General features: G+C 37.5%; 1 protein-coding gene across 1 annotated transcript; it reads left to right on the forward strand.

The window, feature by feature from the left end:
- The first annotated feature begins 42,517 nt into the window (after nucleotides 1–42,517).
- LOC127105506 (protein BRI1-5 ENHANCED 1) lies at nucleotides 42,518–54,137 on the forward strand. Its single transcript, XM_051042699.1, has 4 exons — nucleotides 42,518–42,732; nucleotides 52,808–53,332; nucleotides 53,494–53,689; nucleotides 53,807–54,137. The coding sequence occupies exons 1-4, from the start codon at nucleotides 42,603–42,605 to the stop codon at nucleotides 53,949–53,951; spliced, it is 996 nt and encodes a 331-aa protein (XP_050898656.1). The 5' UTR covers nucleotides 42,518–42,602; the 3' UTR covers nucleotides 53,952–54,137.
- Nucleotides 54,138–72,089: the final 17,952 nt, after the last annotated feature.

A 72,089-nucleotide genomic window follows, 5' to 3' on the forward strand; every position in this document is an offset into this window, starting at 1 on the left:
TTGCCATGACATATGAGGCCTATTAGGACATGAATAAGCTCCTTCAAACCATTTCCATCCATCAAATCCATAGAATCAACCACAGTTGACCAACTTTGACTTTCTAGGGTTTTGGACTTGACTGTGCACTTCTGATGAATTCCAAACCCTAATTCCTTGAGATTTTGACTTAAAATGATGTCTCAAGACAAATGAACTCTTGAATATTGACTATGGTGCCCAAATTCCACAAGAATGGCCACCATCCACTGCTTTGATTGACTGTTGACTGTCTAGGGTTTTGTGCCTGCCTGTGCATTGACTGCTGACCTCTGAGCCTTCCACCTTTGACTTGAACACTTCAAAAATACCCCCAAGGTATGTGAGCTTGTAGGGCAAACCCTAGGACTTTTGCTCCTTGAGAAACAACTTTGCTTGATTAGTAGACTGATCTCCTGATCAGTTTGACCTAATCCTTGCTTGCTTGCACTTGAGGCAACTGAGGAACAATGCAAATGCTATGCAATGGATTATGCTATGCTATGACCTAATATGAAATGAGATGTACAATGATAGGTGCAAATTTGAGGTGCTACAGCTGCCCCTATTCAATCAGCTGGGAACCCGAACGGATGATAGCAACGGCTGTCAGACTTTCAGGGTAAACAGGGATTGAATACCGAAGAACCGTAGAATTTGCACAGACTGGATATGACACAAAAGGAACCACGTCATTTACTGATGACGTCTGCAATTGACAACTTCAGAAAAGCAAAACCATTTACCGATGGTTGGAAACTGGAGACTTGATATTTACCGATATCAACTTCAGCACAACCATTTACCGATGGCGGCTGGGGAAAACAAACTTCTGAAAAGCAAACCATTTACCGATGGTTAAAACTGGGACCTTGATATTTACCGATATCAACTTCAGCACAACCATTTACCGATGGCGGCTGGGAAACAAATGATGTTGAAAGGAAGCGAGACCATTTACCGATGGTGGCTTCAAAGAAACTGGACATTTACCGATGTCAACTCAGCAAGACCATTTACCGATGGTTGCTGCAACTGGGAATTCGATATTTACCGATATCGAAGAAAACTGGGCCATTTACCGATGGCGTCTCCGCTTAGGGAGGAACAAAATCCTTGTGGTAATACCAGACAAGACGTTTACCGACGACTTCTGGGGATTTTGATTTATTAACAAGAGAACAAAGAATGACCAGACATTTACCGATGACTGGGGTGAAACACGATGTTTACCGACATCGAAAGATGATGTTTACCGACATCAAAAAGGAACGACCAGACATTTACCGATGACTAGGGTGAGAAATTTATTGGTGAGACAAACAAGTATTTGTAACTGGAAATCAGGTAAGACATTTACAGATGACTCTACTGGGGATTTCTGTTGGGGATTATCAGACATTTACCGATGACTGAAGGAAAGACTCGATGTTTACCGACACCGAAGCAATGGTGTTTACCGACACCAAAAAATGACCAGACATTTACCGATGACTGGGTGAGACTCGATGTTTACCGACATCACAAGAATGGCGTTTACCGACACCAAAACAAAGAAGACACACGCGGGTGTTGACATGACACTTACTGGTATCACAAGAATCAAATCTGATGTGTTGAAACGAGGCTGATCACTTGCTGGGAGTCTCACTGGGGAGAAACAAACTTCTGTCACCATCGGGTGAGGAAATAAACCTCTGTCACCATCGGGTGAGGAAATAAACCTCTGCGGGGATAATCAAATTCTGGATGCTGTCGTAGCAACTGTAGCTGACTTGGTGCTGATGTTGAATAAAGATGATCCGCCTCTGCCAGGGGATACGGTCTGATGTGGTTTCGAACACATGAATGCATATGTTTGAGTTTTTCCATGGCGTAATGCTCCATGTGGAATGGAAATGCTACGCAGTTTTGAGGATGCAATGATTACTATATGCAATGCAATATGATAAGAACTCTGCGGGGAGAGATACACAGGTCGACTGTGCTGAGGAATCTTCAAGATAAATCCACTGGGGGAAGCAACAATGGCAACTGCTGGGGAGCCAACAATACAAATCCACTAGGGGAAGACAAGGCAACTCGCTGGGGAGTAATGAAACAACTCTGCTGGGGAAGCCCGCTGGGGGTAGCCCAATCAATCCCACAAAATCCACTTGGGGAAATAAGAACTCCGCTGGGGAAGTTAAATCAGGCGACTCTTTGGGGACGAGGCCTCATGCAAACCTCAGATAAAATAGACTGCCTTGGGGAATAACTGCTACTCCGCCGGGGACGACCCACAATATTCACAAGTAGAAATCAACTCAGCTGGGGATGCGGATATCGATCTGCCACGGTAACTCATCCAATCCTCTGGTAGGATAATCTTCGCTGGAGAGGTAACTGCTTTGCTGGGGAAGGCTTGAACAATCCATAGCTAGAATAAAGATTCTGTCTGGGAAAGCGCTGCTGAGGAATGCTCACAGGTGACGACCTTACTGGGGGAAATATTCACAAGTGACGACCTGCAAATAGGAAACAGATGCCCCAGGGGGTATATGGACAAGATACGCTCAAGTGTCCTCAACATTCAAAATGATTTTCAAATGTTTTAATCTTTCCGCACGTCATTGTTTAGCCTTCATGTTTTTAGATGCAATGTTTATCAAAAATTCGGACGTTTTTGCAAACAAAACAGTAAAAATAAAAACAAGAGAGCAATTTATCTGAATAACGACTTTTATTGATTGAAATGTGCCTGAAAAGGCAAGTACATTGGGAAGCAATTCCTAGAAAGAGGTAATTGCGCACAAAAGGAAAAAATAAACTATCCTAGTGGCAATGTGAACACGGCATTCACTGTTCCCCAACTCTGTTATAACTCATAGACCATCAGTTTTTCTCCCAATTCCTTGCTTTCTGAGAAGAATGACTGGACCGATCACATCTGTCGAGATGGTAGCTGGCGAAGCATGACGAAGTACAGATAATTCAGACTGTAGTCTTCGCTTTAATCCCTCTTTTGGCTGGATCGCCCTTTCGGGTTTTCAATCCACCGGGATACCCATTTTTGCCTAAGCCGCCCTTGCGGGTTTTCGACTTACCGGGTGTACAAAATTTTTTCCCCTTTTTTTTTTATCCCTAACTTTTGCCCGAACCTTTTCTTTCTGTTTTTGGTTCGCCGGGATGCCCATTTTTGCCTGGACTATTTTGTTCTTTTTGTCCAGCGGGTCAATTTATGCGAAGTATTTTTTGACTACATCTGAGTTGACAGGGGAAGGAAAGTCTTCACCGTCCATAGTTGTAAGCATCAAGGCTCCACCGGAGAAGACCTTCTTCACAACATATGGACCTTCGTAATTAGGAGTCCACTTGCCCCTGTTATCTGTACCGGGAGGAAGGATCCTCTTCAAAACTAGATCGCCAGTTTGAAATGTCCGAGGACGCACTTTCTGATCAAAGGCTCGCTTCATCCTTCTCTGATACAACTGCCCATGGCAAACAGCTGCTAACCGTCTTTCTTCGATAAGGCTTAACTCATTAAACCTTGTACGAATCCACTCGGCTTCGTCCAGCTTGACATCCAATAATACCCTCAGAGAAGGGATCTCCACTTCAACTGGTAGGACTGCTTCCATACCATACACAAGGGAGTAGGGGGTTGCCCCGGTCGACGTACGTACTGAGGTACGGTATCCATGCAAAGCGAAAGGCAACATCTCATGCCAATCCTTGTACGTAACGACCATCTTCTGCACAATCTTCTTGATATTCTTGTTTGCTGCCTCTACAGCGCCATTCATCTTCGGTCTGTAAGGAGAAGAATTGTGATGTTCAATCTTGAAATCTCTGCACAAGTCTTTCATCATTTTGTTATTGAGATTCGAACCATTGTCCGTGATGATTCTCTCGGGAACTCCATATCGACAGATGATTTCTTTCTTGATGAACCGGGCAACCACTTGTTTGGTGACGTTGGCATAAGAAGCTGCTTCCACCCACTTTGTGAAGTAATCAATCGCAACCAAGATGAAGCGATGTCCATTAGAAGCAGTTGGCTCTATCCTCCCAATCATGTCAATGCCCCACATGGCGAATGGCCAAGGCGAGTTCATGACATTCAACGGGCTTGGCGGTACATGCACCTTGTCGGCATAGATTTGACACTTATGGCATTTCCGAGCATATTTGAAGCAATCGGATTCCATAGTCATCCAATAATATCCGGCTCTCAGCAATTTCTTCGACATTGCATGACCACCAGCGTGGGTACCAAACGAACCCTCGTGCACTTCTTGCATTAACATGTCTGCTTCGTGTCTATCCACGCATCTGAGCAAGATCATGTCAAAGTTTCTCTTGTATAGCACATCATCCTGATTCAGATAAAAGCTTCCAGCCAGCCTTCTCAGGGTCTTCTTATCATTCTTCGACGCACCCTCAGGATACTCTTGAGTCTTGAGGAAGTTTTTGATGTCATAATACCACGGCTTATCATCAATAGCATTAACAGACTCGGCTGCAAACACATATGCAGGCCTCTCGAGTCGATTCACAGCAACATGTGGCACATGATTCCACCAATGAACCTTTATCATAGAGGATAAAGTAGCCAAGGCATCAGCCATCTGATTCTCGTCCCGGGGGACATGATACAACTTCACCTTCTTGAAGAACGTCAGTATTCTTCTGGTGTAATCTCTATACGGAATCAGATGTGGCTGGTTTGTATTCCAATCTCCATTGACCTGATTGATCACTAGAGCTGAATCTCCAAATATGTCGAGTGTTTTGATCCTCAGATCAATGGCTTCTTCTATCCCCATGATACAAGCCTCGTACTCAGCTTCATTGTTGGTGACGTCGAATGTCAATCTGGCAGAAAAAGGTATATGAGCACCTTTGGGATTGATCAACACTGCACCAACACCATTACCGTTCATATTCACAGCCCCATCGAACATCAGTGTCCACTTGTCATCAGGATCCGGTCCTTCCTCGACAAGCGGTTCTTCACAGTCTTTCGTCTTTAGGTACATGATGTCTTTATCAGGGAATTCAAACATCATAGGCTGATAATCGTCGATCGGTTGTTCGGCAAGATAGTCTGACAGAATACTACCTTTGATGGCCTTCTGAGACGTGTACTGAATGTCATACTCCGTTAAGATCATCTGCCAACGGGCGACACGTCCGGTGAGAGCTGGCTTCTCAAAGATGTATTTGACTGGATCCATCCTAGAGATCAACAGAGTAGTATGGTTCAACATATACTGCCTTAGTCGGCGAGCAGCCCAGGCCAAAGCACAGCAAGTTTTCTCGAGCAGTGAATATCTTGTTTCACAGTCGGTAAACTTTTTGCTCAGGTAGTATATGGCATGCTCTTTTCGACCAGACTCGTCATGCTGACCCAATACACACCCCATCGAAGTCTCGGTGACTGATAGGTACATGATCAGTGGTCTCCCAGGAACTGGAGGAATCAGGATTGGAGGGTTTTGTAAGTATTCTTTGATTTTGTCAAAAGCTTCCTGACAGTCATCATTCCATTTGATCGCCTGATTCTTTCTGAGTAGTTTGAAAATTGGTTCACATGTGGCAGTTAGATGAGATATGAACCTTGCAATGTAGTTCAACCTCCCTAAAAACCCACGGACTTGCTTTTCCGTCTTCGGTTCAGGCATCTCTTGAATAGCTTTGACTTTAGCTGGATCTACCTCAATCCCTTTCTCACTGACAATGAAGCCTAAGAGCTTCCCAGATCTTACCCCAAACGTACACTTGTTCGGATTCAGCCTCAGTTTGAACTTGACCAGTCTGTCAAACAACTTCTGCAGATTTACCAGGTGCTCCTCTTCCGTCTGCGACTTCGCAATCATATCATCCACGTACACTTCGATTTCGTTGTGCATCATGTCATGAAAGAGAGTCGTCATTGCCCTCTGATAGGTAGCACCGGCATTCTTCAGCCCAAATGGCATCACTTTGTAGCAGAACGTGCCCCAAGGTGTAATGAATGTCGTCTTTTCCATGTCCTCTGGCGCCATCTTGATCTGGTTGTAGCCTGAGAAACCGTCCATGAAAGAGAATACCGAGGATTGAGCCGTATTATCAACCAATACATCGATGTGAGGTAATGGGAAATCATCTTTCGGACTCGCCCTATTCAGATCTCGGTAATCGACACACATCCTGACTTTGCCATCCTTCTTCGGCACGGGAACAATGTTGGCAACCCACGGCGGGTAACTTGTAACAGCCAGGAAACCTGCATCCCACTGCTTCTGAACCTCTTCTTTAATCTTGACAGCCATATCAGGACTAGTTCTGCGAAGCTTCTGCTTGACCGACGGACACTCTTCCCTAAGAGGTAACCGATGCACTACGATGTTTGTATCCAACCCAGGCATATCTTGGTATGACCAGGCGAATATTTCCACATATTCTTTCAGCATCTCGATTAGCCTCCTCTTGACAGAGTCTTCTAAAGCGGCCCCGATCTTGATCTCTCTTCTGGCGTCCTCAGTACCCAGATTGACAATTTCCAACTCTTCCTGGTGAGGTTGGATGACCCTTTCCTCTTGCTTCAGTAGTCTGACCAATTCTGCAGGGAGTTCACAGTCTTCCTCACTCTCCTCTTCAGCTTGGTAGATGGGATTGTTGAAATCATACTGAGCCATAACAGAGTCGTTCACAGTGGGTGCCAAAAGATCACTTCTGCATGTTTAATGTTTTGTTTTTAGAAAAAGATTTCAATAAAGTCACAAAAAACAAAAACATTGCCATTTTTATTGTTTTGAAAAAGTGGAAAAACAGAAAATAGAAAAACAAAGATCTCAAAATTTGATTGAAAAAACGTCCTTTATTTATAAACATTGCGAACATGATGTGGCCCTACAATGAACCACTACGCCCTGGGCGGAACGTAGGGTTTTCATGCAAAATGATAAACAAAAGAAAATTACTCTGTCAGTAGAGTAACTTGGACCACTTCTTCAGCCGTCCAATTGTTGATGACCTCGCCTGGTGCACAAGGGCGGACCCAGACATCCAAATCACAACCACAGTTCTCACCATCAGTAGCAAAGACGTCTCCATGGTTCATCAGCCCAGCGCTGGTGAAGGTGCTCGGACCTGCTTGTACCTGCTGCTCTGCTGCGAGAGGCTCGTACCCAATGCCGAATTTATCTTCCTTAACAGGAAGGTCAACCATTTTGCCCCAGCCTTCCGCTTTGCCGGAGTCAACAACCTCTTTGGCTTGCTTGTACGACGATATTGAAGCACCTGGCTTCCTCTGCTCTGCACAAGCTACACCTTCTAATGCCACAGTCTCGAATGCCTGGCATAGGGTTTCGTGGATCTCGCCATCCACCTCAACATATTTGAATGAGGAGAGATGACTCACCAGAATCTCCTCTTCACCACAGACGGTCACGATCTGACCGTTCCAGACATATTTGAGCTTCTGATGGAGAGTTGACGAGACTGCTCCAGCGGCGTGAATCCAAGGACGCCCCAACAAACAGCTATAAGCAGGCTGAATGTCCATCACGTAGAACACGATGTCAAAGATCTCAGGACCTATCTTCACTGGCAAGGTGACTTCACCAAACACAGAACGTTTGGATCCGTCGAATGCACGCACGATCAGGTCACTGGGAGTGAGCACGACTCCCTCGACATCAATCTTCTTCAGTATTTGCTTCGGAAGGACATTCAGGGACGACCCGGTGTCCACTAGCACGTGAGATAGAACAGCACCTTTGCACTCCATAGTGATGTGCAAGGCTTTGTTGTGATTACGGCCCTCAGGTGTCAAGTCTAGGTCAGTGAAACCTACACCGTGCCTGGTACTCACATTTGCTAGAACACCCTCTAGCTGGTTGACTGATATCTCCTGCGGGACGTACGCCATATTCAGCATCTTCAACAAGGCATCCCGATGTGCCTCAGAACACATCAGCAAAGAGAGTATTGAGATCTTCGACGGAGTCTGGTTGAGTTGATCAACAATCTTGTAATCACTCTTCTTTATGATCTTCATAAACTCCTCGACATCTTTCTGGAAAGAACCCTCAGCCTCCTTCTGAGCCGGTTCTTCGTCAACCACTGCTTGTTTGCCCTTAGCTCTTGCGGATGACTCAGCAGCAGTGTCTCTCAAAGGCTGAGGAGCAAACAGTCGTCCGCTCCTTGTGAAGCCTCCCTGTCCTCCGACATTGTCCACCACAGGACTTGTAACAGCAGGGATCCTCACAGGAGCACTGATCGTAACTGGCGTTTGAACAACCGACCTTGTCTGGTTACCAGCCCTCCTATCTCGGCGATAGGCATTGTCATAACTCCAGGGCACAGCTCTACTATTTTCATTCTGCCTTCTGCCAGGCGCAACAATAGTAGCAGGTGCTCTGATGGTTACCGGGGTAGGAATGGTAACCGGAGTATTGCTGGTGGTGGGTGTACTGACAGCCCCACGTCCTCTTCCTTCAACCGGCTTATAAAAAATGGTGACAGTAGACACTGCCCCATTATCTTTGGTAGCACGGCTAAACTGCAAACAGCCTTCGTCCATCAGACTTTGAATTCCAGCCCTCAGCTGGTCACAACCATCCATGGCCTCTGAACAGCCCAAACAATCTTCTGAACAACCTGGGTCAACACCCCCCTTTAGCAATCGGTCCTTGACGACCAACAGAGACGTCTGAACATCTTCAACATTCACAACCAGATCTTCAGCTTCTCCATCTTCAATGTTATTAACCCTATGCCCACCATGTTGTGGCATAGGATTGTTTACCACATTCGGAACCGGAGAGAAGTTGATTGTCTTGGAATCAATCAGATCCTGAACCTTGTGCTGAAACGCCCGACATCTTTCAGTATGGTGGCCTGGTGCCCCAGAGTGAAAGTCACATCTTACATTTGCATCGTAACCGGGTGGCAGTACGGTAGGAGTTGCCATCGTACGCAACTCTACAAACCCTAACCGGAGTAGTTCGGGTAGTAGCTCTGCGTACGACATAGGCAAAGGATCAAATCTTCTATCAGGATTCAACCTCTGTCTCTGCTGAAAAGGACGTTGTTGCTGTTGCTGTTGTTGAGGTCGTTGCGGTTGTTGTGGTTGTTGTTGAACTCTTTGTTGTTGTTGTGGACGCGGTTGAGGTGCAGGAATGGTCACTGCAGCGATTGGACGATACTGGTCCCTGTTGTTGTTAGCTCTGTATGCACTCCCTCTGTGCTGTACAGCATTAGTCTCTCCTTCTCTACGGCGAGGTGCCCCAGAGAAGGGTTTCTTTGATGACGACGAGGAACCAGTATCGTGGATCCTCCCAGCCTTGATCAGGCTCTCAGTTCTTTCGCCGCAGATTACGACGTCAGAAAAGCTTCCGAATGGGCAGCTTCCCATCCGGTCCATGTAGACACCTTGTAGAGTGCTAATGAACATGTCAGTCAACTCCCTTTCCAGCATAGGGGGTTGAACTCTCGCAGCTAGTTCGCGCCATCTCTGGGCGTACTCTTTAAAACTTTCATTGTTCTTCTGACATAAGCTTTGTAACTGAGTTCTGGTTGGAGCCATGTCCATGTTGTGCTTATACTGCCTGAGGAACGCCTCACCCAGGTCTCTCCAGCACCGAATTGAATCCCGCTTCAATTCCATGTACCAATCCAATGATGCCCCAGATAGACTATCCTGGAAGAAATACATCCACATCTTCTCATCGTCTGTATATGCGGATATCTTTCTATAGTACGCCTGCACATGGGTGCGAGGGCAAGAGGTACCGTTGTATTTGTCGAATGACGGTGCCTTGAATTTATGCGGGATTCTGAGTCCTTCAACCAATCCCATGTTGGTAACGTCAAAACCGAGAGAGTTTTGACATTCCATTGCTCTGATTTTTTCAGCAAGGGCCTCCACTTTGCGATCTCTCGCATCATTTCTACCCAACATGTTGTCGTCTTCGCTGAGCATAGTAAACAAATCCTCTTGTCTGTCAACAATTGGAATTTTGTTACGGACCGGAGCATGGATGACTCTGGGACTAACAACATCCGGAGCAATCGGTTGACCGTCGACTCGGATACCCCTCAACTCTTCACCCACAGCGTAGTTGTTGACGGGAATAGCAGCGGCAGGGACCTCAGGAACTGGGTTTCCTTCTTGCAGAGGCTGGTTGGGCGGTGGCAATGTAGCTTCTTGCCTCTGGACCATTGCTCGTAGCTCTTCTTGGCCTTGTGCGACCCCTTGCATCATGTGAATGAATTGGGCCATGCTTGCCCTCATTTCTGCCAACTCGGCTTGTACTTGATCCATGTTGCGTTGATGGTTGAGCCTCGTTGAGTAGCGGTGCGGCCTTTGGTCAGCTATCCTGTCTGGACACAGGAATCAAAGTGAGAAGACGGCCTGAGAACACCTGTTATGCAAATGAGATGAGTATGATGCATGCAATGCTTGTGCAAATGCTTTGTTTTCAAGAAACCCTTGGGGTATTATTAGCAATATTTTTGAATATTTAAACATTTTTGTTTGCTAATGGAAATATTTCATTCAATATATTGAGACAAAGAAATACAGCATTCTTGATTTATTACAAAGAGAAAAGGTAAATGACATCCTATGGATCCCTAGAAGCTCGGGACGGTGGAAGACGGGAAGTGCACAACCTCTTGATCTACCTCTCATAGGCAGCCTCCATGTCAGCTTTCTCTTTGGCAAGTCGATCATACTTCCTCTTCCAGAATTTGGATGACTGAGGAAGCAGAGAAGTCCAAGTGTCGTTCGGATCGTCGATCACTCGGTGCTCGAGAAATTCAATCATAGCATCCTTCTCCTTGAGCTGCTGCAGCAATTCCTCCCTCTCACGGATCCAGGCACGCGAAAGGTCCTCCTCTCTCAACTCCTCTACACGTTGGGTAGGGAGGGTTGAAGGCCCAGCCACATCCAACAGTGCAGGTCCTGGATGATCGTACGGCATCAGGTAGGTTGCAGCTCTCTGTCTGACCCAAGAAGTATAGGGCTCCAAAGCAATGCAGTTCTTTGGACCCAATTCATTCCTACTTTTCTTGTGAATACTGCGCCAAGCACGGACAAAACTGGCTTTCAGGCCTTGGGGATCTTTACCCTCCTGAAAGAACGCGCCTTCTAACAGAATGTTATTAGGTTTATCCTTCAGGGGGAACCCAAGCTGACGTCGTGCAAGAATAGGATTGTAAGTAATCCCACCACATGTACCAAGAAGAGGCACATTAGGGAATTCCCCACAATAGTCGATGATCTGAACGGTATCGTACACGCGATCATACCAGGTGATATCATCATTGGTGAGAGACATGAGTCTCTGAGACCACCGTAGACATCCCTTATTCTCCTTGAAAGCGACTGTCTGCGGCAAGTGCGAAATAAACCACTTGTACAGCAGGGGTAAACAGCAGACAATGACTCCTCCATTCTTCATGTTCCTCAGGTGCATGGAGACATATGTATCACCCAACAAGGTCGGAACTGGATTAAGGACTGCAAAGATCCTAATGGCGTTCATGTCAACGAACTTGTCGAAGTTGGGGAACAGCACCAACCCATAGATGAGTAGCACAAACAGAGCCTCAAAGGCGTCCTCACTCATGGCCTTCCCATAAAAAGTAGCTTGGGAAATGAGGAACTCGGAAGGAAAACCCTGAATTCCGCCTTTGGTAGTCAGGTTAGCTCCAATCAGATCTTCATCTATGTGCAACAGACTAGCAATCTCTCGAGCAGATGGAATACTCTCTAGGCCACTGAACGGCACTTGATCCAGAATCGGAATCCCAATGAGGTGAGAGTATTCTTCCAAAGTCGGCAGTAGCTGGAAGTCTGGGAATAGGAAGCAACGATGCAACGGATCGTAGAACTGAGCAAGAGTACTCATCAACCCTTCGTCAACCTGAGTGGTGAGCAGAGGCAGAAGCTTCCCATAGCGAGCTTTGAAACCCAAGGGATCTAATACATATGATGTCAGATTCCTTAACTCTTTTACGTCAGGCTGCTTGAAGCTGTATTTCTTTGTATGCCTTTTTGGTCTTTCCATTGTCTGAAAAATTTGCAAATAAACCCTTTAAGTTCCTTGAACATTTTCTTTTTCTGATGATGACATGTATGCGGATGAGTGCATGGATGTATGAATGCAACAAACACACTCAAGAATCAAGCAAGTCACACCAAGCAAAGGTCGTGGGAAAGCTCTGTGTATCCCTAATATCAATCATCCATTTTGGTGGATTTAGGTTTTCACCTTATCGACACCCAAGTTCCATTGATATTAACGGTACATGAACCGGTTCAAACATCCCTAATATCAACCAGCCGCTTTGGTGGATTTTAGGTTTTGCACCCGATCCGGGATCCATTGATATTAACGATGTTTGAACGACTCAACCACGAATCAAGGGTTTGTTGAGAGTCACGAGCATGGAGTCTCGGTTAAGAATCACCCAAAAGGAGTGTACTAGGGTTTAAACCTGCCAGACATGTTCTATCAGAGGTTCCCATAATCATCGTTCCATCTTTCGAATATTTTCGGAGGAACGAATACTCGTATTCCAAGAATATTCTCAAGAGAAACTCTTATGAGTGTAGTATCGCGTAACAATCGTATCAGAACTGACATCTGAACGACCTCCGCACTACGGTCCTAAAAATAGGCCAAGATGGGTTTGGTAAACTAAGGTCCTTGGCTTCTGCGGAACATGATTGAAAGAATAATGCCTAACCACAAATAACTTGTGTGACATTATTAGTTCAACATGACCTCCACCAAGTGAATGGTCTCGCAAGTCAACTGGCTAAGGAATACTCCACACCAGTCAACAAGACTATGCCATTCTCCTATCCTATAGTGCACTCGAGTTCGGGTACAGAACTCATCTCACAGATCACCAAAACAAACAGCAATGTATGTCAAGCAATTCACACATTACAATCAATACAGTGATCCCAAATGGTGCAAGAATAAATCAAATAACAAATAACAATACATCACAACAAAGGTGAAAAGTAGGCACTACCGCCAAGCAATCATTCCCCAGCAGAGTCGCCACTTTTCTGTAGCGGTGTATTCGTCGCCATATGATTTATCAATTAAATCATAAGCAAAGCATACAATGAAGTTTCGAGTCGCCACCGCACTTTTATTTATCCAAAGGACTGGCTAAAAAGCGAACAAAAGCCTAAGAAGTTTTACACGTAGAAAACTAATAAAAGATCAGAGATTCCGGGTAAGGGGTAAGTTACGCAATGGGAAGGTGTTAGGCACCCACTACGTCCTAGGTACTCCTAGGGAGCCCTTTTCACACTTGTTGTAAAAGATTGTTATTTGTTAAGACATATGCATTGTGCAAACATGAGTGAGATGACGAGGAAAGAATGTACAAGTTTTATTGGGTTTGAGCGGATGAACCCGCTGCCTACGTACCTTCCATCAAAGGTAAGGATCAAAACGCCGTAGTTCGGCTAAAAGATTTCCAAAAGTGAGTTGGATTCAATTTTAAACAATAGCACTGAGGCTTTTCATTATCAATGGGAGAACACTCGACCAAAACCAACATCCACCATGCGAGGATAGCTTCGACGTACGAGAGGGGTTAACCCTATTTTCAGTACGGAAGTCTTACTGTCGACTCACTAAAGATAAGGTGAGGTTTACATCAACCACAATGATAATTGAAACCTACGGCTAATGCATGAAAAGATTAATGGACATGGCCAAAACAAGTGAATGAGTGAAGTTAATTGATTGTGATTATGAAAGTGAAGTCAAAGTATGATTAAGATTAATTCAAAAGAAGTATCATGAAATGGAGTTTGTAAAAAGAGTCAAGGACTTGAGTCCAGGTTTTTAGTTTGAAAACATGAAGAAGTTTGCACAATGTCTATGTCAAGTTTAAGATCAAAGTGTGAAAAGGTTCTAGGACACAATGAGGATGAATGAGTGAGGATGGAAAGTAAAGCTTCTCAGGAGGTTCACTTCTTGAGATCATATAGAGGATGATTCAAGGGTGTCCTTTGGAATGGAAAGTAAGTAATGATGAAATAAACAAACAAATGATACCGGATGCCAATGGCACTGAGGCAATCTCCTAAAACAGATATCGGATATCAGAGGCCACTCGATGGTCTTACACTAATCTCCTCAAAAAGAAAACAATGAAGAAATATGGAAGTCAACTGCCAGCTTGTGGGACTTAGGTTAACCCCACACATGATCATAGGAAAGCAAATGCCAACTCGTGGGACTTACAATTGCATCCTCTCACAAACAAAGAAAGCAGAACAAGGATGTCAGATGCCAACTTGTGGGACTTACTCTAACACACAGTATGATCCTAGGAAAACAACTGCCAACTTGTGGGACTTACAATTGTATCCTCACATACAAACAATACAACAAGCAAAGATAAGATGAGTGGCCAATGTGATGGACTTATACTCACCTCCATATCATAGGAACAAACGCCAACTCGTGGGACTTACAATTGTCCTCAATGGGTAAACAACAATGATGATGTCAAACAGACAAAAGAGATGCTCATGCATTAATGACAATTGATGGTGATAAATGCATAACATATAGGCAAGCAAATGCACATAGAGCAAGCAATCAGTCAATGAATAGCAAACAGCACACTCTATAGCCAAACAATTGGGGGCTCACACAAGAGGGTTTGACTTTGAAAGTCCACTGTAATGGGTGAAGGTCGCTCTTAACCTGGCCATTGAGGGGCTCAGGTGAAGCAGATGAATAGGAGATGAGGGGTGTGCCTCATTGCTTCTATCTCAAATCAGAGAGAGCATCAAAGAAAGTGTGGGAGTTCAGAAAGTAGGAACTCTCTCCACATTATTGACTCGATTAGATCTTGGGTATTTATCTCAATGCTTCAACCAGGTACTGGGAGCAAAGAGAGGACACACTGAATAGTGGGGGATAGATTGCTTATCCCTACCTTCCACCAATTGCCTTACTTGAAGGACTTTTCCTGCTTAGGACAAATTTAAACAAACACAGGCATTGCCTCTTAAGGAGGACTTCAGACAGTTTGCCCGGTCAAATAACAGACCGGGTCTCCAGACTACATGAAGAAGAAGTAATTATACCTCAAAGCAAATGCTAAAAAGCAAAGCAAGCAAGTTCAAAGAACTTAGGCAACTAAAGTACCTGAAAAAAAGTCAAACTCATTAGTAAACAAGTCAACAGTTAAAAATCAAAAGAAAATGAACCAATAGTCTACCACAGAGGGACCAATTGTGCAAGGCACAAAGACTCAAGCATATGAGTCACCTACAAAACAAAGGTCAGCACATTAAACAATCAAAATAAAACACATTTGAATGATCCTCAAGGCATTGGTGCTTAACCTGAAACAACAGCTCAATTGTAAGCTTACAAGACCACTAGGACTAGCCTAGGGTCAAAGGTGAAAGAAAAAGGTCAAACAGCAAAGGAAAGTCAACCTAATTCATGTTCAAACATTCAAGAAGCATTCTCCATTGGATTCATCATAAAATCATGCATCATGGTCATTTCATATGCAAAAGGATGCAAAGCATGGCAAGAGAAGCATACAAAAGTCAACAACAAAGACTTCATTCAAAAGTCAACTCAAACAATCTCAAAAATCATGAAATAAATCACACTCAATCCTAACATCTAACATGGTATGCATGTAAAATTTCATGGCATTTGGATGAGAGGAAGGCAGTCAATGAAATTCATGAAGTCAAGCCAAATTCAAGTAAGCATGGTGAAAGTCAACAAACATGGGTCAACTTCAAAAAATCATATCAATTTGAAAACAGAAGATAAATGAATGAGATTAACACCAATGCAAAGCTCAAAGAGTCTAGTTATCACATATGAAATTTCATGGTCATACAATAAGATTTGAGAATTTCACAAAAGATTTGGCAATGTGCATCACATGAAGTCAACCAATGAACAAGTATGGAAGAAAATTCTCACATAAATTGGAAACAGCAAGATTAATTCCAAGAAAATTCATACATCAACAAGACATGTAATAGATGATTCATGCAAAAAATTGGATCAATTGGATAAGAGGAAGCATGTGAACAAAAATTGGGAAAATGCATGTTCATGTTGTGACACCAAATGCAACACATAACTTCAGAAAATCATAACTTTCAATCCACAAATGATAAATGCATAAACTTTACATGGAAATGAAGGTTAATGTGTGTAGAACAACCACAAAAAGTTTCAAGCTCATTGGATGCAACATGAGAATTTCACAATTGGAATGGCAATGTGTATCAATTTGGCATACATGTCAAGAAAATAATTATCAATGAAAAACCAGCCAATGGAAAATTAATTAAAATTCACCATAAAATAGTAGACATCTTCATGAACATGTGGAAAAAAATTCAAGATTTTTGGATGAAATGTGAAAGAGAAATTAATGTGTGAAGTTGGAAGAAGTTTGAAGCAAACATGAACAAAATGCAAGGCAATGTTGGTCAAACAAAGAGTCAACGAGTGGCAGAAGTGTAATATTGGCCTCATTTATCAAAACGGTGCAGTTTTGAAGCACACAACTAAATGTTGTGATTGGCTATTATCCAATAAAACAGGACACGGGCCAATGGCAATTCATACTTATGAGTTTCATGCACTACTAGGGCTTGGCAACAGCATACAGCATACATCTTCAACATGGTTCATCATCAATTGAAATTTGAACAAACCAAACCAACATGGCAATGATGATGTTCAACAACACACAAACAACAGCAGGTAACACAAGACATATGGTTCTTTGAGCATGAACAAAAGATTCAAAAACTGCAGCAGGTTTTAGCAAGCATCATTATGAAAATAAGTTCCCAGCATAAACACACAGCAGCATGGCAATGGTAATGTTCCTACTGCAACCAACCAACAGCACACCACATATTTCACATGGATTTTATGGGCATGGTTATAAGGTTCAAAACAACAGCAAGGTTTAATCAGCATGGCACATGCAGCACAGTAGGTTCATGAAATAAACATGCAACATTGAACAACCAAACATAAGCAGAACCAACAATGATCATGACCTATGAGACACCATTAACATGTGCATTAGCTAGCAACAAAACACACGTAATCATGAGTTCATGTACTGGGTAGAGTTATGATTTCCAAACAGCAGCAGGCATTAACAGCATGGCAGCATATTCACGTTCATCATGTAATCATCCAAACAACAGCAATCAAATAGCATGGTGCTCAACATGGTATCACCAACATCAAAACAAAGTGACTTGACCCAACATACAATACATTATTCAGCAACAAATAATCAACCAACAAGTATAATTCCTGGACAGTTTAAGGTTTAAGAACAAACTGCAGCAGGGCACATTCATGTTGTCACCAACATTAGAACAAAATAACTTGACCAAACATACATCAGCATGGTATTAGCAAGCAGTCAACATAAATCATATGGTTTTCTGGGAAAATATATTAGTTTTCATGAACAGCAGCAACAACATCATTCTGAGCTCGTAAATTCGAGATGCTCAGAAAACAAAATCACACATACTAACATCATCATTAAACATCCATCAACACAAATCCAGCAATGGTTTTCAGTATATCACACTATAGAGTGAGATTCGAGCAAAGAAACAATGGTGTACAAAACTTCAGGTCAGCATATCTTCAAACACACACAACCATTTGCCACGATTCCAGTTGTAATAACACTAGCATACCATGTTCTATCCTAAACCTAGCATGATTTGGTGAAAGGAAAGGGTCAATTACTTACTTGATTTTGAAGTCAAGTGAGATGCAGTGCTGGTTTTGATGTTGCAGCCCGATACAGATGTCCACAATGCCTTGCAATGATGGAAGCTTGAGGTCTTTTGGCTCAATGGTGCATGGAAAACCTCACAGCTCTAACTGCCATTTGAGATGCTTTGGAAAACAGGAAATGATGAAGGCTGGACAGATGATATTTGATGGTTCAAGAGAGCTCACCAAGGTGTTTTTGTGGAGAAACAATGAAGGGGATTCCAGGGTTTTGAGTGTTTTAGCAGGATTTTGCTATTTGGTGAAAAATCAATTGAAAGCAAAAGGAGGAATTTGGTCGTGTGGCTGCTGAGTCTGCTTGCTAGGGTTCTGCAAAATGGGCAGAAAATTGGCTTTATATCACTTGTTTAACATCACTTAATCAAATGGTAAGTTGGTTTTGTGTGTAATGATGCATTTTGCAAATTGCTAAGTGTGAGCAAATGGAAGTGGAGGTGTGTTTGTCTGCACAAATTTGGGCCTGAGCATGCTGCAAATGGCCAGCACAAATGCTGTCTTTGGTCTGCTAAAGGAATGCTGTACTTGCTTTTGCTCTTTTCCAACCAATTGCTAAAATTGCCAAGATTGTACTATGGTTCAAAATGGTGGTAAAATGGTGATGTGATGATGGTTTTGGACTTTGAGCAAATTACAAATAATATATGAAACATTTCCCAATTGGCAAAAATGAGAAAAAAGTCCTAAATCAAAAAGTCAACTATGAGTCAAACCTTGATTTTTAAATGAAAAGGTCCAAAAATGCCATTTTGAATGGTAAGGTTTTAGGTCATGAAATTTATATTTTTGGAAAGGGGATGAAAAATGTGGTTTGTAGGAAAAAACCCCACCAAATTTGGCCTTATGGTTTGAGAGATATGGCTTGTTGAAGTTCAAAAATTGATGAAAATGATTTGATCATATCTTGACAACCACACATGGGATTTGGGAGTTCTTGGACTTTTTGAAAATGGGAGAACAAGATCTTCAACTTTCATGTTGGGCAAAAATTCATTTGGAGCTTGTATCATGATGTAAGTTTAAGATCAAGAAGTTTCCATTTTTGGCAGTTGAAATTACAGGTCCACTTTCTATTTCTGGAAAATTTTCTGATTGGCTTGATTTTCTTCCATGATGAGGTTTGCCATGACATATTAGGCCTATTAGGACATGAATAAGCTCCTTCAAACCATTTCCATCCATCAAATCCATAGAATCAACCACAGTTGACCAACTTTGACTTTCTAGGGTTTTGGACTTGACTGTGCACTTCTGATGAATTCCAAACCCTAATTCCTTGAGATTTTGACTTAAAATGATGTCTCAAGACAAATGAACTCTTGAATATTGACTATGGTGCCCAAATTCCACAAGAATGGCCACCATCCACTACTTTGATTGACTGTTGACTGTCTAGGGTTTTGTGCCTGCCTGTGCATTGACTGCTGACCTCTGAGCCTTCCACCTTTGACTTGAACACTTCAAAAAGACCCCCAAGGTATGTGAGCTTGTAGGGCAAACCCTAGGACTTTTGCTCCTTGAGAAACAACTTTGCTTGATTAGTAGACTGATCTCCTGATCAGTTTGACCTAATCCTTGCTTGCTTGCACTTGAGGCAACTGAGGAACAATGCAAATGCTATGCAATGGATTATGCTATGCTATGACCTAATATGAAATGAGATGTACAATGATAGGTGCAAATTTGAGGTGCTACAGAAGGATTCCCAATCTCCTTCTTTTTCCATCTTCTTGGCCTGATCTTCCAAGAACTTCCTAGAAAAACCACTGAAAGGTCCTTTCACATCCCAATTATCCACGACATCAGAAACTTTCAGACCCAAAGCTGAAGCTATTCTCTTGGGAGGAATATCTTCATCAATCTTAGGAAATGGATTGTGATCCTTCAAATTCCGGCCTATGATCCTCTCAACCTCCTCCAAAATAGGAGCCAACTGGAAGTCAGAAAATGTGAAACAACGTAGAGGTGGATCATAGAACTGAGCAATAGTCACTGCGGTCATCATGTCCATCTTCTCATTCAGGATGTCCAGAATTCTTCCATAGTTTTATACGAAGCTGTTGAGTTTGAGTGGTGTTATTTTGGCACTCAACTTCTGTAGGCTGGTAAGGTCCACGTTCTTGTATTTGAACTGAAAAGTAACCCTTCTCTCAGGATTCATCTTGCTAACAAGTCTTGGATTCCTGAAATAATGCGAAACAACTAAGAGTTTTGCTTTTTATGCATATGCAATGAATGAATGGATGCAATGCCTTTTTTCTTTTTTTTTTGGATAGGTTCAACGGTTCGAGGTATGGATAAATTTGATTGCTTTCCAAAACGGGGTTCTCACCGGGTATAATCTAGGGCTTTGTTACAAAGGATCCCCAGAGTCATTGATTCACAAGACTGTTTGACGCTTACGGGAAATACTTCCCGGTCGTCAACTCCATCAAGGGAATCTATTCTGGGTGAGGTTCTCGTACCGACTCTTACGAAGTATACACCTCGCGAGTCCGTACTACGCAACCATCGACTGGGTTCTAGACAGGGTACTCAGAGTCATGGATTCGAAAGACTGTTTGACGCTTACGGAAAATACTTTCCGGTCATCAACTCCATCTAGGGAATCTATTCTGAGCGAGGTTCTCGTATCGATTCTTACGAAGTATACACCTCGGGAATCCATACTACGCAACCATCATTCCTAGTTGGCCAAAGGTTTAATGTTCTAAAAGGTCCTTAGAGTCATGGACCCCTTTGAAACATCGGCGCTTACGAGGTATACACCTCGGGCGACAATATTTGCAAAAGGATCTACTCTAAGTGAGGTTCTCGTACCGACTCTTACGAAGTATACACCTCGGGAGTCTGTACTACTCAACCATCGTCCTATCTTATGTTTTTTCACTCTAGACCCGGGTGTAGAGTCTTTCCCACATGGTTTACAATCAAATATCCAAGTATTAATAATCACAATAGAACCAATATTCAACAGATATATCAATATAATAATAAAGATAATAACAAACAATAAATAAGGAAAGGCCACACAATTAAACAAACAAAGGCACACAGACGTCCTAACTAGGCTTGACTCGCTTAGGGATTTGACTGTCCCCAGCAGAGTCGCCATCTGTCGCACCTCGAAAAAATGGGGATACGACTTCAAAGCGAAGCGCGATCGCACGCTCGCAATGATGGACTAAACAGAGTCGCCACCGATCTTTATTTATTCCTAAAAAGGAAAGGGGAAATATCGATAAAACCAAAGACAAAAGAAAGGATAAGATACGGTCATCGCAACCAATATCAGGGTTCGGGAGTCGATTACGCAAGGGGAAGGTATTAGCACCCCTCACGTCCGTTGTACTCAACGGGAACCATTAGGTCAATTGTGTGCGTTAGTGTTAGTTAAAATGTTAGGCTTTTCGATTTATTAGGTGGGAAAGAAAGAAAAGATGAGAAGAGAATGTTTTTGGATTTTTTAACGAAGGACTAAACCTAAGTTTTTTATTAGTGGGCCTGACAAGATTTACAAATCCTGCTCCTACGTATCTCAAAAGAGAAATCAAGGCTTACGTAGTTCTGGGTAGAAAAATGTTTGTTTGTTGGTCGATTTTAGCGAAAGCTATATTGTATTAATCGACAAAAACATCGTTTTACCCAAAACAAATGAGGAGTGAACGCATACCACACATCGAACGAATTTATAAATCTACATTCGGAAAAGCGTCATTTATCTCTACTCAACAATCGTGGCCGAAACATTGTTTTGTATCTCTTAAGACAATATATCTTTCATTTATGAAAAAGGTTTTTGATTAATCGCACGGCGGCGAGAAAGAGTTTGATTGGTTGGATGTATTTTGAGTGATGGCGAGAACTTGGATGAGCGAGATATACATCTCGAATCCTAGCCTCAGGAGTGCACGGTATACACCATGTTCCATTTTCATCTTTATTGAAAGAGTTTAAGATAGGAATTAAGTATTTTGGAATTTGATTGAGAAAGGGTTTGAAGAAACCGCATTGACAATTTTAAATGATGGCGAGAGTTAAGATTGGCGAGGCATACGTCTCGAATCTTAACCTCAGGAGTGCATGGTATACACCATGTTCCATTTCCACCTTTATTGAAAAAGTATTAAATAAGATTTAGGTATCTTAGATTTGATTGAGAAAGGGTTTGACGAAACCACATTGACAATTTTAGACGATGGCGAGAGTTAAGATTGGCGAGGCATACGTCTCGAATCTTAACCTCAGGAGTGCATGGTATACACCATGTTCCATTTCCACCTTTATTGGAAAAGTGTTAAATAAGAATTATGTATCTTGAGTTTTGTTGTAAAAATGACTTGACCTAGATCAAGTATTGATGGACGTTTGAGAAATTTGAATGAGTGTTTGAGAAGACAAAGTGGATGAATTTGGATGATGGCGAGAACTAGGATTGGCGAGATATACATCTCGAATCCTAGTCTCAGGAGTGCGTGGTATACACCACGTTCCATTTCCACCTTTATTGAAAAGTTTTTAGATAGGGATTAATATTTTTGAGTTTTTATTAGAGAAAAATGGCTTGACATTAAATCAAGTGTTTGATGAAAGTTTGAAAAATAAGTGGAATAGAATTGGGGGGAGAAGTGAATTAACTTGTTTATTGAGAAAATACTCGACGTTGGATCGAGTCATATTTTTATATTTTTTTGGAATTTGTTGATTTTATTCTTGTGTTAGTAGCTAACTAAACAACCAAGCAATAAAGAAAAAAAATAGTACAAGATTATTACACATCGGGGGAGTGGGGTACATTTTGTCAAATGGGGATTCAAAATATTGGAATAATTAAATCGGGCCCAAACAACAAATAATGCAAAAGTATGAGTGTAAGTGCAAGAGAACCGGCTCATTGTAAGAAAGCCCAAGAGTAAGCTATGTGAGGTTGGCGGCGATGCTTAAAAAAGCAATCGACTTACAAGGGTGTGAAAAAGGGCTCGATATTAAATCGAGAAAAGTATGATTTTTATAAGTTAAAAAAAATGGTTTCGAATGCATGATGGATTTAAAAAAAAACATGGACATAAGAAATATTAAAAGAAACAAAATGCTGAAAGACAATAAAACACTAAAAAATAAAATGCTGAAAGAAAAGAAAATGAAATACTAAAAGAAAAAGAAATACTAAAAAAGTGCTACATACAAGTGTTGAACCCACTCCTCTAAAGACTTAGAACCTACACTCTCTCCACTAGACTACCTACAATTAATTATTATTTAAGTAACAACATAAATATATAAACCATACTAGATTGAAAAAAAGAAAGAAGAAACTAAAATAATAAATAGTAAAGGACTGTTGGATTACCCAAGAACAATCCAGCCGCCTGGCTGTTGGATTTTTGAGGTTAATGGGTTGGGAACTCTAAACAGCCTTAACAAACATTAATATACACTATAAAAAAAATAGGGGAATACTAAACATATTAATTATTTTTTTTTGGGTTTTTTTTAAAAAGCTTAAAGATTTGTTTTGCTTAAACTAAATAAAATGAAAACAAAAACCAGAGCAACAGCAACGGATGCCTCATCGTCCTCCTCTCTCACTTCACTCGTTCTCTCAATCTCAACGAATTTCTCTCACCCTCTCAACCCCACGTTTTTCTCACCCTCAATCATTCATCTCTCAGCTTCTCTCTCAGATTCTCACAAAACCCTCGTCCCAACGTATCTCTCCCTCTCGGTATCGCTCTTTCTTCTCTCCATCGCCCAAACTCACTCTCTCTGTATCGCTAACCTCACTCACCCATCGCTCTCCATCGCTAACCTCTCATCTCACTCAAAACACGAAAGCCAAAGTTTCAAAGGGAATCAAACAAGAAGCCTCACCTACAGCGGTGATTCGACAACTATGTTGAGTTCGTATCCTCCTCCTTTTGCCAAGCTTTTCACGCCGTTCCCTGAAGGTTAGGGTTTTTTGTGGTTCGGATTCTTTGTTTGGACAAATTTAGGGTTCTTTGCTTTGAAATTTTCGCCGTTAATTTCCGTCCCCTACTGATTTCTCTTTCTCTCCTTTTATGCTCCAGATTAGGGTTTCAAACTTGGTCTCTAGAGCTCAAAGAAGAAAATGCCAAAACACTTTTTTGTGTTCAGTACTGGATTGGTCCTGTTTGATGCTGCAATTCGGAAAGGGTACTCTGAACTTAGCTTTCTTCTTCGCTTTTGCCTTAATCCCAAATTGGGGAATTTCTGGATTTTAATGCTTTGCTGTTAATCTTATTTTTTACTGCAGTGAAAAATGCTTAACGCATGAATGGCCTCGGAGGTCATGAAGACTGATGTGATTTGGTTTGGTCTTTGCAGGTTATGTGAGCTTGGACTCTGTACCGCAAGTGTGGTATCATTAACTGGTGTCATAGGCTCTCTAAAAATTCCAGCAGAAGGAATTGTTTTCAAAATGTTTCTACAGGCTGTGAATAAACATGATTAGGTTGCTGCATTGACTTAGGCCAAGGTTTGTGGTGTTTGTTGCAGCTTTGGATTGCTATGGTTAACATTCTGTCTTGCATCAGACCTTTCACGGTTTGCTTGGTGCTTATGGATATGAGGTTAAGCACATGTCTGCAACAGGTAAAAATTTCTCTCATTCCGCAACTGTCCGCAGCCTTAGGCTCATAATCAATGTGCATAGCATATGTTGACTGGCAGTACGGATTTATGATCTGGTTGGTCGACTGCATTGCAACAAAGCATTTCCTTATGTTTCGCGAGATTCCATGACACGGTTGATATGGTTCTGCAGGTATTATCACAGGCCATATGCAGTCTACCGTCATGCATTATGCAACTGGATTTGTGAAATGGTTCAGCCTTTGTGGTTACGGTGATGCCGCCATTTTTGTGATGCTTCTGGTATAGCAGCTTGGCATGTTGTTGTTTGGTAGCAGCTGTTTGAAGTTGTGGCTTTCGGCGCCAGCGTGCGGCATTTTGGGGTGTTGTGAAACTATTTAGGCAAAACCAGCATACTGTCATAAAAATAAGATTGAACTAATGGTTGCTCAGTTGTTTTTTGAATTGGCTATTAAAATGAGTTTATCATGTGAATTTAGCATGAATTCTATTATGGAAACTTCCTTGTTATGCTGTTATGTACAAAAGTGCATGGATTGTCATGATGCATTTTCCATTTCATTCCTTGCATTTGCACCGTACCAGCTACCACCGTGGGCTTCATGTTATCCTGCTCATCAATTCCAATTGTTTTTTTTTTCTTCATTTTGTCTTATTAGGATATATAAAATATCATGAAATGTACTAATGAAAAATGAATTGGATAAATGGAAAATGTTTTGGATAATGAATTATGGGTTGGATTTAAAAATGGATTTAAAAATAGAGTTGGGTTATTGGATATTTGATTATAAAATGGATATGGACTTTTAGGAATAATCCAAGACTAGTCTACATATCAATTTAAATAATAATAACAAATCAGCAAAAACCAAATTAAAAATCAAATTAATCTATAATTCATTAAAATTACTTTGATATCAACTCTAACATTCATTTGGAAATTAAAATCAATTAGAGTTTGAATCATTAGTAAAATAAATAATTAAGATTAAATTGAAATTTGGATTTAAACTTAATTTCGAAATTAAAATCAAATTGAAAGTAAAAAAAAGTCAGATAATAAAAATCCATTTTATAATAAAAAAAACACCATGATCAAGAAGCTAGATGATGACCCATGTCTATCAATAAAAAAAATGGATTTGGGAATGAATGTATGCAAATGAATTTTAGGCCAAGTGTCAAATAAAAATAAAAAATTCAGGGTCAAAATCGGGGTATGACAGATAACATCGAAATTTTAGACGGAGTATGCCCCAGCTGTTCTACCACATCAAAATCACTCTTACGAATGATTTTTAGCATTTCTTCCATTTCCTGTTTGGCAACATCTTCGGTAATAACTTTGACTGGTGTCCTTGACTGAGAAGTATTGATTACTGGTTCCTTTCCTCGAGTTTCAGGGGCGGGAGGTGAGATTTCTGGAGAGAAGATCCTTCCACTCCGAGTAATTTTACTAGTCCCAACAATGTCATTAGGATTAGCAGAATTATCAACTTGCTTTATACCGTGGATGTAAACATCACCTCCATAATTCCATGGAATGGCTTTGCTTGAGGAATACGGTACTGGGCCCGGTGCAGTAATAATTAGGGGAGCTACCTCGGGCTCAGCAGTAATCTTCACAGGCACTCTAGTAGCGGTAATCCTCACTGGAACTCTGGACCTAGCAATCACAGATATTTCTTCAATAGGGTTTTCCACCTTAGGAATCTTTTCGAAGAGAATGGTACGATCATCCATTAGCCGTTGAATACCATTCCTCAACTTCAAGCAATCATTGGGTCGGGGTATACAGAGATCGCAATTTTTAGCACAACCTGGAAATAAACCAGCTTGCAATAAATTCTTCTTGATGGTCAGGAGAGGAGATGCTAAGTCAGCTACATTAGAAATGTGAGAATTGTCATCCACAACATTAACAGTCTTGTCATGATTAGGCACAGGAGCAGTGATGACATTAGGAGTCTCCGGAGGATCAAATTCAATTTCTCCAGCTTCGGTCATATCCTGAATCTTATTCTTCAACAACCAACAATCGTTTGTATCATGCCCAGGGCTATCGGAGTGATATGCACACCTGGCATTGGGATTGTAACGAGGAGAAGCAGTGTTGGGATTTGTAGGAGGATCTCTGAGGGTAATCAAATTTGCTTTTAGCATACCCTGCAGTGCTTGTGCTAAAGTCATATTGATCTTGGTAAACTGCCTTCTTGGCCTGTCTTGTCTGTGCTGGAAATTTTGAGATGGCGGTGCTGCAATCGTAACTGCTCCAATAGCATGGTCACGATTTTTCTTGTTATGACCCCTCTGGTGGTACACAACATTTGATTCATTCCTCCCCTGATAGGACTTTTTGGTGCTTGCAGAGGTAGCCACCTGTATCTTTCCACTTCGAATGCCGCTTTCAACACGTTCGCCTGTTAATATAAGTTCAGTGAAACCCGATGAGGAACTTCCCAATAGATGGCTGTAGAATGGGCCAGTCAGTGTACCCATGAACATGTCCACTAATTCTCGATCAGTCATAGGGGGTTTGACTCTGCCAGCCAAGTCTCTCCATTTTTGAGCATATCCTTTGAAGCTTTCTTTAGATCCCATAGTCATATTCTGCAACTGTAGCCGAGTAGGTGCCAATTCAGAATTATACTGGTAGTGCTTGTAAAAAGCTGTCGCTAAATCAGTCCAGGTGCGGATGTTAGAGCTCTCAAGCTGATAGTACCACTCTAACTGTGTGCCAGACAAACTCTCTTGGAAGAAACGGATCCATAGCTTCCTATCAGTGGTATACGGCTGAATCTTTCTCACATAAGCTCTCAGATGCATCTGAGGACAAGACGCACCATCATATTTAGTGAAAGCGGGGACCTTAAATTTGCGGGGAATGACCACATCAGAGACCAGTCCTAAGCCTTCGAAATCCAGACCGGGCACCTTCTGACCCTCCATAGCTAGCATGCGTTCTTCCAGCAACTTATACTTATCATCTTTTGGAGAGTACTGTTCATTTTCATAATCTTCATCGTCGTCCTCAGGGCTGAAGGGATCAAAATTTTCCTCTTCCGAATCATTTTCTGTCTCCTCTTCTTGATCCTTCGGAATCCTAATCTTGGCTCCTGCGGCCTGTCCTTTAAGCCTTCTTCTCGGGTTGATGTAACTCACAGCTTTCTTGTCTTTCTTCTGCTCGAGCAAAAGAGCCTTTAGCTCCTCCTGCCCCTTGGATAAGTTCAGGATCATCTCCTGGAATTGAGCATTCTGAGCCTGGAGATCTTTGACGGTTTGTTCGAGGGCCATTTTTCTGTTTGCAATGAAAACCGTGAGAACATTGATCCCTTTAGAGTACCTGTTATGCAATGTTATGCTATGCAATGTATGAAATGTTTTCAAGGACTTTTGGAATTTAACTTTGCGTAAACCACCAAAAAGAGAGAAACTTTTATTAATAATTTCTTTAATCAATGTCCATTACAAAAAGGAAATAATAAAAATACAATGAAAGCTCAAGTCTCCCAGGGACGGCTTCTTTTTGGGCGAAGATATGCATTGAGTCTTCGTTCCTCATTAAGCTGTCTGGTGAGCTCTAATACTTTCTCCCTTTCTGCACCGAATTGAGTTTCAAAAGTATCCCTTTCCTCTCTCAACTGGATCCAGGATCTCTTCAATTCTTCAACATTGGTAGGCATATCTGGATAAGGAATGATCTGAGGAGTACCTTCTTCAACTTTTGGTTCGACAATCAGAGGTCCGATTGCAAGATATGGCATGGTAAGCTCACGAGCCCTGGCGCGTACCCATATGAGATAAGGCTCCATAGGAATAGAGTTTTTCTGTCCTAAAGTGCTTCTTTTCACCATGCCCCAAGCTCGTACAAACCTTTGACGGAGACCTTGAGAGTCGTTGTCATAGTCAAACACAGTGCCTTGAATAATTATTTCATGTGGACCATCTCTTCGAGCATAACCAAACTGACGTAGGGCTAAAGTTGGGTTATAAGTAATACCTCCTCTTATCCCCAGGAGTGGTACATTAGAGAATTCTCCGCAGCGGTCAATGATGATAACATTTTCTTCGAGATGAGGACACCAACGGATGTCTGAATGGGAGAGCGACATTATCCTTTGAGACCATTTCAAATTTTGCTCATTCTTCAAGACTGATTGAGGAAGGTGCGAAATAAACCACCTGGATAATAAAGGTACGCAGCACATGAGAGTCCCTTGCCTCTTCATAGTACGAGTGTGAAGGGAATGCAAAATGTCTCCAAGCAAGGTAGGCACAGGGTTATGAGTGAGAAATATCTTAATAACATTCATGTCTATGAATTGGTCTGGATTAGGAAATAACACCAAACCATAGATTAGTAATGCTAGGACATGTTCGAAAGCATGGACATCCATAACCTTTAAGAATTCTCGGGCCTTATTTATCAGAAATTTGGCAAGTAAACCCTTAACTCCACTTCTTGTTACCCAATTGGTTTCAATGTCGGACTTTGTCATGTGTAAAGCTGCAGCAACTTTTCTGGACTTCGGACTCTTTTCTAAATCACTGAAAGGTGTTTGATCAAGGATAGGTATCCCAAGCATCCTGGAGAATTCTTCTAATGTGGGTACCAACTGATAATCTGGGAAGGTGAAGCAATGATGTTTAGGATCGAAGAACTGGAATAGAACTCTCATCATATCTTCTTTGAAACCAGTGGTAACCAAATTGAGGAGAGAACCATATTTCTTGATGAACTGAGCATGATCGGGAAGTTTTGACACTAAATCCTTGAGTTGAGGAGAGGTCGCTACGAAATTGATCCGGATAGTCTTCCTGGAAGCCATAGCCTTACAAAACAGAGCAAAGTTAAATCCCTAAGTCCTTGAAACGGTTAGTACAATGCCATGATGTTATGATGTTATGATGTTATGATGTTATGATGTTAAGTAAATAACAAGCACAAGCAAGTCACACAACAATCATTCCTAAGTTTTAAGGCTTGCATGAGTTCCATAGGTAAGTACCCTCCCCACTGAAGTTTGGTTGGTTCAACCTGTCCTAGAATAGTAACCGGGTTCTAAAAGGATCTCCAATCATTGACCTTCCCTTAAGTCCACTTCAGTGCAACACCAAGTGGTTGACCAAAGCTTCCCTAAAGTCCAATCTCAAAGAGTGTAGTATCGAGTCTCAACCAACCCCAGTCGGAACCGAAGTCAGTTATCTCACTACTTTCTAATGGCCAAGATGAGTCAATTAGGGTTCTAAAGGTCTGGTTAATGCTTTGATGACACCACGCAGACGCCAAATTTCTCCTCAAGTAAACATGAGGAACATCGGGACGTCCAAAGTGTCACATTAACCGTAGCCATCATTTTAACCATTCCAGTATACGCCGGATAGTCGCGATGATCTCTTGCTACTTACCTAAGGTACACTAGATCCGGGTGTAGGATCTTTCACTCAAGCATAAAATACCCAAGCAATCCCTTAAAAGTAAATCAGACAATTCAAATAAGTGATCTCTTTTTTTTAATTGTCCCCCAGCAGAGTCGCCAGTTCTGTTATACGGTGAACTGACTTCGTGTGTTTTTGCTTTGGAAAGCAAATGTCGCGGATAGCAAGAGTCGCCACTGACTTTTCTTTTATCCAATAAGGAAAGGCGGAAAAGAACAGGAAAGACCTTAATTAGATTTTGGGTTCGGGAGGTACGTTATACAAAGGGAAGGTGTTAGCACCCTTTGTATCCATGGTTATCCATGGGCTCTTAATTGCTTGATCACTTATGTTATTTTTCTTGTCTGAAAAAAAAGTGTTCGTGAACTGCTTAGAAAATGTTTTGAAAAGAGAGTTTAACTTTGTAATGATTCTTGTACGAATGTATATAAAGTATTTATCTCGTTTAATTTTGAAAGCTGTTTAGAAAAATATAACTTGGCAATGATTCTAGTACGAATGTATACCAAATGGTGATTTTCTAATAGATGTTTTGCAAAGTGTGAGGTGTGAAAAATATTTTAAGTTGTGAGTCAGCAATTGAGAGTTGTACCTACCCAAGGTCTTTATGGGTATTTCCTATCCTTAGGAGGGTAAGACTGTCCTTACTATTGAGAAATAAGTAGTCTTATCCTTTGGATGTAAGGGACGTCGTAGGGTCATCGATCGGTCATTGAAGGCAACATTTGTAAGGATACCTTAGCGTTCGAAGGGACGATCATCATTTAACCGTAGGCTACAACGAAGGGTCATCGAGGGACGAAATCATATATTCGCAGGCAATATCCGAGGGACTATGATTTATCTTATAGGGACATGATGATTTAATCGAAGGGTCTTGGCTAAGTGTATCCTCACTTTCGCAGGACATGGCCGTAATACCGTAAGGCAACAAAGAGAGGGCCAAGATCACATATTCAAAGGCAATATTTTATAATCAGTTAGGTGATTAGGATGAATCTCCAAAACATTTGTAATCAGTTAGGTAATTAGGGTGAATCTCCACAAGGGTATCCCACAAATAAAGTGGAATACCTAGCAAGCTACCTTCTTCGGGAGTATGTGAGCCCTCACAAAATTCAACAAACAGGTCAGAATACCAAATGGGGTGCGATCAAGAGTTGCACCAAACAAAGCGGTAATGGTATCAGGTAAACAATGCATGGTTATAATAAAACAGGTCAGATGAGCAAAGATCAAAACAGAACGAAAAACAGCGACTGTCATGTTCGCTACTGCCTCGCCTAGCGAAGGCTTAGAGAGCACTCGCTACATGTTCGCTTAGCGATGTGCTAGCGAACGGCTGCGGGTTCTGGGTTTGATGACAACACGATTTCAGAAACTCCAAACCCTATGGCATCCATTACAGCAATTACATGGTTAAACATTCAAGATATCATTTTGCACATTCATATATACTTAAACCCACATGCAAAGCCTAAGATACGTTTAGAAATTTAATCATAATGTCACATGTAAATTAGGAATATAAAACGGTAGTAGTAATGCAAACCTGTTTGCAATTGAATTGCAACGTTGAATTGGCAGATCACTCTTAGGGTTGGTGTCGGATTGAGTTGGGCGGAGGTAACCTTTGTGCAGATGAGTTTCCTTCAGGGTTTCCTTTAGGGTTGCTCTGAATTCTCTTGGTTAGCCTCCAGGGTTTGCTCGGTTGCTTCTGTTAGGGTTTCCTTGCTAGGGTTTCTCTCCGTCCCTTTCTGTCTGTCGTTTGTGAATGAAGCTCTACTATTTATAATAATTTTTGTGACCTAATGGGCTCAGAATGAAGCCCAAAATTTCTGGTATTCGCAAGCTTCGCTAGGCGAGTGGTGCAGCGAAGGGTTCGCTAGGCGAAGGATTTTGCTCGCCTATCGAGCAAGCCATTTTGAGTCATTTTCTAGATTTGGCCACTTGTGTGCTGGGTCTTTGTTCCTTTAAGATCAATGCCTTGAAGAATGAGTTGGAGTGCCTTGAAAAATGTCTTGCAAGATTAACGGGCAAATTTTGGGGTATGACAGTAGGCATTATTAGTAAATGTTTGGATTACTTGAAATGATCCTTCCCACTTTGTTGACCATTTTCCTAAAGTTCGATCCCTTATATCTATAGGTAAAATCACCTTCTAAACGTAATCATTTATTGCAAAGGTTTTCATCTTAATCCTTCTATTGTATACTTTGGCCACACATGCCTTTTATCATATCAACATGTCTATTGCAACCAACCTTTCTTCTTCTAAATCAGTTAGTTCGTCGAACTTCAATCTCCAATACTGTTCTGACGGAATGTCGTTTTGCCGTTGCACCCTAACTGATTATAAACAAAATTCTACTGGCAACACAACATCGTGCCCAAATGTCAAACGGAAAGGCGTTGAATTCGTTGCCTCTTTTGGGGATATTCGACACGCCCATAAAATTTGGTCTAATGTTTTATGCCAATTCTTAGGTTTCTTGGCAATGTTTTTTTTGGTTAAATCAATTATCACTTTGTTGGCTACCTCGACTTGGCCATTTTCTTAGGTATAGTAAGGTGTGGAAGTAACCAACTTGATTCCTATTTTAGCAGCAAATTCTTGCATCTTTTGACTCACAAAAACTGAGCCTTGATCTGTAGTAATGGTTTCAAGAATTCCAAACCTATACACGATGTGTTTTTGAATGAATTTGATCACAGCCTCTTGGTCCACTTTTATCAAAGGGATAACTTCTATCCATTTTGTGAAGTAGTCTATTCCAACTAGGATAAACTTTTATTGTTTTGACGAGGCTGGTCAAATCTCACCAATTACATCTAATGCCCACCCTCGAAAGGTCCAAGGCTTGATAATTGCATGCAACTCACTGGCTGGTACATGTTGGATGCTTGCGTGTATCTGACATTCTTGACACCCTTTAGAGAAGTCAATATAGTCTTTAAACACACTTGGCCAGTAAACACCTTGTCAAAATAATAACCATTTCATTTTATGGCAAGATTGGTGGCCCCCACATATTTCACTGTGTACCTCAAACATCGCCAAGTATGCTTTTGTATCTCCAAGACACTTGAGCAACACTCCTTCTATAGTTTTCTTCAACAACTCATTTCCCAGGAGTACATAGCTTAACGCTATATACTTGATTTTCCTGTCAGTGTTTCCGACTGGATTTTCTAGGTATTATATGATTGGTTTTCTCCAATCTGACTGTGACAAATTGTCGATGGCAAAAACTTCATGTCTTGCAAAAGTTTCAAAATTTTCAAAAAAAATTATTAGTAACGACATCTACCCCCCCCCCCCCACACACACACACACACGCACAAATTTTTGGGGTGATGGTGAGATGTTCAACACCATCTTTTCTTTCACCTTAATAAAATTCTTGAGCTTATCTTTCGATACTTTATACCCAGATGCAATTTGTGCTAACTCATTGGCTTCTCCATTCTCCATTCTAGGCACATGTGTGATGCTGACAATCTCGAAGCACTCTAATAGGTGTGTCGCCATTGCGAAATACATCAACAAATTTTCTTTAATGCACTTGTATTCTCATGTTATTTATCTGATCACCAGCTTTGAATCCCCTTTTATTTTGACCATCTTGGCTCCTAAATCCCTTAAGATTTTGAGACCAGTTATTAGGGCTTCACACTCTGCTTCATTATTGGAACACTTTCCGTCGACTTTACATTTGAACTTCGTCGGAATGTCTTGTGGGGATAATATTAAGATTCCAACTCTTGTTCCATTTTTATGACTTGACCCGTCAAAGTATAACCTCCAAGGGTTCTTGTCGACCATGTTTAGTGATGGTTCAACTATAGCACGACCTACAATAAAGTATGCCACTATCTGACATTTTATAGCCCTCAAAGGCATATATGTTAAAGAAAATTTTGTTAATGCTAGTGCCCTTTTCTCAATTCGACTATGCTGAATGGGTTTAGCCAATATATGTTTAAAAATATCACAATGAGACGAAACATAAACATCAACTGGTTTTATATATTGCTTTAATTTCATACATGGGAAGTACAAGCATAGGCACAGTTTTTCAATCACATTGTTCCTAGTTTCAACATCTATTAAAATTCGACTGAGGTAATAGATGGGTCTTTCGACACCAACATCACCCTCTTGAGATAACATACGTTCTATGGTCGTATCCGACACAGTAATATACAACCTCATATTCTTATTCCTACTAGGTGGCAATAAAATAGGAGGCTTTGTGAGGTACTCTTTGATGGCGTCGAAAGCCTCATGTTGCTCTCGTCCCCAGTGAAAATCACTTTCTTTCTTGATCTTGAGTAGTGGCGAAAAAAACTTCGTCTTGCCACTTAGATTTGATATAAATATTCTCAAGAAGTTTATCTTCCCCAACAAATACTGGAGTTATTTCTTTGTCGACGGAGGCTTAAGATCCAAAATCGCTTTTGTTTTGTTTTGGTAGATCTCGATGTCTTTTTTGTGCACCACGAAACCTAAAAAGTCTCATACATGTACACCAAAAGCATGTTTTAATGGATTCATTTTCAATCCATATTTTCTCATCCTCTCAAATGAGCATCGGAGACGATCCATATGATCATTTTCAGATGAAGATTTTATCACAATATCATCAATGTATACCTGCATAAATTTTTCAATAAAAACATGGAATATGGCATTCATGGCACTTTGATAGGTTGCTCCGGCGTTTTTTAAACCAAACGGTATCACAACACATTCGTATGTTCCCAAAGCTCCGGGACATCGAAACGCCGTCTTGGTAACATCATCTTCTGCTATGAGAATTTGATTATAACCAGAATAACCATTAAGCATGCTAAAGTATTCAAAGCCTGCGGCAAAATCGACTAGCATTTCTACCACACGCATTGAATACTCATCTTTTGGAGTAGTATTGTTTAAGTCTCTAAAATCTATATAGACTCTAAGAGTTCCATTCTTCTTGATAACAAGTACTATGTTGGCTAACCGTTTGACATACCTTGTATTTCTGATGAACCGACTTTTGAGCAGTCTTTCGATCTCTTGTTTAATCTTCATTGTGATTTCTCGAGCAAACTGTCGAGGGTGTTGCTTTACTGGCCGTTATCCTGGATGAATAGGCAATCAATGCTTCACCACACTTTGATTTAGGCCAGGCATTTTGCCATAGTCCTAGGTAAAACAGTCTATGTATTCTTTCAATACTTCGATCAGTTTAACCTTCATTTTCGACCCAACTTTAATGCTTGTATACGTTGGTCTTTTTGTGACTCCATCTCTTCGAGTGGGTCTTGCGCTTGCATTCTCTACAACTCATTTAATGGGTTTTTCTCAAACCCCAAAGGCTCATTGTCATAAATTCAATCTAACCTTCGACTTTCTGAAGCTGTTGTTTGGCCTTGTCGGCCATTTTCACATTCTTCAACTTTGGCTTCGATAGGCAATTTTTTTTGTTTCTCAGCTTCTAGAGCCGACTTTCTTTTGTTTTCAGCCAAATAGGCTAAAATTCGAGCCAAACTTCCTGACTCAGCAGTCATCTTCATCGACTGTCGGCCACCCCGTAGGTGGAATTACCATTTCAGGCTCCATTTCTTCTTCAGCATCCCAGATAAATCCGTAGTCAGGATCGAGATTCAGGACACGACCGGTGTTGACTGAAGTGTAGGATCCTGATTCGTCATCACAAGGCGCAATGTTTTCCAAATGCTGGTCGGAAGATTTCTTCGCACCTTTTGCCTTATCGATCCTGCAGTAACTTTGACCAGCCTCAATATTCTCGACAATGCCATCTTTCCTCCAGATAATTAATCTTTGGTGTACAATTGATGCAACTGCCCCTGTTCCATGGATCTATTCCTGTCCTAATAGCAGATTGAAATTTTCTCTAGAGTTTATCACCCTAAAGAGCGTCGATCGCGTGGTCTTACCAACGGCTAGGTCGACTTAGATAACCCCAAGAGTGTTACTAGTTTTTCCCTCATAGTTGGATAAAACCATGTTGTGCTGTCAGAGATCAACATAACAATTCCCCATTTTCTTAAACAAAGTGTGAGGCATCAGGTTGAAAGTTGCTCCTCCGTCTACGAACACTTTGTTCACTGCTACTCCATCGATTTTTTCCCTTATGAACAATGGTTTCAAATGATGCATCATTCTTGGGCTAGGCCTTTTAAACATAGCTTTTCGTTCCTCCACCACGCCATTATTCATAACATGATAGCATAGTGGTTTGACTTTAGCAATTTCGTCTGGCATGAAATCCTCATCTACTTCAGAGACTTTTGACACCATATCATATTCTGCAGCCAACACTGATACAATGCCGCAGTTGATGATGATATTTTCACCATAAGTGTCATCATTTGTATCATCATACATATCGTCATCGAACTCTTCATCAGACTGGGGAAAATACTCAGGTTCCTCCTCATCCGACTAAGGAGAATATTCAAGCTCCTCCTCATTTGACTAAAGCATGTTCTCGAGTTCTTTCTTATTCTCGACCTGAGATGAGCATTTCATGCTTTAGGATGGTACTATCCATTTTCTTCCTGCAGGGTCAATAATCATGGCCATTGTCTGGTTTTCCATAATTTTCCCTTTTTCCATCCACACTCCCTTTGGAAGTTATCTTTTCTATCCAAAGGTCTCGACAGGCTTCAGCTGTGAAGTCGGAGCTTCTTTCCCAACTTTCTTATTTTGCTGGTAACGCCTCCATTGTGTTCTGATGGGGTTTTTTTACTTTGTAATTAGGAGAAACCATATAACCTCTTGGTTCTACCTTTTTCTCTAGAGCCTTTGCTTATTTTTCCAAATCGAGCAATATCCACTTCGGCCTCTTGCCCCCTTTCTGATTCACATATTCCACCCACTTCTCTTATGGGATATCTGACGGAGGAAGAAAAGTCTTTGGTCGAGGCTGCTAGGATTTCATCTTGTATTCTTAATTTCAACGCGGTGCTCCATATTTTCCGAACACAAATCTGGGGATGATAGGCTTCTCTTCTTTTTGTGTCTTCTTTTTGTCAGCTCCAAACTTTTCAATGGATTTCTCATTGAACACCGTGTTGCACCTTGGGCATAGTACCGCTTTCGACTCACTCACTCTGCATTTCTCCTAGAAACCAGTCAGGTCTTCATCAGCTTGAGGGTAAACCACCTCTAGTTCATCTTTAGTTCTCTTGTCGAAACCATCAGTAGTTTCAACCATTATACACTCAAAGGATTCAGCTAAAGACTCACCAACCAGAAGCTCCATGGGACCATCATTAGTCTCCACCATCCTTTATTCAAAAGGTTTATAGTACAAGGCTTCTTCAACCTTCATAGGATCTAAGTCCACTTTCATCTTTGGCCTTTCACCAAATTGAAGCCTGCCTTCTTTCAAAGTTTTCTGCACCAAATCCCTGAAAAGAACACATTGAGATGTTTTATGACCAAGAAAGTTATAAAACTTACGGAATCCCCTTTTCTTTTTCTGTTCTAAAGGGGGATCCTTTAAACCCTGAGGAATAATAATTTGATCATCTTTAACTAAAAAATCCAATATCTCGTCACATTTAGACACATCGAAAGTGTAAGTTTTAGCAACGTATTTATCTATTTTTTCGGCTTCGATGGGGCTTTTCACGCTTAATGGTTTCAATGATTTACACGTGTAAGAAGGTTCAGGATTGAGTTCAACCATGTTAACCTCGCTTTCATCGACAAGCTCTTCATCATCAAAAGAGTATTCATCAACTGCTATATAAGACACTTTTTCTTTCTTATGGTATCTACCAGTTTTGGTTTTTTCGGCTTTCAAGCGTTCCATTTGTTGAACCCTATCAGCTAATTGTGCCATGTCCCTCAGATATTGCGTGTCTAACTTATTCCTGATAGAATAGTCTAGACCACCTGCAGATATTTCGACTAATTCGTACTCAGGGACTAGAGTAAAGCATCTAACCTTTAAAAGTCTAAACTTGTTGAGGTATTGATCGAATGACTCAATAGTCTTTCGCTTGATGTTGGCCAGTTCTTTCAAACTTATTTTTGACTGTCCCATGTAGAATTGTTCATGGAACAATCTCTCTAACTGCGTCCACGTATGGACGAATTATAGAGGTAGCATTGTAAACCAAGTGAACGCATTCTTTGTGAGAGAACCTGGGAAGTATTTCAAATTCAAATCCTTATTGTTTGCTATGTCTCCAGCTTCGGTTTGATCTTTGGCAGCGTGTTCGACGGTAGACTCTTCAGTGTCTTCGGCGAACTTGGTAAATTTAGGAACCTTCCATCCACTAGGTAATTCTGTTTGTAAAACAAAATCTGGTAAGGGAGAAGAATGTGTTGGCCTTTATAGGCATGGGTTTATCCTGTTTCGAACTATGACTCGTTCGATAATAGCCTATAAGTTTTGCTCCCCAGTAATTGCTTTCCACGAATCGCTCAACCAGACTTTGATACCAAATGTTGGAAATTCACCAAATTCTCTTCAAGAAATTCACCAAAACCTATGGAGAATTCCGAACTGAATCTTGATGAACAAGAATCAATCCTTCTGATTGATTACTCCTCTTGTTCTTCACTCTTCACTCGAGTGAATCAACCAACCTTGGTTGCAAAATTTTGCTGCATAATTGTAACAGAAGAAGAAAGAAAAATTGATTTTTGAGAAGAAAAGAAAATTAGGGTTTACGAGAAAAGGAAGAAGAATAAGAAATTTTTACAGAGTTTCTCTCTGCTCTCAAACTGAGAATTTTATTCTTTACAACTGCAAGTATGTGTTATATCACAATGAGAAGTGTTACTCTCTATTTATATAGTTGGGTTGCTTGCTCCTCAAGCAAAGTCCAAATACCTAATTTTGTTAACACTATAAAATTGGGCCTAAGTAAAATCTATATCAAAACTAACTCCTCGACAACTAAATGTTTCGACAACAATATACTTCGATACCATAAATTACATTCTCAAAACATTTTGTAAATTATAAATTCACCTTGTGTTACATGTTTTAATTCGATATAATCTAAAGTATATAATATAAAAAATTAATAAAATTCATCTAACAACTACATTTGTTTTGTGTATGCCACAACTAATATGCTTTATGATCGGTGATATCGGTTGTGTTTTCTAAATATATTGAAATTTTTGTATTTATTTTATTGTTATTTTTTTATCATTTTCCAACAACATTCAACTCACTAAATATATGAATTTTATCCACACACAAAAACTTCCATGATACTATGACTTGTGTCATGCTCTTCATTCTCTAAATGTTAGACGCAGATGAGAACCATCTTTTAAGTACTCTCTCTCGTTTTTAATATAAGTAATAATAAAAAAATCCAATGGTTTTAACATAATTATTATATTTTATATTATTATTCTAATATATATATATATATATATATATATATATATATATATATATATATATATATATATATATATATATATATATATATATATATATATATATATATATATATATTAACAATTTTCAAAACAAAACCTAGGAATAAAATTAAAAAAGTATAAGACTTAAATACATTTAGATATTTTTTTACAGGATAGATTTTTTATAAAAATGTTTATATATGAGTTCGGAGGAAATACTTTTATATATAAATTTTTTTTTAAATAAAATTAATACAATTTAGAATTCAAATAATCAGGAGTTTGACTTTGCAATAAAGAAAAATGATATATGATCACTCAACTAAAATTGTGTTATAGGAACTTGCAATAAAATGACTTATTTCTAAATAAACTCACCCACTTGATCTTTAGGAACTTGCAATAAAATGACTTATTTCTAAATAAACTCACCCACTTGATCTTTAGTGCAACAACTCTTATCCGTCCTATACCAAAGCATTGTAGATAAGTTTCATCCATTCAACTTTCTCAAATAACCTCACATCATTATTCTTATTAGTATTTAACTTTTTAACCACAATGTGAGAGTCATCGGTTGAATTCACCTTACTCTTAGCAATAATGTGGATCTCTTAATAACTTTGGAAGAAAGAACTTTTAGAATTCAAAATTTTAAAGAATTCAAATAATTCAATTCTAATTCATTCATTTTTAAAGTCTGTTGTTTGGAATTGTTAAATTTCTTAGTTATTTTTATAAATTTTTTTTTTTTTTATCAAATCTAAAATATGAAAAATAAGGATCAATTTATACTTTTTGTAAATTTAAAGGGATCAATTTGTAAAATTTAAAAATTATTAGGAATTTGCTTACAATTTTTTAAAAATTTGAAGATAACTTAAATTTTTTATAAAATATGAGGATCATCTTGCAAATTTTGAAAAATTAATAATAAATAATTTAAGATCCGCATTATATAAAGTGGAATCATAATTTTAAATTCTTTACTTTTGTGTCATTTGAAATCCTTGCATTTAACTTGAATAAAATATTTTATGAATTTATATTATTTTAATAATTCTTCATTTTTCTATTCAAATAATAAATTTTGTTCAAATCATTTTAAATTCCCTCAAAAATTCTCTTATCTCATTAACATATTTCATTCAAACACCACTCTACCGTAATTGCATTGTTGATAAAGAAAAATAAAATGTACCAAAATTATAAATGAAAAATAAAATATATAACCAATAATTGAATATAGAAATGAATATAATGATTTTGGAAAGATAGGTAATTATTTGCAAATTTATAGAAAGACAAATTTATAGAAAGACAAAGTGTTGGAGTCAACTCAATGAAGGTGGGGTTAAAGTCAACTCTAATAGAACATTTATATTTCCCTACTGATCATAGAGTTGCCTTGTGAAAGGGTAATTATCAAGATTTTAAGATTTCGTAAGTAATATTAGTACATCCATAATCTTTTATATATTAAGATTTTTATCGAAAGTTTATGCGAATATTTTGGAATTTTATCCGGAAATTTCATAGCAAATTTTACACTACTATAAAAAAATTTATGCTTTCTATGTATAAAAAAATTCATAAGTAAAAATGAATTTTGACTTAATGACACATCCTTTTAGTCGATTTGTAAATAAAATTATATGAAAAATATGATACAAAATACGTCTGAAAATTAATTTTAGAATAAAATATTTTTAAAATTTAGATGAAATAGTTGAGTGTAATGAACACCACTAAAATTAATTAAAATAAAATCATATTATTTTAACCAAGTTTGATGAAATCATGAAAAGGCTTGATTACTTGTTAAACTCCTTAATTACAATTATTATGCTGGCATTATTATTAAATAAAGTTATTACATTTTTTCATACATACATGTTACTTATTTAATGAATTTGGAAAATAATATTTTCTCGAATTTTAACAATAAAGACAAAAAAGTAGAGTTGAAATTTTAAACACTGGGATATTTTTAATTTATAGATCATAGTAGTCTTTAAAAGATGACAGGCTTAATTAATTATTTATTTATTTATTTAAATGTAATAAAAGTTGCGTGACGCAATAGCATGAATGACGAGAGAACAACTCAATACTTATTCATTAAATTAAAAAGTAACATAACATAATGTACAGCTAGTTATATTAATTAACAATTTAGATTAAATAGCTGGAATAACATGTGAAAACTATGAACAATGCTCGACCAACGCCTTAGAATGTGGCTCTTACATTACACTATCATCAAAATAATTAAATATTTATTTTTATATGAAATTAAATTTTTAAGTTAGTCGTCTCACAAATTTTAGTTATTAAATTATTTGTAATTTTTTATTCTTTTTAGTTGATTATTATTATTTTGTTTTTATAAATAAAGAAATATTTTGCATGTAATTTACTTATATGATATTACAAAATTAAATATTTAACTTGTAAAATCAATTAATTAATGAATAATATTTAAAATATGCTGTCTCATTAGTGATAACACGATTTATCAAAAGTTCAATTTTTAACAGACAGATAGAATCTCATATTATAGAGGATTATCGACCAAAAAATATATTCATATTTAATGCATTATATATATATATATATATATATATATATATATATATATATATATATATATATATATATATATATATATATATATATATTAAATAAATTATTTTTATAATTTATTTTAGAAAAATTATTATTATAACTTTTTAAAATTACAAAATTTATAAGTATTAATAATTTGATTACACCACTACAATTTTAAAAAAATACAAAAAAAATTCCGTTAAGAATTGAACTATGAATCAACAAATTCACATCCATTTAATCGAACTAATAAATACTAATTAAACTTTTATAAATACTTAGAGTAAAATATTTTACAATATCAATTAATCAGGTAAAACTTCAAAAATAATTATAATTGCTGATAAAATATTTATAATCAAAGTCAATATTTTTTAATGGTTTTATTATTGTGATTATTTTACATTATGATTAATATCTACAATAAAAACTTCTATAAATTAAATAAAAAAACTAAACCAGCAAATTCAATACATTTTTTTTAAAATTAAATTAAATTATAAATAAAGGAATATAAATATATGAATATGTTAACCTACAAGAATGTGAAGCACACATATAATTATAAATATATCAACCTACAAGAATGTGAAGCACAAATATAAATATGTCAACCTACAAGAATGTGAAGCACACATAGAAAAACAAAACCATAATATTGAAAAGAAGAAGAGAGAAAAATGGGAGATGATGATAAAGGTGCAGTTTGTGTGACAGGAGCAACAGGTTATATAGCTTCATGGTTGATTATGAAGCTTCTTCAACATGGTTACAATGTTCATGCTACTGTTAGATCACACCATTTTAAAGGTATTTATTTGTATAATTTTATTTTTGTTTTATTTGGAAAAATATATTCTAATTGCTATTTGTTTGTTTAATTGGATATAATAATTATCCTCTTTAAAATTCCAATAATTCTCAAAATTACTTTGACAATACATGTAATTAGCAAGATAATTTACCTCGTTTTGTTGAAGTTGTTTTTTTTGTAAACGTCTTTTCACTGATATCTATAAAAACACTTTCATTTTTTGTGGAATTTTTAAATTCAAAATTTTCATCAAATTTCTTTCCACCCTTAGTTCTGTATTATCCATAACAAAGTAATAAGCAAATTTTACTTATTCTCACCATTTCTTATGAACTTTCACATTGGTAAGTGCTTTTGCATTTCTTAAAAAATAGGAGGGATAAAATACTTTGAGCATCTCTCTGGATAAAAATAATTTCTATTCGCTTTTTTTCACGTTTTTTCTCTTTCAATAAAAAATCTTTTTATTAACTTTGTTTCCTTTCTTTTTTATTTTATCATTTTTTTCAATGAGTTTGTTCACTCACAAAACTGTTGGAAATCCACCACAATTTATAAAGAATTTATATTAATCTTGATGAACAAGATTGTTATTAACCACGCAATGACAATAAAAAGAAAAGAACGATGGAGAAAGAAAAGAAAAAGAACGTGAAAAAAGAAAAATAATATTTTTTTCCAGAGTTTTTCTCTCGGCTCACAACTTCTGGAAAACTTCTTTATTCACTTTGCAACTGCAAAATTATGTGAATACAATATTATGAATTGTATTTAAGAATAGAGGTTACTCCTTCTATTTTTAGATTTAGGTTAGCTTACTCCATAAGCCAAAATCTAAAACTATAAAAGCCCAAAATAGTTAACATTACTAAAATTAGGCCTAAGTCGAAATCCAGTGTGAAGCAACATGCTTCGACACTTCGACACACTAATACAACTTGACGCACTAGGTTATTCGACACATCCTTGTTCTGTCGAGAAATATACTTTGACATAAGGAATTTCAATTCAACACACCACATAATTCATTGTGTCTAAACTATCTACGTTCATCATAACTCTAAGTCTTTTGAATACCTCGACTTGCACTCCCTTCGTCATAATGTCTGCAATCTGATTCTCAGTTCTGCAGTGTTCCAAATTCATCTTCTTATCTACTACCCGCTCTCGAAGATAATGGAACCTCATTTCGATATGCTTGCTTTGACCATGTGCTATCGGATTCTTCACCAGATTGATAGCTGACATGTTGTTGATCTTCATGGTAATTGCTCCATGACTCTTCGTCATTATCTCTTCGACCAGATTTATCATCCACGTTGCTTGACATGCAGAAAGGGAGGCGACTATGTATTCTGCTTCGCACGATGATAATTCCACTACAGGCTCCTTTCTCGAACTCCAAGCAACTGGTGCACCGCCTAGCATAAACATATAGCCAACTGTGGATTTTCGATCCTTAGCATCACTACACCAACTTGAGTCGGTGTATCCCACTATTTTGCATTCTTTTCCTTCATCAGTTGTACGAAACAAAATGTCATAGTCGAGAGTTCCTTTTAGATACCTCAGTGTCCTCTTCTCCGTTGCTAGATGTGATACCTTTGGCTTCTGTAGGAATCTACTCACCATACCTACAATGTATGCTAAGTCAGGTCTTGTGTGACAAAGATATCGAAGTGACCCAATAAATCTTCTATATTGGGTTGGGTTGACATCATCTTCATCTGAATCTTTCGACAATTGTAATCTAGGCTCAGTTGGAGTCGAAGTTAGGTTGCAATCTTGCATCTCAATTCTCTTGAGTATTTCGCATGCACATCTTCTTTGATGTGTCATCAAACCTCTACCACTCTTGTAGAATTCGATGCCAAGGAAATATGAAATATCACCCAAATCTGAAATTTCAAATTCCTTGTTGAGATCACCTTTGAAGTCTTCGATTTCCTTCTTGCAGTTGTTTGTTATCAACAAGTCATCGACATAGAGGCATAGTATAAGTAATTCACTCTTTCTTCTTCTTACATATACTCCATGATCAATTGTGCACTCCACAAATTTCTTCTTCCTTAGAAAGCTATTTATCTTCTTATTCCAAGCTCTTGGAGCATGTTTAAGTCTGCGTAGAGCTTTATGCAGTCTGTATAACTTTCTTTCTTCGGCTTGTTTCACAAACCCAGCTGGTTTTGCAATATAAACTTCTTCTTCTAAGGGGCCATTCAGGAATGCACATTTCACATCCATCTGACACATCTTCCAGTTGTTCATGTTTGCTAGACCAACAACTAACCTGATTGTTTCGATCCTAGCAACAGGTGCAAAAACTTCGTCGAAGTCGATTCCTTCTTTCTGAAGAAATCCTTTCGCCACAAGTTTTGCCTTGTGTCGAGTCACTTATCCTTTGGGATTCAACTTCACCTTGTATACCCATTTAACATTGATTTCCTTCTTGTCTTGGGGAAATTAGATAAGTGACCAAGTATTGTTAACTTCAATTGACTTCAGTTCTTCGTTCATTGCTTTCATCCACTTCGAATCTTTCAATGCCTCAACTGCATTAACTGGTTCGAAATCTGCATAGAAAGCATAGTGTACCAGCTCACCTTCTTCATTGACCATATCATCTGATGTAATCACACATTCTTGCAACCTTGTAGGCATGTGTCTTATTCTTTGAGGTATGCTCAAGCTTGCTTCTTCTCTGACTTCTTGTCGAACTTCTCTTTTGACTTCACTAGCTGGTTCATCACATAAGATTCTCACTGAATCCTTCTTAACATTCTCAGTACAATCACATTCCTTAAGCTCATCTATGATCATGTCCCTGTTGATCACCACTTGCTTGTTCACTGGGTCTAATAACTTGTATCCTTCAGTCGAATGATATCCTCTCAGGAGCATCTGACTCGACTTGTCATCAAGTTTTCTTCTCAATTGACCTGGCATATGTCTATGTGCTATAGACCCAAACACCTTTAGATGACTCAAGCTAGGATTGACACCAGACCAACATTCTTCTGGCGTGATTCCTTCTAGCTTCTTCGTCGGACACCTGTTCAGGATATTTGTTGCAGTCGACACATCTTTTCAACATGCTTCTCACCATATTCATGATGGTTATATTCTTCCTTTATGTGACTCCATTCAGCTGTGGAATGTAGGGTGGCACCACCTCATGCAGAATCCCTTCTTTCACACATAATGCTTCGAAGTCTTTCGACACATATTCTCCACCATCATCAGTCCTCAAAATATTGAGCTTTCGACCGCTTTGTCTTTCGACCATAGATTTAAATTTGGCAAATACCTCGATCACTTCACTTTTCTTCTTGATCAGGTAAGCCCAGAGTTTTCAACTTAAATCATCTATGAGTGTAACAAAGTATTTGTTACCTCCAATCGAATCCACCTGGATAGGACCACATAGATCAAAGTATATGACTTCAAGAATTGCCTTCGACCTGCTTCCTGCATCCTTACTGAAGTTGTTCTTGTGCTGCTTCGCCTGCACATTCACACACTTCATTTGGAATGTCGATTTCTGGTAAGCCTGAAACCATATTTCTTCTCTTCAAATCCCTGATATCTTTGAAATTGAGATGGCTAAGTCTATAATGTCATATTCATTCATCTCTGTTGGCAGTTGTTGCAAGGCACTTATGCTCCACGATATTAACCTCAATCTTTAAGGTTTTATTCTGAGACATTGGAGCCTTCAATATCAACCTTACATTTGAGTCGATAACTCTCGTCATCTTGTCTTTGATCGATACCTTGTAGTTACTTTCGACTAACTGCCTTATGCTGAGTAAATTGCTCTTCATGCTTGGTATGTACAACACATTTGAAATTATTGACCTCTTGCCATCTTTTCTTATAATCAGAACATCACCAACACCTTCAGCTACTAGAGTATTGTCATTTGCAAATTTCACCATGTTCTTCATTGAGGGATTTATGTTGACAAACCAATCTTTCCTTCCAGACATGTGTGATGAGCATCTTGAGTCCAAGTATCAATGGTCCTTGAATCTCTCTTTATCTCTCGTTGTAACCATCAGCAACATCTCTTCTTTTTCATGTTTCGTCAGCTTTGCATCAGTTTCCTGATTCTTCTGCTTTTCTGGACAATCACTAGAATAGTGACCATGCTTCTGGCAATTTTAACATTGAATGTGCCTCTTGTTTGGCTTTCGACCACCACCTTTTCCTCTACCTGCAGCACCACCTCTTTGGTTACCTTGGTTCCATAGTTTTCTATGATTCGACCAATTTCCTTCTTGCTGATTTCGACCAGTCGAATTATTGTAGCCTCTTCTGCCTTTGTTGTCATTCGAACTTCCTTTGACTTTTATTTCTTTTGCTGATTGCGCCTGCAAAGTCACATCACTCTTCGACTTTCCTGCAGCTCTTTCATCCATTCTTTGTTCATGAGATTCAAGCGTCCCTTGAAGCTCTTCCTTTGTCAGTTTTGACAAATCTTTTGACTCTTCTATGGCTACTACCACATGGTCGAACTTTGGAGATAACGACCTCAAGATCTTTCCAACAACAGATCTTGATGTCAACACTTCCTCATAAACCTTGATTTGATTCACCAGTTTCGTAACCTTAGTGAAGAAATCAATTATGCTTTCATTGTCTTCCATCTAAAGCAATTCATACGTCCTTTTTTGAGTTTGTAATCTCACCTCTTTCACCTTCTCCACGCCTCCAAACGACTTCTCCATGATTTCCCATGCTTCTTTCGCTGACTCTACATCACTAACCTTTTCAAAGTTATCTAGATCAACATATTGATGGATTATAAAGAGAGCTTTATAATATTTCTTTTTCAATTCTTTATGTGCAACCCTTTCTTGATCCGTCGCGTTTTTTTCAAGCACGGTTACTCCTTCATTCACAAGATCCCAAAGATCTAGATAACAGAACACAACCTTTATCTGCTTGCACCAATTCTCATAATTATTGTTCTTGAGAGTCGGAAGATTCGCTGGAAAATTCCCGTTTGAATGATTCATTTCCATCGTGATTTTCTTCCCACGAATCGCTCAAACCAAAAGCTCTAGATACCAGATGTTGGAAATCCACCACAACTTATGGATAATTTCTACCAATCTTGATGAACAAGATTGTTATCAACCACACAATGACAATGAAAAGAAAAGAACGATTGAGAAAGAAAAGAAAAAAACGTTGGAGAAGAAGAAGAATATTTTCTGCAGAGTTTTTCTCTTTGCCCATAACCTGTGGAAAACTTCTTTATTCACTTTGCAACTGTAAAATTATGTGAATACAATGTTATGAGTTGTATTTAAGAATAGGGTTTACTTCTTCTATTTATAGGTTTAGGTTAGCTTACTCCCTAATCCAAAGCCCAAAACTATAAAAGCCCAAAATAGTTAACATTACTAAAATTAGGCCTAAGTCGAAATCCTGTGTGAAACAACATGCTTCGATACGTCAAGACACTAATACAACTTGACACACTAGGTTATTCGACACATCATTATTCTGTCGAGCAACCTGCTTCTACACAAGGAATTACAATTCAACAAAAACTTTCTAACTCGGGCTCGTTGGACTTGTAACAGTGGAATTTTCTTGCTCTCTTAACCATGGATTGAACCGAACCTTAATATTTCTCTCATCCCTCATATGCCATCGTAAGCTTCTCATGACCAATACACGTGAAGTATGGATACTATCCAAAATAAAACTTTGGTTATGGCCTTGATGTGATTAAAAATAGCTTTCATTTTTCTTCCCACAATGGATGGTAATCCAAGATATTTCCCTGATCCCGTGATTTTTGTCACTTGAAAAATATATTTCTATCTTTCCTTCGTCTTTGTGGACATGTTCTTCTTGAAAAAGATTTCAAACTTCTGCATGTTTATGGCTTGACCCAATGTGTCCTCATATTGTTAAGGACATTAAACATTAACTTAACTTATCTTTCTTCAGCACTGCTAAATAAAAAACATTCGTCTACGAATAAAAGGTGTATCACGAGCTGAGCTCCACAAAACACTTTAACTCCATTAATTTATCTATGCACCTCCAATATTTTTAAGATGGTCAAAAGACCCTCATCACAAGTAATGAATAAATAGGGAGATAAAGGATCATCTTGTCAAAGTTCTCTACCAGGTGATTGCAAAATAACATCTTCTCCATTAATTTGTGCATGATGCCAAACACTTTTCATACACATTTCCATCCAATTTACCGATGTATCATGTTTGAGATATTGGATCAAACTCTAGTATGATCGAAGGGTAGCTTCTTAGTTTGACAATCTGACATGGTCATTAACATTTCGTCAAAGTCTTTTCACATGTTATAGTCGAAATATGCTAGGATTGTTAGCATGTCAAATTGAGACTGTTTATTATGCCCAATTGTTTAAATTATCTTGTTCTCTAAGTTAGATTATTCTCTAATTAGCTTGTGTAATGGGTCTGTGTGTAAAAGCGCATTAATTTAGAGTGCTATTTCTTATAAATAGCATACTAGTCTTTCATCATTGCATAACGCAAATTCTAATTAGGGTGAAAGAGGTTATTTGCTACTCTGTAACACTTGTAATGTTGTTCCTAAAACAAAGTAAAGAATAACAATTTATAACCAACTTATTGTGTTCTTCTTGCTTCCCTTTTTCTATCCTTGTGGGTTTCTTGTCGATCAATAAACCAATTATACTTTGTTATTATGGTATCATTTTCACAACAAATTGGTGCAGTGGGTGTGGAGAAGATGTCATCAACAAAATATGAGATTTAAAAGTTCACCTGAGTGAACGATTTTGGTTTGTGGCACTTGAAGATGAAAGGCCTACTAGTTCAGTAGGGTTGTTTAGAAGCGTTGAAGGGAGCCGAAGCCATGGAAAATGTGTTAACGAACAAACAAAAGACGACTATGGTAGAGAAACCCCACAACACCATTTTATTGAGCCTTGGTGATAAGGTTCTTCGACAAGTTTTGAAGGAGACGACGACGTCGAGGTTATGAGTGAAACTCGAAGGTTTGTACATGACCAAATTGTTGGTCAATTACCTCTACCTGAATTAAGCTATGTATTCATTCAAGATGAGTGAAGACAAAGTTCTGGATGAGCAGTTGGATATGTTCAACAAGTTGATTCTTGATCTTGAAAATATCGATGTCAAGATCGAGGATGAATATCAAGCGTTGTTGTTGTGTGCTTTGCCCATATCACATGCTCACTTCAAAGAAACTCTCTTGTATGGAAGAGAGTCTTTGACCTTTGGAGAAGTTCAATCATCCTTGTATTCTAAGGATTTGAACAAACGAAAGGAGCACAAGCCATCTTCGACTGGTGAAGGCATGTCGGTTAATGCAAAATTCACAAAGAGATATGGCAAGTTCGACAAGAAAAAGAGTAAAAGTCAGCAAAAGTCTTGTAGTGGTGATGTATCTAGTATTCGATGTTATCATTGTAAGAAGGAGGTTCATACAAGAAAAGCGTACCCTAAACGCCTGAAAGATCATGAAGGTAAGGATAATGGAAACGCAACCATTGTTCAAGATGATTTTGACTCATATGATGTTCTTATGGTTTTAGGCGGCGACTCAAGTAAAGAGTGGATTACGGATTCAAGTTGCACTTGACACATGACTCTAAAGAAAGACTTGTTCGAGGAACTATGTAATAAAGATGGTGGATCTGTATTGCTTGGAAACAATAAAGCTTTCAAGATTGCAGGTATTCGATCTATGAGATTCAAGCTCCATGATGAGTCAATAAGGTTGTTGGCTGAAGTCAGGTATGTATCTGATTTGAAGAGAAATTTGATTTCTCTTGGTGAATTCGACAAGAAATGATATGTTTTCAAAGGAGAGAAAAGTATTCCAAAAGTCATGAAGGGATCAAAGTAAGTCTTAAGAGGCATGAAGAAACAAGGCTTGTATACCCTTGAGGTTGAAGTTGTCAGTGGCTCTGCAGATGTTGCATCCATGAAACCTTTGTCGAAGACATAAATTTGGCACATGAGATTAGGTCATGTCAGTGAAAGGGGTTTGGTCGAATTGGGGAAATAAAATCTACTTACTGGAGATAAAGTCAAAAAACTTACGTTTTGTGAACCCTGTGTACTTGGAAAATCTTGTATAGTGAAGTTCAATAAAGGCAAACACAAAACACACGGATCCCTTTATTACATCCATATTGATCTTTGGGGGCCTGCAAGGTGTCCATCCTATTTACGAGCAAGGTATTTTCTATGCATAGTTGATGATTATTCCAGAAAGTGTGGGTATTCATCCAGAAGACTAAGGATGAAACTTTTGAGAACTTCAAAAGTTAAAAGACTCGGGTCGAAAATCAAATTGGCAGAAAGGTTAAGAGGTTGAGAATCGACAATGGCCTTGAATTTTACAATGACACGTTCAATAGTTTTTGTGCACCCTCTGGTATTGCAAGGAACATAACTATAATAAGTACTCCCCAAAAAATGGTTTGGCTAACCATTTTGAAAAAAGTTAGATGCATGTTAATTAGTGTTAGGTTAAAGAAGGTGTTTTGGGAAGAGACTGTTTCAACAGCAACATATTTGATCAACAGATGTCCTTCGACTGTGTTAGATATGAAAACACCTTAAGAAGTTTGGTCGGGACACCCACCAGATCTCGATAAACTTAGAGTATTTGGCTGCATAGTTTATGCTCACATTAGGCAAGACAAGGTCGAATCTAGAGCTCTGAGATGCATGTTCATGGGATAGCATGAAGTAGTAAAAGATTATAGGCTATGATGTTTAGAGCCAGGTCACAGGAGGTGTATCACCAATCGAGATGTAGTTTTCAATGAAGTTGAGATGAATTTTAAGAAAACTGATAATGTTAGTTAAAGTGCACAAATATCTGAAGAAGAGATGGAATAGGAAGATATTCCTATTTATGTGGAGCATGTCGATGTTTAATTGCATATCCCATATCAATTCAAAGAAGAAGCACGAGATGCTAAAGATACTGAGGAAGTTAAGGAAACTGTCGATGACTACCTATTGGCAAGAGATAGGCCAAGAAGAGTCAGCAAGCCACCTCAAAGACTTGGGTATGTAGATCTCATAGCTTATGCCTTAATCTCTGCAAGTGAGGTTCTAGATGAAGAACCTAAAGACTATAAGGAAATTATGAGGATTCAAAATAAGACTGAATGGCTAAAGGCCATGAATGGTGAGATGAAGTCTCTTCATGATAACCACATTTGGGAACTGATCAAGAAACCCGTTGGAGCCAGATTAGTCCGTTGTAAGTGGATTTTAAAAGTTAAGGAAGAAATCGAAGGAGTGACGTCGAAGATATACAAGGCAATATTGGTCACAAGGGGTTTCACTCAGAGAGAAGGTGTCGACTTCAATGATTTTAGGGGGAGTGTTGTGGACTCATACTTGAGGGGGGCATTATGGACACACATTTGAGGGGGAGTGTTGAGAATGTATCAAGTGTGAGTAGTGTGGTAATAGTACCACATTTGTTGGAAATATGGGGACTTGAGCATTTATAAGTGAGAGAATCCACTCACATATTATCTTAAGATATTAGATGAATATGTGGTGTGTTTCTCACAAAGATATTGCTCCAAAAGAAGAAATCTCATAATGTTCAAAGCTCCTTAATAAAAAAACTCCCCCAACATTAATAAAAATGCAAAAGAGTGTGACATGTATACCAATAAATAATGGGAGCATGTATTATGACTCATAAAATATTATTTTTCATATAAATATAGATTATCAAAACGCTAGTACAATGTGTCATGTCATCGGTTAAAAGTCTCACATTGGTTGAAATATGATTTTAAAATATATTTTTAAGTGGAGGAATTTCTCAATCTATTTTGTCAAGTTGACTTCCAACCACAATCATAAAATTATTTAATATGTTTTTTTTGTTAAACACTTTATTTTCATATATTTTCATTGTTACTGTAGTTTTTTCCTTAATAATTAAGTATTTTTATTAATATCATGTAGCTCAATATCATGTCAATAAAAATTATATATATTTATATAGATATATAAAATTTATAGATTTTTTTGACAGAAAAGAAAGATTTGGATTATCTTATAAGCTTACCAGAAGCAGCAAAGAAGCTAAAACTCTTCTATGCTAACCTTGACGATTCAACTAGTTTTCATAAAGCAATACAAGGGTGTATTGGAGTTTTCCATCTTGCACACCCTATGGATATACAAAACCAAGAGTCCGAAGAAAGAGTGACAAAAAGAACATTAGAAGGAACAAAGGGAATTTTAAAAGCATGTTTAGAATCAAAGACGGTGAAAAAAGTGGTTTACACTTCTAGTGCTACAACAGTTTTATTTAACGGAAAGAATGATCTTGATATGGTGGATGAAGATGTATGGAGTGATATTGAGATTTGTAGAAGTATTAACCTTGTCGGATCTTCTTATTCGGTGTCTAAAATTTTGACTGAAAAGAGTATTTTAGAGTTTGGAAAAGTTAATGGATTTGAAGTTGTGAGTTTGATTCTTCCTTTGGTTGTTGGACCCTTTATTTGCCCTACTATACCATCATCAGTTTATATATCACTGGCCATGATATTTGGTATGTATTTCAATCTTTCTCCTTTCACATTATATACATTATAACCAAATGCATCAATAATAATCGCCGAAAGATGTACTATATAGTATCTCGTCATTATTCACTAACGTATCCTGGTCTAATATCTTATATATATTTTATGTGTGCTTATTTTTTATTAGGAGATCATAGTCGATACAAGTATCTCGCAATCTCATACATGGTGCATATAGATGATGCGATACGTGCACTTATATTTTTATTTGAGTGTGAGAATGCTAATGGAAGGTATATTTGTTCTTCGGACCAAATATCATTTCATCAAATGTATGAATTTCTTCGTCAAAAATATTCAGAATATCACATAACGATACCAAAGTAAGTTTAATATTCTTTTTTTTACTGAATTATTAATTTAGACCATGAAAATGTAGGATGATCTCAAATTAGTCTCAAATGTAAGATGATATCGAATTTCTGACAATTATTTTGCAGTTCAATTGAGACGGAAAATTGTAATGGAAAGTTTAGTGGTTTATCATCAAGAAAGCTCTTGGATATTGGGTTCAAATTTAAGTATAACATCAATGATATGTTTGATGGAGCGATAGAATCTTGTAAAGAGAAAGGAATCTTATAAACTTTGGATCACATGTGTAATATTTAAATCCAATGGAATTATTATATCAACTATCCAAATTAAAGTGATCGAAATGTATCTACAGTTTATGGCTAAGGGCATAATTTTTATGAAAATACTATGTAAATACCAAAAATGTTATTTATATTTTTTTGATGGGTATAAATAGAAATATTAAAAGATTGATAATCATGTATCTTCATGAAAGTGAATTTAACTCTTATAAATAAATGATTATGGTCCTTCTGATGGCAGATAACTAGTCATTAGTTGATATCTTAACCCCAATTGCATTTGTTTTCCCCCACGGTTTTAAATCTTATTTTCACTACTTCAATCTCTCTCACACATTACTCGCTCTTCCTTGTAGCTATATTGGTGTTACTATATTTTGTAACTTTTTTTCTTCCATCCAAGCATTCTTGAAGCAGAATAGATCTTTGAATCTACTATTATCTCATTTAATCAGCATCAATAACATTTGGAAATTGTCTAACTTGTCATCTACTAAATTTGATAGTTCTGAGTTTGGGAGTAAATATATCCACAATTACATTATCGTAGCTCTATCAAGTCTTTTTTCCACCATTTCTTGTTCATTTCTTCTTGAGATTCACAATTTCGCCATAAAGAATGTTAAAATCTAATTTTCTTATCATCATTTGTGTTATTCTATGTGATTGCTTGTATTAGGTAAATCAACATATGTACAGGATGTATTTTGGTGTAGCGGCATCATGTGGAACAAGATAATTCAGCATTTGTTCCAGAATATGGCTTTAATCTGTTAGCTGGATTTCATGAAGAAATCTGAGTGTGATTGTGTTTGTTTTTAAGAAGGTTTGTTCAGTCTAAGTTTCCGCATATGAGAGACATCCTAGTTTAAGGATTGGGTTCTGATTATCTTCAGGCTTCCTTCATATTTGTTTTAGTGTTAACTTCTTCATAAGATATAGAAGTTGGCTTTGGGAAGAAGTTTGTTAATCCTAATCAATTTGGAAAAGATTTAGTCAAAGAAGATTTGATTGGATTTGCATTGAAGGAAGTTTTGGTTCAGATCTTTTTAATCTAAGATTTAATCTACAAAGAAGATTTATATGAATAGAGTAATTTTGAATATTTTTGTGCAACATGTGGAACACAATGTTCCAGCGTGTGTGTAATACATCATCTTCCCCTTGTCAGCACGCCATGATGGATGTAATTATGCGCATGATTTTCTTGTTGTTTCAATCAGATTCGTTGCAGATTTGTTGCTATCTTTTAGCAATGCGTTTATGTTGATTTGTTTATTTATATTGGACCACTACTACGGAAAACCCCTCTCACAACCGTTGAAAAAGGGATACTATCACGGTTGACCAACCGTTGTGAGGTAGGGTGTGGTTGTAAGTATGTTCTTTTTCGTCACGGGCGTCTGACCATTGTGATAAACTAGGTAGCGTGTTACCTATCACAACTATTATATTAAATAATCAATTTGATATATATATATATATATATATATATATATATAGGTCATGGATTCGAAACCCAACAATAACAATTTAATTAAAGTGCAAATAAAATTAATATTTCACCCCGGTTATATATTCCAATTGTGGTGGTATATATATGAGTTTATTATAAAATATAAGGATTACTTATTTTTTCTTACCCCACAATAAACATATACAACCATTCAAATTAATTTAGAGGATAATAATCTGAAAAATTAGACTATTCTTGAAAACCAACTTAGACACTCCACTCTTTTTCAAATTGCATGCATCTTGTAATTCATTTCTCGTTCTTTAACATATAGAATTTGGTTTAATATCCCAAGTTCTTCAAAGCAACGATTCATTCTCTTATTATTTTCCAAAGCATCAATTTGTTGACTAATCTGAGTCATCATCATCATTGTTTTAATCGATGATGATGATTATTATGATGACAATGATGAAGATGATTCAAAATTTCTCAACAAGTTTGATGTTTTGTAATATAAAATAGAAGAGAATGAATATTTGCTTTGAAGAACTTAGGGCATTGAACCAAGTTCTATATGTTAAAGAACGAGAGATGAATTACAAGATGCATGTAATTCAAAAAACATTGATTGATCTAAGTTGGTTTTCAAATATAACCTAATTTTCATATTATCATTTTATAAATCAATTTAAATGAATGCATGTTTAGTGAGGGGTTATTGAAACAAATAATCTACATACGATATAATAAACTCAATTAGAATTAAAAAAATGAGGCAAACATTTTGAACAACAACAATATATCAACTCATAAAATGTTTCACAAATGTATATTTTATTGAAAAGATTTGTGGAGAATGAAGACGAAGAAATGATTTACTTGTTTCAAAATGGAATCTACAATGAAAGGAGAATGAGGCTGAAGGGAGAGTGACAAACATGTATCTCATGATCCGGGTCTTTGACAAAAGTATGCAGCTTTCACATTAGTTTTGTCCTTCTTGTATTTTTTCTTCATAGCAACACAAATAATTTGTGAATCACACCTATAAGTCAAAATATATACTATCATGTTAACCTGATTTAAAAACATAAACTAGCATGACATTGTAATCCTATAAACAACATGTTAACCTAATTTGGAAACATAAACTAACATGATATTAATAGCATGTTAACATAAATAGAAACATAAGTAATGTTTAATACACTGATGTCTATATTGAAACTGTGTCTTAAATATAATAAATTTGACCTAGACACACATTAGATTTTTAAGAAGAACACGAAAACATATATCATTTTATGGAGCATATATGATAACAGAGGTTTTTAGATTTTTAAGAAGAACTAGTGTCATACATGAAACATATATGGTAACTGAGATCCATTTCGAAAACAGAGATTCAAGTAAAGTTAACCCAAAAAATATGAAAATCATGCCAAATGAAAACCCTAAACCCTAAGCTTTCTTCCAAATAAAAACACGAAAATCATGCCAAATGAAAGCGTATGAAAAACAAATAAAAATGGAAGAACCTATACATAGAAAAATGGAAGAAAATGTATGAATAACATGGAAGAAAGATTATGAAGAAGAAGAAGAAGAATGATAAAGCGTATGAACTTGATTACCTTTTAGTACGAAGAAGCTTATGAGGGCAAGTTCGTTGCATGTGGAAGAGAGAGATGTTAGGGTTTTGTTTTGAGAGTAACGACTATTTATGTGAAACCTTAATAACTTTGCTTATATATATATATATATATATATATAATATATATATATATATGTGTGTGTGTGTGTGTGTGTGTGTGTGTGTGTGTGTGTGGTGTGTGTGTGTGTGTGTGTGTGTATATATAAGTATGTATGTATGTGGGTGTGTGTATGTATGTGTGTGTGTATTTGTGTGTGTGCCTTAAATGATCAAGTAAGACAACTCGTATTCAAGTATTCGGGAAAGGGAATAGAAGACTCTAGATCACTTTCTTTTTTCATCTAAGTTATTATGAAAATATGTTTGTGTATGGTTGATATTTATTAAATAAACGACAAATGTTTGAATGATTGAATAAGACAACTCATATCGAAACATTTGAGGAGAGGAATCGAAGGTTATAGACCATCTCCCTTTTCGTTTAGTTTATTATGAAAATGATTTGATTTGGGGTTAGAAGTTTTTTAAGAGAAATGATAATTGATTGACTAATTGAGTAAGTGAACTGATACTTAAAAAATCGAGGAGAGGAGTAGAAGGCTCAAAATCATCCCCCTTTTCGTTTCTAAATTATGTTCAAGTATAATTAGAATGTTTTAGTTTCAGCTTAAGAAAATACTCGACATTGAATCGAGGATTTGAATTTGCATTTATGGATGAATTAAAGGCATAATTGTCTAATAGATGTATGAGATAATGAAATAAATAAAACTAAGATCGATCAAACAAATGCAAGCAAGTAAGTGTATGTGTATCACAAGTCTCATTTTAAGGTATCCCAAGAGTAAGTTATGTGTGGTTGATGGCTATGCTAAAAGCTAACGACTTAGAAAAGTGTTTGAAAATGGGCTCGACATTGAATCGAGAATCTCTTGATTTTTAATGGTTTAACATGGTTTTGAAATGATGATGAAATTGAATGGGCTTAGTTTGAGAATGATTGAAATTGTAGTAAAATAAGTCGATCAATATTTAATTAACAAAATTAATTGATTAATTAAGTTAATTAAGATTAATTATCAAAATTATTTAATTGAATCAAATAATCAAGTTAATTAGAACTAATTAATCAAAATTAACTAATTAATCAAAGTTTAATTAATTAACTAATTTAATTAAAAGAGATAGAAATAAGTGACAATGTTAATTTACTTGGTATGAATTGATGACGATGTGCTCAAAACCGGTTTGTGCATAATGACAACACGAGTAATGTCATATGTAAGTTCATAACGCGGCAAAAATATCATATTAATGTATAAAATTTTTGGTGACATAACGATATAACATTGTCGAATCCGCAGATTAAAATTCGATTTTATTGCAATGAAAATCAAATAACTTAACATTAATTTATTTACAATATTTACAAATTAAATTACGGCAATGTGCCAATGTCACTAGATCAAAATCCAGCATAAGCACAATATAATTGGATCGAAATATACATCAAAGTCGAAAAGAATTAGAATTTTCTTAATTAATACATCACACTTATTTTATTTTAAAATATAAAAGCAACATTTATGAAGGATTTAATTGAAATACACTGACAATATTATTAAGAATTTAATTGAAATACACTGCATTATAAAAGGATTTTTCATCGTAAGTTAATCATAGTCGTTGGATGTTGAAACAAGTTTGACTTTTATTTTAAAAATCTATAAAGTAATGCAAACGGTTGATGGTGATAAATCGATTGTGTAAAACTTTTTACCCTGACAGTGTATAGTAATTAATCTCTATTATTAAAACAAATCAAAAGCAATAGAATATATTCTACTAAACAATTACTAATTAACAATAAGCAATATTAAAAGTTTGAAAATAATAATAAAATAAGATAAAACTTTAAAACAAATAAAAAACTTTGACTTATTCTAATCCCACGAATCAGTCTCCATCTATTTCAAAACACAGGAATCATATCAAAAGGATTCAAAATGAATGAAGAAAACCAAAACGTTTCAGTGAGCAAAACAAGCATAAGAAATCAATCTTTTTCCCTCTTAAAAACGCAGGAACCATTAACACTTAAATCTAAAGTTTCAAGCAAAATGGTTATCGGATTAAATTGCGAATGGAAATATACTGTGACTAAAGGCAGTAGCAGAATCGACTGCTCGCAATTGCTGCAAGGTTATTGTTTGCGATAGAAAGTGAACAAAAACCGTTTCGCCAGAAGAAGCTCCTTGCTTTGTTGTTGCACTGTTACGTTTGGAACCTCGTCGGAACCGTGCGATTTTTAGTCGGCATCATCTTGACCATGACATCACGAACCAGATTCTTAAACGCGTTTCTTCATGAAAACGCCCTTCTCTCGTAATCTCTGCTTCCGTCGATGGAAGGTGACGTGGTTTGTTCATGCGATGGTGGAAGATCGACGGTGATGAGGAGATCTCCGTTAGAAATTGCAGCGGCCGTTTTTTAAGTGATTCATTTGTGGTGTTCAGATCAGTGTATGGTGGTTCGAGTTTAAAAATGGGTTGTAGTGGGTGAAAGTTAAAGGTGGAGATGGAGATCGGAGGTTTAATAGTGGTTCGCCGGGTTTTGCGTGGTGGATGGTTGTGAGCGGTGTTGAGGTGTGGTCGGCCGGAGTTTATTGTTGGTGGAGGAGGGTGGTCGGGAATGTAGAAGGATATGGACTTTTTCTTTTTCCTTTTCAAAAGTTCTTTTCTGAGAGTGAGTCGAGTGTCTGAGAGATGAGAGGAAAAAAATCATGTGAGGATTCCCCCTCTTCCTCAAGAAACAACGTGTTATGCACAAGATGACAAAACCATTTTTCCATGTCCAATAGCCTCGCTCCACGTGTCCCTTTGGGATAGGGAGAATTTTTTTTCTTTCTAGTTGTCAACGTGTGACAGAGAGATATATATTTTATTATTCTGATTTTTCTTTATTTAATTATTTATATTAGTATTATTTGATTGGATTAATTGAAATGGATAAGGATTGTTAATGAGGACTATTGATTAATCTGAATCGATGATCCTGATTAAACCAAAGAAGCACAAATAATTTAAAATACCTACAATGCTCCTTTTAGATAATTTAATTGATTTAAAAGAATTAAATCAAATAAAACCATATCTTCTAAAATGAATATGATAAAAATAAAATAAGAACATGAAAAGTTCTATTTAATTTTTTTAAATACTATGGCAAAAGAATAAAAATAAAATAACTGATTATAAATAAAAATTCAAAAAATTAAATCGAGTGCACCATAATGATCAGTGTGAAATAAACTTCCCAAAAACATACATGCTCTGATCAAACTTTGAAATAAATTTTGATTGGTAAAAAGGTTCATGCTGATCAAAATGTGACTAAAAATATCGTCAAAAAATAAAACGAGCACGCCATGTTAAACTACGTGAATCGTAGATTAATAGTACTGACGTCTACAAGCTCGATTTTGAAACTTTTTATCCACTGGTTTTACATGTATTTGAGAAATGATTCAATCGGTTTGTCTGTATCTCCAAAAATTTATTATGTCCAATATTTTAGGTATTATTCATGATGAAACGCATGTTATGTTATGCAAATGATACAAACTGAGAATAAAGTCAAATGTATGAAAGTTTTTAAAATGCCCGGAAAAAATTAGGGTATGACAGTTGCCCTTATTTAATTACCTTAAACCAGAAGGTATGAATGACGGCGGTCTTTTATGATATAATCGAGATTTTCCAACAATGGAATGATACCTCAACTGTATCTAAGATTTTCTGAAAATTAGCAGAACAATGTCTTGAACTGAACACACGAGATTCGTTGAGGACCAATGAAGCAGGATCTTACATGATATAATTGAGATATTCCATCAAGGGAATGATACATCAATCGTATCTTTAAGATTCTCCGAGGATACTAGAGTAGTATCTCAAATAAAAGTCAATGAGATTCTCTAAATCCACAAAGCAGTATGTTATATGATATAATCGAGATATCCCAATGATGGAATGATACCTCAATCATATCTAAGATTCTCCGAGGATACTAGAGCAGTATCTCTAACAACAAATGAGATTCTTCAGATTGATGAAGCAATATATCGAACAACAAATGAGATTATTTGTATCATCGAAGTAGCATCTTATATGATCTAATCGAGATATTCCAAACAAGGGGAATGATACATCAATCATATCTAAGACTCTTCGAGGATACTTAGAGCAGTATCTGGATTTTTTTTAAAAATAACCAAGTTTTTCAAAAAAAATATGAAAATAACCATGTTTTCAAAAAAAAAAAAACCAAAATAACCAAGTTTGGTAGAGGATGCGCCGGGGGAATTGGCGCACCCACATACCTGCCAACAGGAATCAAACAAGCAACCTTCTGATCTGGAGTCAAACATGTTACCATTGCACCACAAACCCTTCATGTTAATTTATTTCATCATATATTTAATATACCGTGTATAATTACAGTAGATTAATAAATTAGTAAAACTTAGTTGAATTTTTTTTCACTTAGTTTTAAAATAATGTATAATTACAGTAGATTAATTTGTTTCATCTCTATATATTTGTCTTAATTATTTTCACTTAGAACTTTTATACCTATTTTAAAATTTTAAATTAACTAAATATATATTTTATTTTATTTTATCATTGTTTTAAAACATATAAGTTAAGAATATTATTTAATATTTGCATTTTAATTTCTTAAGAGTATAATCGCAATTTTATATTATAACATTAAATATAAAATATAGATAATATCCATTCGACATATCAAATATGAACATAGATAGTTAAAATATTTATGTTTATTTAAAATTGATTATAATAAAATTAAATAAAATATATATTTTTTATTTTATAAAAAGAATTGTTTAATAAAAAAGAGTATTGTATAAAAGAATATTTTAATTTTATAAAAATAAGCATTAAATAAAATAATGGATGAGACATAATTAGTGAAAAAATTAAAGATCAATTCTAAATAAGCTATTATGTACAGTGATATATTTAGTGACAAACTCATTGACGTGATAGATTTTAATATGATTTTTCATTTTATGTAAGAGACTTGACAACTAAACTAACATCTCTATATATTAAATTAATATTAATAAATATAAAATTGTTAAAAATATCATGTGATTTATAGTTAACATCTTTGTTACGCTCACATTACTATGTATACGATTTATGGCATAAATTTTAAAATAATAGGAAGACAAATGAAATTTTGGTCAATTAAATAATAGGAAGACAAATGAAATAAAAAAATTTGTCCCCCTTCTAATTTTGGTCAATTAAAAAAAAATTCAAATAAAATATTCTTAGTTGAAATTTTTTTGCTTATTCTATTTTTAATAAATTGAAAACTTCATTTTGATTTATGTTAGTAATTTTTTTTAATAAGACTTTTAATCTATCATTATCTCCCCCTTCTCATCTACCAAGTTTTAATAATTTATTAATCTACTGTAATTATACATGGTATATTAAATATATGATGAAACAAATTAATATGAATGATTTATGGTGCAATGGTAATGTGTTTAACTCATGATCAGAAGGTTGTGTGTTCGATTCTTGTTGGCTGCAAAATTAAGTTTTCTCTTCTTACTGGTTTGGGGGGTGCGCCAATTCCCCTGGTGCATATTTGTAGTTAATGACTTAGGCGTTAAATCAATGAAGCAATATCTCAAATGATAAATGAGATTCTTCGAAGCAATGTTGAAGACTTGTCTTATCAAAGCCCTAGAATTCTGGACCTAGTCAACTAGGGTTTGGTTTTGCAAGGCTCAAGGTATGATGATGTTACCTCTTCAGTTTGTTCTACCTTTTGATGGATACCTAGTACCTCGAAAGGTGTTATAACAAATCAAATATTCAGTGGGCAAATCTTCTAACCATATGCACTCTCAATATCTCAAACGATAAATGAGATTCTTCGAAGCAAGGTTGAAGACTTGTCTTATCAAAGCCCTAGAATTCTGGACCTAGTCAACTAGGGTTTGGTTTTGCAAGGCTCAAGGTATGATGATGTGACCTCTTCAGTTTGTTCTACCTTTTGATAGATACCTAGTACCTCGAAAGGTGTTATAACAAATCAAATATTCAGTGGGCAAATCTTCTAACCATATGCACTCTCCAACGTCTCTCTTTGAATGCTTCTTCACTAAGTTTTATCTTGTGTTCAAACTCTCCAACGAATCTTTCTCTACCTCTATAAAAGGAAGTCGAAGATTTGAAGGAGGAACACAACAATGCATTACATTATCTTGAGCATAACTCTGAGCTTTCATTTGTAATTGTTATTGCCTAAGATCTTAAGATTTCTTATCTTTGTATATCTTAGAAATTTTAAGAGGTTAAGAATCTTTGTGGTTATTGTAAAATTGTTATACTTCTTATTGTTTATAGTAGAGGAAGTCTATTACCTGCGTGCTTGAGCAATGAAGTGTATTATTTGTGTACTTGAGCAAGGAAGTCTCTTTCTAGGTTGATTGGGCATAAGTATCTTGCAAGGTTGCTTGAGCAGAAGTCTCTTTCTAGGTTGATTGAGCATTGAAGTCTCTTGTAAGTGTGCTTGAGCAATTTGTAACTTGTTTGGTTATAGTGAAAATCTCTTGTTTAGGCAAGGGGACTGAACTAGTCTCAGTTTACGAGAGGAATTAGGATAATCTTTATGTGTTGCTAGCATTTACTTTTGAACAATTTATTTCCGTTGTTGCGACGAGTTTTGATATCAGGCTCTGAACGTGGTTCATATTCTGAAGTTCTTATATCAGAAGTGAAACAAATTTTTGGCATACAAAATTTAACCCCCTTCTTATGTATTTTTCTCATCTTTTGTACTCTTAGGAATTGTTAATGTTATGTTAAGTAAAATGTTTATTTTCGTTGTTATTTAAACAAAGTTGGATGATTTATCCACCACTTCTCCTACAATCACCACCTCTCCTACAACCACATCAAGGAGGAGTCACCCAAAAGGGGAAAATGGGGGAATGATATGTCGCAACGGTACAAAATGGGGAATTTGACCATATTATCCATAATAGTAGTGGATTAACCGTCTACTCCATAATCCTCTTAGTGACGCTTGCTATTTTCAAGTGTCCTAGAATCCAGGCTCAACACCGCTATTTTCAAGTGCTTGAGCAATGAAGTGTATTATTTGTGTACTTGAGCAAGGAAGTCTCTTTCTAGGTTGATTGAGCATAAGTATCTTGCAAGGTTGCTTGAGCAGAAGTCTCTTTCTAGGTTGATTGAGCATTGAAGTCTCTTGTAAGTGTGCTTGAGCAATTTGTAACTTGTTTGGTTATAGTGAAAATCTCTTGTTTAGGCAAGGGAACTGAACTAGTCTCAGTTTACGAGAGGAATTAGGATAATCTTTATGTGTTGCTAGCATTTACTTTTGAACAATTTATTTCCGTTGTTGCGACGAGTTTTGATATCAGGCTCTGAACGTGGTTCATATTCTGAAGTTCTTATATCAGAAGTGAAACAAATTTTTGGCATACAAAATTTAACCCCCTTCTTATGTATTTTTCTCACCTTTTGTACTCTTAGGAATTGTTAATGTTATGTTAAGTAAAATGTTTATTTTCGTTGTTATTTAAACAAAGTTGGATGATTTATCCACCACTTCTCCTACAATCACCACCTCTCCTACAACCACATCAAGGAGGAGTCACCCAAAAGGGGAAAATGGGGGAATGACATGTCGCAACGGTACAAAATGGGGAATTTGACCATATTATCCATAATAGTAGTGGATTAACCGTCTACTCCATAATCCTCTTAGTGACGCTTGCTATTTTCAAGTGTCCTAGAATTCAGGCTCAACACCGCTATAGATACCTCAACACTAAAGTTGAGGAGGACAGTCTGATTTTCACATAGAAAATCACATATACACAGCTTCTCACCCCTTATGTGAGTTAGATCACAATCCCACAATATACCTTAAAACATCTAACAACCTTTAATCACAAGGGGTTGCCACGTATTGTACTTTTTAAGAAGTACATATTTCAATTTTTAGATCGTTATAACATTATCAAATTGAAGTTTCGGGGTTTCTATTTTGTATTTGATTTACAGTTATAGGACTTGTTTATTATATGGTGGTCTAGTTGAAGTTTTAGGAATTTTATTTTATTTGTTTATAATATTAAATTTGGATTGTTTTAGAGACACTACAAACGGATAAGTCCAATCACCACCCAATCAACATAATTTTAAAAAATAGTCATGTCTTATATAACGTCACCTTCTATTAATAGTATTAATATGTGGACTTAATTGCTTATAATATTGAGAAATTTATAGAAATTACATAATACAAACACATTTATATATATTATGTGTTTGAATTTAGTTTGTGTAGTGTTATATTTGCAAAAAGCCTTGCTCAGGGCAATGCTCTAGGGACCTCCCTAGGAGAAGGCAACAACATGAGGTCGTCTGAAGGGAGGTATCGTCTCTCCCTTGAGTCTTACTCGTCCATGGAGGGAAAAAAATTGGGATAAGATGTGTCTTAGATAAATAAAAAGCCATAGTCGTTACTGACTCACATCTCCCTTTGAAATATGGATTCAACTGTCCACCATTTGACTAGGCGGACGATGGTATTTTCTAAGGAAACCCTAAGTGCTGGAAAATCCTATAAATATATTATCCCTCAATAGGATAAGGGGACTTTATAAGTCATACACACTCTTCACAACTCAAAGAGCATTATGCTCCCAATAGCCGTAACACACAATCAACATAATCGTCTGTTGCAACCCAACAACGTCGACCACCAACAGGGGCCCTCACCTCACATGAGTTTGTCCCTTAAGCATCCTAAAAAACTACTGCATAAGGCTTCTCATCACCGTGATGAAGCCCTCACTACCCAAATTCTTATATACCTATTAAGGCCTCGAAGTCTCCCTGCCCTTACAGGGGGAGCACACACCATGTACTTTTAGAAAAGTACAGTGGAACCCATTGTGGGGCCTCGGTAAAACTAACATGGGTCACATCCTTCGCTCCAACCCTATCATCCCCCTTTTTCTAGAGATGACTAATAGGGTACTACATCACAAAGCAAACACCATCGTTGGAGGTATCTCCGGGAGGGCCCTCTCTAGAGCCGCTTGAAGAAGATACACGAAATAAGTGTTCATGGAAACATCATATCCCCCAGATTTCTTCGAAACACCACGGGAACGGTAGAAGCCAACATCATTTTCTCTAAAGAGGATTCCCTTGGCATAAACCCACACGATAATGATACATTGGTCATCACCGTTCATATTGGAAACTGGGATATCAGACGCATCCTGATAGACCCGGGAAGCTCTGTCGATTTCCTGTTTTAGGATGTCTTCTAGAAGTTACAATTGAATCTGGATGACATAGAGATATTCATCGGCTATCTGACATGATTATTGGGCGAACAAATACAAATAATGGGTTTTGTGACCCTAAAAACCACTTGCGGCGAGGGAGCTGACACCAAAACCATCAACATGGTTACATCATTATGGATACTATGCCACCTTACAACATCATCATAGGGAGCTCGACCATCAACGCCTTAGGAGAGGTCGTATTCACCTAGTATTTAACCCTGAAATATCCGCTCCTAAATGGAAGAGTGGGCATCATTCAAGAAGATCAACAAGTGGCTCACGAATGTTACCTGAGCAGCTTGGAGACAACCATAGAAGAGCTCGTATTTGTTGATGCCCATTCTTCCGAAGTTCTAAATACTAACTTCGAGGGTTAAGACCATAAACTGGGTGCGGAGGCGGAATGACCCACGTCCATCGAAGACCTGAAGGAAGTCCAGATAGGTCCTTACGTTCGTTAAGTGATGAAGATAGACACTTCCTTGTCTACATTAAGGAGCGGGAATAGGAGCTAGTCGAATAACTTAGAAGGAACATTGACTTGTTCAATTACCCCCCTCAGACATGTTAGGTATATACACCAAAGTCGTAATCCTTCACCTGGCCATCCATCCATCCACCAAACTAGTGTCACAAAGGAAACGGAAGGTAGGCGAGGAAAATAGGACCTCCATTTATAAAGAGGTGGAAAATATATCCAACGCCGAATTCATCACTGAAACAAAGTACCCCACTTGGCTGACCAACAAATTATGCATGTGCATAGACTTCACGAATATGAATGTTGATTACCCTAAGGATCTATATCCGTTACCAAACATTGACCGTCTAACTGACGGCTCATTAGACTACCATATGTTAACTTTCATGGATGCCTATTTGGGATACAACTAGATCTGAATGGATCCCATGGATGCATATAAAACCACCTTTATGTCGAACCCTGGAAACTACTACTGCAATGTCATGCCTTTAGGCCTCAAGAAGGTTGGCGCCACCTACCTTCGACTCATGGACGCGATTTTTGTCCATAAGATTAGGAGAAATCTAGAGGTATATGTCGACGACGTGATTATGAAAATGGTGGAGGGGCATAGTCACGAAGATAACTTAAAGGACATCCTGAAGTTAGTAAGGAGGTAGGATATGCACCTAAACCCCACCAAGTGATCTTTCAGAGTTTAGAAGGGGAAATTTATAGGTTTAATGTTGACAAGGAGATGGATTAAAGCCAATCCAAACAAGTTTCATGCAGTCATTGATTTGAGGAGCCCCACTAACGAGAAGGAAGTGCAACAACTTACTTGACGCCTTTCTTCCCTATGTCACTTCCTCTCCTACACGGGTGACAAAGCCTTCAATTTCTTCGCCACCTTGAGGAAAAAGGGAAAGTTCGAATGGACCTTTGAGTATGACGAGGCTTTTTCCAAGGTCAAAGAATTCCTCAAATCACCCCCAATCCTCACTCTCCCAAAGGAGGACTCACATTTTTTTCCTCTACCTCTCGGTCACCGAGTGGGCGATGAGTTTAGTCCTCGTCCAAGAAATAGACAAAGTAGAGAAACCCATGTATTTCATAAGAAAAATGTTTAAGGGAATTAAAGACACGTTACCAGTAGATTGAGAAACTGACGTTTGTTTTTGTTACTGCGGCGAGAAAGCTCAGGATATACTTCTAGGGCCACACCATCCTAGTGAAAACCAACTATCTCATTTGGCAAGTGTTGAAGAAACCCGACCTGGTAAGAAGAATGATATCTTGGTCAGTAGAGCTATTGGAATAATGAATCCAATATATTCTGAGGGGGCATCAAATCTCAAGCCTTTATCGACTTTGTAGCCGAGGTCAGATCACCCATCTATGAAGACCCCAATTCATAATGGGCATTATTCGTGGATGACGACTCCAACATAAAATGAAGTAGTGCAGAAATAGTGCTCGAATGACCACGTGATATAGTTATTGAGAAGACATTGAATTTTGACTACACCACAACAATAATCAAGCAAAATATGAGTATCTAATCATTGGTATGATTCTCGCCTTAGAAATGGGAGCCACCAGATTAAAAGCCAAAAGTGACTCTCAATTGGTCACCAATTAGGTCTCGAGACAATATCAGGCCAAGGAACCCCAACTGATAAAATATTCACAAAAGATACATAATTTATCCTTGTGTTTCCTCTCTTTTGAAGTAGAACATGTCCTCTGCGAACATAACTTTAGGGCAGATCTCTTGTCCAAACTAGCCACCTCGAATTTCAAGGGGTTTAATAAGACAGTCATACAAGAGACTATAGCCTCCCTCAGCATCGAGGAAAATGAAGCATTTTCCCTAGAACTCGTCCCTAAGTCTAGTTGGATGTCTCCCATACTGCACTACTTACAATCAGACGAACTCCCACCGGATGAGGGAGAAGCTAGAAAGATCATAATAAAATCTGCCAAGTACATCCTACTTTCAAGGAAACTTTACATAATAGGAAAGGATACTCCCATGATGAGGTTCCTGGGAGAGAACGATGTCGCCCTAGTGCTTGCATAAGTTCATAAGGGAGCTTACAGCAGTCATATCAATGAAAAAGCTTTCGCTCACAAGTTATTAAGGGCATGCTATTACTGGCCCATGCTAATGAAATACATTATCTCCTTCATTAAGAAGTGTGATCAATTCCAGAGACATGATGACCTTCACCACGCCTTAGCAGAGTTTCTCCAATCGATGACCTTGCCCGGAACATTCTACCAGTGGGGCGTAAATATCTTGGGCTCGTTCCCGCTGGCACCGGGTCAATTGAAATTCTTGATAGTGGGAGTAGACTACTTCAACAAATGGGTATAGGCGGAGGAAGTGGCCAAAATCACGACAGAAAGAGTACAACATTTCTATTGGCTGAGGATTATGTGTCGATACAAACTCTCTGGCACCATTGTCTCAGAGAATGGGACCTAATTCTCCAAGACCATGGTTACTAAAATTAACAAAGTATTGGGCGTACAGATAAAATTTATGTTCCTAGTACACCCTTAATCCAATGATCAAGTCGAATCAGCGAGCAAGGTAATTCTCAAAGGAATCAAGAAGATATTGGACGACGTCAAAGGTCTGTGGGCGGAACTGCTCCATGAGATATTATGGTCGTACCATACCATGCCACAATCCACTACCAAGGAAACCTTATTTTCCATGGTTTATGGGGTAGACACGATGCTTCTCATCAAGATCAAGACATTATCTTTGCAGCGAACCCATTTCAATTAATAATTGGACGAGATAGGTATAAAATGCATGATAGACCTAATCGATGAACTACGAGAAACCTTCGACGTCTGAGATTTTTCTTCCAAACACAAGGTCATAAGGAGATGCAACTCCAAGGTAAAGCCGATGGAGATGCAAGAGGGTGACCTGGTACTAAAGGAAGTAGTCATACCTACATAGCAGGGGAAGCTACAACCTAATTTGGAAGGATCGTATCACATATACTAGAAGCTCCCTCATGAAGTGTACGGGTTGTAGGAGCTTGAAGGACCACTTCTACCTAGAACTTTGAACATCATTTATATCCGACATTATTATAGTTAGAATATTTGTATCTCTCTAGTAAACATTATGCCCATGTAATTTTGAACAATCATTCAAGTGTCTTATTTTCACCATGGATACCCCCTCTTTAAAATGTATTTTATAGGTGAACTTTATGACGAAGATCATTGTCGCCCCTCGAGGTGATACATTATGTTGGACCTCATGACAAATAACCTTGCCGCTCTTTGAGGCGATACCTTATAATGTAATTCATGACGAAGATCCTTGTCACCCCTTGAGGTGATACCTTATGTTAGACTTCATGACGAAAATCATTTTCGCCCCTCGAGGAGATACCTTATGTTGGACTTCATGACGAAGATCTTTGCCACCCCTCGAGGTGATGCGTTATGATGGACTTCATGACGAAGATCCTTGTCGCCCCTCGAGGCAATACACATGGCTGGACTTCATGACGAAGATCCTTGCCGCCCCTCGAGGATATACCTTATGTTGGACTTCATGACAAAGATCCTTGTTGCCCCTCGAGGCAATACACATAGTTAGATCTTCATCTAAGGATCCTTGTCGTCCTCCAAGGTTATGCTAACCTGACCAAAATATACTCGCCTAAAGGACTAAGTGTCTCCTCGGGCGAGATTATTTACAATAAATCATTCCTAAGAGGCTCGACCAATGTCAAGCCCCAAAGGCTAGATTTTAGCCTTGCTAGAGGACTTGATAGAGGTCCTTCCTAAAAGGTTAAACGCATCTTCTGAGGGACTTAGTGTCTCATCAGTCGGTATATGCATTACAGTGTTTGAGGGACATAAATTCCTCAAACTATTTAGACTCTGGCCTGAGGGACTTAGTGTCTCCTCAGACGAACTATTTCCAATAAATCACACCTAAGAGGCGTGATCCATGTCAATCATAGGAGACTGGACTTCAGCCTTGCTAGAGGGCTCGATGGAGGTCCCGCCTGAAAGGTAAAATGTAACACCTCAAAATTTGATTAAATTATTTAATCAGATTATTCATATTTCATTATTTGGTGTTTGGTGAGCTTTTAATTAAATATGTATGATGAATTATATATGTGGATGTTGGGCATTGGTGGAGTGTAGTGAGAGTCTTGGTATGGTGGAGGAAGGAATAAAAGAGTTAGAATAATTAAAATAATTGGAATTACAGTTATTTTGATAAATTAATAAAATAAAGAAGGAATAATAATAATTAATGTAATTGGGGTTGTTTTGACATAAAGAGAAAATATAGGGAATAAGGAGAGGGACAAGATAATATGAGGGGAGAAAAATATAATTATTAAAGAGTTAGAATAATTAGGTTAGAGATAAATAGTGGTTAGTAGAGTTTTGGAGAAAAATAGTACGTGAAAACCGAGTTTGGAGAAAAGAGGCAAGGAAAAGTTAGGACTTGAAGAGGAAAGAATAACCTTGACCCAAATCTGAATTTTTGCAAAAAATCTAAGTTAAGGGAGAAGTGTTTTCTCTATAGGTGTATAACATGAAATGGTAGAGAGGATAAATACTTACTATCTTTGGGGATTATTTGATTTGTTCATAGATTATTGTTGATTATGTGTGGTTCTGAAAATTGGTGAATTGAGGTGTTATTATTCAATTTTCGTATGTTGAATTATATGTATAATATTATGTTTTGTATACATGATGTTTATGCCATTGTTGGAGTTATTGAAGGATTGGAACATAAATATAAATTGATAAAATTAAATGAATAATTGGTGAATTTCTATGATTTAACATGTTATAATGGTGTTATTCAATGTGAACTATTTTTCTGGGTGTATTGGAATGATTGGTATTGGAAAATTGGATTCAATGGGACTCATCTGGCACAAAAACATATTTTTTTCCTTCTGGTGCAGGGTGACGGGCGTCACATAGATGACGGGTTATCCGTCATGCACCTTGAGATGCTGACGGTCGTCAGCACTCTAAAGGGGAGACATATATGGTCTCCAAGCTTGCTTTCTAATCGAGTCGTCATGAGGATGACAT

This window comes from Lathyrus oleraceus, chromosome 7 (genome assembly GCF_024323335.1).
Source record: "Lathyrus oleraceus cultivar Zhongwan6 chromosome 7, CAAS_Psat_ZW6_1.0, whole genome shotgun sequence".
Taxonomy (NCBI): domain Eukaryota; kingdom Viridiplantae; phylum Streptophyta; class Magnoliopsida; order Fabales; family Fabaceae; genus Lathyrus; species Lathyrus oleraceus.

Excerpts from the sequence above, each read along its gene's own strand:
- LOC127105506 (XM_051042699.1), top strand. The coding sequence starts at position 42,603 with ATGGGAGATGATGATAAAGGTGCAGTTTGTGTGACAGGAGCAACAGGT. Across the intron at positions 53,333-53,493 it reads ATCACTGGCCATGATATTTG|GAGATCATAGTCGATACAAG; the intron begins GTATGTATTTCA and ends ATTTTTTATTAG. Across the intron at positions 53,690-53,806 it reads TATCACATAACGATACCAAA|TTCAATTGAGACGGAAAATT; the intron begins GTAAGTTTAATA and ends ATTATTTTGCAG.